The sequence below is a fragment of the Oncorhynchus mykiss genome, chromosome 28 (assembly GCF_057628025.1).
Source record: "Oncorhynchus mykiss isolate SJ-2025 chromosome 28, ASM5762802v1, whole genome shotgun sequence".
Lineage (NCBI taxonomy): Eukaryota > Metazoa > Chordata > Actinopteri > Salmoniformes > Salmonidae > Oncorhynchus > Oncorhynchus mykiss.
This window is the reverse complement of record NC_143049.1, coordinates 22,692,386-22,753,333: the sequence shown is the minus strand read 5'-3', so window position 1 is coordinate 22,753,333 and position 60,948 is coordinate 22,692,386. Positions and strand designations below refer to the sequence as shown.

General features: G+C 41.1%; 3 protein-coding genes across 3 annotated transcripts; all 3 read left to right on the top strand.

Moving 5' to 3' along the window:
- Positions 1–10,782: 10,782 nt before the first annotated feature.
- Positions 10,783–14,221, top strand: mrps14 (mitochondrial ribosomal protein S14). Its single transcript, XM_021589498.3, has 3 exons — positions 10,783–10,878; positions 12,789–12,953; positions 13,716–14,221. Exons 1-3 carry the CDS (start codon positions 10,807–10,809, stop codon positions 13,896–13,898), a joined length of 420 nt encoding a protein of 139 aa, XP_021445173.1. The 5' UTR covers positions 10,783–10,806; the 3' UTR covers positions 13,899–14,221.
- Positions 14,222–20,250: 6,029 nt separating this feature from the next.
- cacybp (calcyclin binding protein) lies at positions 20,251–22,807 on the top strand. The gene is made up of 6 exons (XM_021589497.3): positions 20,251–20,549; positions 20,980–21,187; positions 21,309–21,405; positions 21,533–21,632; positions 21,733–21,827; positions 22,002–22,807. Exons 1-6 carry the CDS (start codon positions 20,532–20,534, stop codon positions 22,180–22,182), a joined length of 699 nt encoding a protein of 232 aa, XP_021445172.3. The 5' UTR covers positions 20,251–20,531; the 3' UTR covers positions 22,183–22,807.
- A 2,160-nt stretch (positions 22,808–24,967) lies between these two features.
- On the top strand, positions 24,968–34,507 carry plk3 (polo-like kinase 3 (Drosophila)). Its single transcript, XM_021589495.3, has 15 exons — positions 24,968–25,324; positions 26,080–26,187; positions 26,299–26,415; positions 26,517–26,646; positions 26,859–26,946; positions 27,051–27,146; positions 29,090–29,288; positions 29,629–29,755; positions 29,858–29,967; positions 30,414–30,537; positions 30,770–30,853; positions 30,976–31,138; positions 31,290–31,419; positions 32,881–32,991; positions 33,091–34,507. The coding sequence occupies exons 1-15, from the start codon at positions 25,115–25,117 to the stop codon at positions 33,283–33,285; spliced, it is 1,992 nt and encodes a 663-aa protein (XP_021445170.1). The 5' UTR covers positions 24,968–25,114; the 3' UTR covers positions 33,286–34,507.
- Positions 34,508–60,948: the final 26,441 nt, after the last annotated feature.

Genomic DNA, 60,948 nt, shown 5'->3' with positions numbered 1-60,948 from the left:
ATTCAACATTATCAAACAAATTGAAAATGTGTCAATTTAACAATGAAAGCATATAACCTAGGCTCCTACACAAAGCATGACTATAATGTAACCCCTCTTAGAAATTCAGATTAATCTGAACAGAACTACACCCTTTTACTTCGCCCAACAAAAGTTCCAGATCACATGATGTCTCCTCTCGATCATAGTTGACAACAACTGCACTACATTATGTTTGATCGGATAGTTATCTATAAGAGATATAGCACATGGTCCATAATGACTATTAAGTTGAGGAAATGGAGAGGGCGAGAGACTCCTCTTTGGAACCCCTGAGTAATGACAGAGGGAGGTCTCAGGACTGCTGATTGACACAGCCTCTCCAGGGCAATGCTGCACATTCCAAAGGTTCTGAAGTCAACTGCCCCCAAGGCAGACAGTGCATAACCTTAGGAAAAATGCACATGCGGTATAAATGGCTATTGAACACCCTCATTTGAAACACCTACATTGGCTCTGCCATTAAATGGTTGGTTTGAATTTATGTCATGTTGGTCTGTCCGTGGATGTTAAAGTAGGTGGACACGTTGTTAGATTACTTTCACAGTTTATGTATGATTGCTTTGTCAATGATTGATTCAAACCTAAAAATAGGCCTGCACTGTTCCTTTCATTTGGCAGTCTTTCAGGGACATTTGGATGTAAATAATGGGCCTCTTGAATTTGTAAAGTACAGTAGCCAGGTCTGAAGTCTGCCTCCATCCCTGGTACAACCTTGACGACATCCTGCAGAATCTGAGGGTAATTTGTTTAACTGTGGGGTAGAAATAAAGATATGTGTCATTGCTACATTCTTTCATGTTCAGGTACGCCTGTTACAGACTCTCTGCAATGGTGATAATTATGGGATTATAACAAGCCATATGAATGAGCTGATTATAATACACTCCAGCTAAATGAATTATTACCACCAATATGGGCACAGTATGCAGGCATTAGGCATTATTAGACTATTCAGTTGTTTTCCATTTAACGAAATGCTTATGCTTACGAAAGCGTATTTTAATTAGTACTACAGGATGGAATAGTATGCCCTTATTGTTTGGTTAGCCCAAACTGACATCCCCATCACACTGTAGATAATGCAACATTATGTATAGTGTTCAGTTTCTAGTACTCCATACACTTTTCTGTGGGGGGGAAATATGCCTAAGGAACTGCTTATCACACAGCTGCATTTTGCTCAGTGATGTCACTGCATAGCAGCACCAAAGAGGGTACAGTTCCAAACTGTGTGCTAGCAACATTCTACCTGCAGGGTGACTCTGTGTGGTCTGTCCTCTGCAGCCGAATACACTTTATGTGTTGACTCAAATCTTACAACGCCCACCCAGGTAGATGGACATTTCATTGTTTGTCCTAATGATACATTTTCAATCACAGGATGATAGGTCCTATTTGATTACTGGTTTGATAGACGACTTTAATATATTCTATATTCTACTGAATCCTTATTAATGCAAAGGTGTGTAGGCTTCTGACTTCCCCACCAGCTGTTACACTGCCCTATTGTCAGGAGGACATAGAAACCTAAACAGTGTGGTTTAAACACCACGTTTTACCCTTCGATCCTGAAAGTTTGCATTTTGTTTACACCTAAATTAGTCTGCTTTGTTCGATATCAGTGGAAAGAATGTCTAAACTCTTCTTGAGGAAGGTATTTGTGTTGAACTAGAGAGCTGGCTCGGACACTGATTAAGTCAATGTGGAGTGACGTAGTAGATGGGAGTGAATTGTGCTGCATTTTACATCAGGTCTTTTAAAAATACTACAACCATCTGAAACAAGGGAAACACATATAGTCTGAAAGTGTGTGGGTGAGGCAGGGAACTTTTAGGGGGCCTAAGTGAAAAAAAATTGGGGGACGCCCATCCCACCTTGCAGGTAAAACTTTTTATTGCCCTCCCATTTGATGGCCGAGGGGACAAAATACATTTTAGAGTTTGTTTCCTGCAATTCTACACATTTTGCCATGGGGCGGAGAAAATATCTCAGTTTTACAGCTAAATTCCTGCTATTCTACACATTTTGCCATGGCTTATTGTTACGCCCTGACCTTAGAGAGCCTTTTTATTTCTCTATTTGGTTAGGTCAGGGTGTGATTTGGGTGGGCATTCTAGTTTTCTATTTCTATGTTGGCCGGGTAATGTTCCCAATCAGAGGCAGCTGTCTATCGTTTTCTCTGATTGGGAATCATACTTAGGCAGCCTGTTTTCCACCCTAGTTTGTGGGATCTTGTTTTTGCATAGTTGCTGTGGAGCCTGCAGAACTTTACGTTTGTTTGTATTTTGTTGTTTTTTGGTGTCTCCGGTGCGCCTTCACAGCCCAGTGCGTCCTGTGCCAGCGCCCCGCACTTGCCGGGCTAAAGTGAGCATCCAGCCAGGACGGGTTGTGCCAGCTCTGCGCTCCAGACCTCCGGTGCGTCTCCATTGCCCAGTATATCCTGTGCCCGGCTCCACGCACCAGGCCTCCAGTGCGTCTCTCCAGCCCAGTGCGTCCTGTGCCAGCTCTACGAAGCCCTGCAGTGATGATCCATGGCATGAAGCCTGCAGTGATGATCCATGGCACGAAGCCTCCAGTGATGATCCATGGCCCGAAGCCTCCGTGATGATCCATGGCACAAAGCCTGCAGTGACGATCCCTGGTCCGGACCCTCAGGCGACGGTCGGAAGTCCGGAGCCTCAGGCGCCGGTCGGCAGTCCAGAGCCTCCGGCGACGATCCACGGTCCGGAGCCTCCTGCGACGATCCACGGTCCGGAGCCGCCGGCGACGATCCACGGTCCGGAGCCGCCGGCGACGATCCACGGTCCGGAGTCCCCGGCGACGATCTACAGTCTGGTTCCTTCGGCGACGATCTACGGTCCGGTTCCTCTGGCAATGAACTACAGTCCAGAGCCCCCGGCGACGATCCACCGTCCGGTTCCACTTATGCCATGTTAATATGATACCTTAGTGAGAGTGCCAAAGAAATTAAATGGGGGTCTGTCATGTCAAATTGTGTCCCCCTGCCAAAAAGTGTCCAGTCACTATGGGATTCGAGAAGCTATTATCGCACTTCGCTATATCAATGGTGTGATGAGCTAATGCGTTGAGATCATTACAGCCAAAATGACAATATTGTCAGCCCAGCTATGTAAACAAAGCTAATTTCTGCGACAATTTTGCTGGTTAAGATGAAAACATTGCTTTGAATTACTTTTGGGTACCTAAATATTTAAACAACATTAAAAACTGTACTTAGTTTTCAAATTAGCAAAGACAACTGTGCATTAACTTACCTTGCAGATCACAAAGTGAGCTCCCATTAACACTTAATTCATGTGCAAATCAGTTCAATTCATACACTGGCTTCTCTGGCTGGCATATTTTGAGCTTCCCTTCCCTTGTCTTGTCTTGCTATTAGTCCTTTTATGATTATGTTTCCCAGACTCCACCACATGACATAGGCATAGCTCAGTAATACAGCAGTACACTTGTAGTTGAATATAATGCAGGACACAACAGACAGTTGAATAATGTCAAACTCACGAATACCAACAGGGATTTACAACAATTCATTAAATGAACAACCTGTGTAAAAAAACAACCTGGCAATGTTTTGTGGAAGAGGTGTGTCATGAACTTGTTGATTTTATTGTATATACCCGCATGGCAGTTACAGACTGAAATACATGAGTATAGGCAAACATCAACACAAACAATAAAATACAATTTAGTTGAGAAAACAGGAGTATGAATGACAAGTAAAGTACATAATATGAGATGGGGACAGTCTTGGGAGAAGTAGGGTCTGATATTTTAAAATCTCAGTTCTGGCGTGTGGGATAGAGAAAAGAGGTGGGTGCTACAAGTGGTTCTGACAGTCACTTTCACTCGACGGGCAGCCAGTCTCAGAGGGTGGACTTGAAGAGGGAGACTGTAAAGTCCAGGCACAGCTGTTTGCAGTGCTAGCGTATGTAGTGCATCAGTGTATCTCACTGTGCCCAGGATGATATGTCAAAGTCATGTCCATAGCAGATTAGATCAAACCACATGTAATGAAAAGTGGAATCTTGGAGGGTGGTTGATCATGGAGGACATCAAGTAGATCCAGTTCCGGGATGCGGTAGGCTTCTCAGAGCATGACAGAACCCCTAGAGGACATCAGGTAGATCCAGGTCTGGGGAAGGAATACAGTAGGTGTCTCAGAGCATGACAGAACCCCTAGAGGACTTCAGGTAGATCCAGGTCTGGGGAAGGAATACAGTAGGTGTCTCAGAGCATGACAGAACCCCTAGAGGACATCAGGTAGATCCAGGTCTGGGGAAGGAATACAGTAGGTGTCTCAGAGCATGACAGAACCCCTAGAGGACATCAGGTAGATCCAGGTCTGGGGAAGGAATACTGTAGGTGTCTCAGAGCATGACAGAACCCCTAGAGGACATCAGGTAGATCCAGGTCTGGGGAAGGAATACAGTAGGTGTCTCAGAGCATGACAGAACCCCTAGAGGACATCAGGTAGATCCAGGTCTGGGATGCAGTAGGATTCTCAGAGCATGACAGAACCCCTAGAGGACATCAGGTAGATCCAGGTCTGGGGAAGGGATACAGTAGGTGTCTCAGAGCATGACAGAACCCCTAGAGGACATCAGGTAGATCCAGGTCTGCGGAAGGTGTCTCAGAGCATGACAGAACCCCTAGAGGACATCAGGTAGATCCAGGTCTGGGGAAGGGATACAGTAGGTGTCTCAGAGCATGAGAGAACCCCTAGAGGACATCAGGTAGATCCAGGTCTGGGGAAGGGATACAGTAGGTGTCTCAGAGCACGACAGAACCCCTAGAGGAAATCAGGTAGATCCAGGTCTGGGGAAGGGATACAGTAGGTGTCTCAGAGCATGACAGAGCCCCTAGAGGAAATCAGGTGGGTCCAGGCCTGGGGAAGGAATACGGTAGGATTCTCAGAGCATGACAGAACCCCTAGAGGACATCAGGTGGGTCCAGGTCTGGGGAAGGGATACAGTAGGTGTGTCAGAGCATGACAGAACCCCTAGAGGACATCAGGTGGGTCCAGGTCTGGGGAAGGGATACAGTAGGTGTCTCAGAGCATGACAGAACCCCTAGAGGATATCAGGTGGGTCCAGGTCTGGGGAAGGGATACAGTAGGTGTCTCAGAGCATGGCAGAACCCCTAGAGGACATCAGGTGGGTCCAGGTCTGGGGAGGGGATACAGTAGGTGTCTCAGAACATGGCAGAACCCCTAGATCCTGAAGAACAGGAGCAAACCATCCGTGCGACTTATTTACCGACCTGTGTCTGTGCCGGTTTTGCTATATTTTTACCATGTCGGAGGGTATATCCGTGGTCAGTGGATGGTTCTGAAAAGATATGCGTTGTTTGCATCACCAAGCAGTGTCCAGGAAATAATGAAATAAAACTGTTAGATGCTACCACCCCTCACATGCGCCATTCTGCTTCCTGTCTGCGGCAACAAGATTTGGCAACATGTAACTAACTCACATGACGGGTTAGTGTTATACTGCTAGATCGAAATACAAAATCTCGGGTCTTGAAGGCGGGCTAAGTTCAAGATATAGCACAAATTAATTGTATGTTTAGTTAACAACTGAATCTGATTTGTTCAGTGCTGTTCCGACACAGTTTACAGATAGAAAAGAAAGAAATTATACCTGTTTGAGAAGTGTTTGTTTCTTGAGGAGGGGTACGACTGGCAGTCGAAGTTGGAGAGAAAGCAGCCAGTGGTCAGACCTAGGAGGGAGGAGGGGTTGGGGTCGGGTCGAGTGCGCAGGTTGGTGGGCAATCGGACATCACTAGACACAGGATTTCATCTGAAGGAAGAGGAGAGAACCACTAACAGGATGAGGACAGGAAGAGGCAGAATCAGGAGACAGGTGGGAGAATTATTCAAACTGAAGGGAGAGATGATAGGTTTTACATCGTCCAGATATTTTTCATTAGTGCAGATGTAGAAAACACAGGGAGAGAAAGACATTTGGACAATTGAGATGTTACCCTTGTTGGTTTGTCACTCGTCATTTACTGATAGATAAATCTTGAGGGACAATCACGGAGGAACAACATGGTTGTGGACGGAATTGCAGAATCTCCACATGAGACCTGGATGGAGTCTGAGGACAAAGTGAGAGAAATGATCTCCGAAAGATTGAAGATGGGCCACAGGAAGATATAGGTGGAGCGCGCCCACAGGACTGGAAAACCCACCACCGGCCCAGCTGTTCTGGAAAGAGCCAAGAACTTGAGAGGAACATGTATCTTCCTCTACAAGGACTATCCTGAAGCTGTGCACCAGAAGGGGAAAGAACTGATCCCAGCCATGAAAGCTGACAGAACGCATGGGGACATTGCTTACATCAGCTATGACAGGCTCATTGTCCACCCTGCCTCCCAGAAGCCTGGAGGGGATGAGAGACCCAAGCCTATGGGTTCGTAGCTTCAACCCCGCAGCACACACACACACCAGTTGATTAATGGACTGCTGAATGTATATATTTTTTCTCTTGCTTTGTTTGCTCTTTTCAGTATTATGTGTATTTCTGATAAACTACCCAGGAAAGGCCTGAAAATAGTCCATTAATATTTGTAGCCTTAGAAATAAGGTTCATGAAATCAGTAACTTGCTAACACCAGATAATATTCATATATTAGCCATTTCTGAGACTCACATAGATAATTAATTTGATGATACAACAGTAGCAGTACAAGGATATAACATCTATAGAAGAGACAGAAATGCTCATGGGGGAAGTTTGTCTGTATATTTTCAGAGCCATATCCCTGTAATGCTTAGAGAAAATCTTATGTCAAGTGTTATTGAAGTGTCGTGGTTGCAGGTTCACTTGGCACTTCTAAAGACTTTTCTTTTGGGGTGTTGATATTGGCCACCAAGTGCTAACAGTCAGTATCTAAATAATAAGTATGAAATGCTTGATAGTGTATGTGATGTAAACAGATAGGCCTACTTTCTTAGGGACCTGAATATTGACTGGTTTCATCAATCTGTCCACTCAAGAGGAAGTTTCTTACTGTAACCAGTGCCTGTAATCTGGTTCAAGTTATTAATCAACCTACCAGGGTGTTTACAAACACTACAGGAACAAGATCATCCACATGTATCGATCACATTTTTACTATAACTTTTTTCTAAAGCTGTATCCATTGGATGCAGTGATCACAATATAGTGGGTATATCCAGGAAAGCCAAAGTTCCAAAAGCTGGGCCTAAAATAGTGTATTTGTTGGTCTGATGTGATTAATGAGGAGCATCCAGACGCTGCACTTGATGAATTTATGAAGTTGCTTCTTCCAATTATTGATAAACATGCACCTGAAACTGACTGTTAGAACTGTTAAGGCTCCATTGATTGATGAGCAATTGAAAAATGGTACGGTTGAAAGAAACGGGAAAAAAGGAGTGGCTAATTAGTCTGGATGCACATCTGACTGGCTTACTTACTGCAAATTGAGAAATGATGTGACTAAACTCAACGAAAAGAAGAAGACACTTTATTATGAAGCCAAGATCAATGATATAGAAAAAACTTTGGAGTACTTTAAATGTAATTATGGGCAGAAAGACAAATTCAACAAATTATTTCATCGAATCAGATGGCTTATTCATCACAAAACCATTTGATGTTGCCAATTATTTTAATTATTATTTCATTGGCAAAGTGGGCAAACTTTGGAAGAAAATGCCAACAACGAACAGTGAGCAATTGTATTCATGCATAAAAAAAACAAATAATGAAAGAAAAGCATTGTATGTTTGAATATTGTAAAGTTAGTGTGGGAGAGGTGGAAAAATAGTTATCGATCAATAATGACAAACCTCCTGGCATTGACAACTTAGATGGAAAGCTACTGAGGATGGTAGCTGACTCTATAGCCACTCCTATGTGTCATATTTTTAATTTGAGCCTAGAGGAAAGTCTTTGTCCTCAGGCATGGAGGGGAGCCAAAGTAATTCCGCTAACCAAGAGTGGTAAAGCAACCTTTACTGGTTCTAACAGCAGCCCTATAAGCTTGCTGCCAGCTCTCAGCAAACTGTTGGAAAATATTGTGTTTGACCAAATACAATGCTATTTCTCTGTAAACAAATTAACAACAGAGTAGGTGTGTCCAAACGTTTGACTGGTACTGTATATATATATATATATATATATATATATATATATATATATATATATATATATATATATATATATATATATATATATATATATATATATATATATATATATATATACAGTGCCTTGCGAAAGTATTCGGCCCCCTTGAACTTTGCGACCTTTTGCCACATTTCAGGCTTCAAACATAAAGATATAAAACTGTATTTTTTTGTGAAGAATCAACAACAAGTGGGACACAATCATGAAGTGGAACGACATTTATTGGATATTTCAAACTTTTTTAACAAATCAAAAACTGAAAAATTGGGCGTGCAAAATTATTCAGCCCCTTTAATTTCAGGGCAGCAAACTCTCTCCAGAAGTTCAGTGAGGATCTCTGAATGATCCAATGTTGACCTAAATGACTAATGATGATAAATACAATCCACCTGTGTGTAATCAAGTCTCCGTATCAATGCACCTGCACTGTGATAGTCTCAGAGGTCCGTTAAAAGTGCAGAGAGCATCATGAAGAACAAGGAACACACCAGGCAGGTCCGAGATACTGTTGTGAAGAAGTTTAAAGCCGGATTTGGATACAAAAATATTTCCCAAGCTTTAAACATCCCAAGGAGCACTGTGCAAGCGATAATATTGAAATGGAAGGAGTATCAGACCACTGCAAATCTACCAAGACCTGGCCGTCCCTCTAAACTTTCAGCTCATACAAGGAGAAGACTGATCAGAGATGCAGCCAAGAGGCCCATGATCACTCTGGATGAACTACAGAGATCTACAGCTGAGGTGGGAGACTCTGTCCATAGGACAACAATCAGTCGTATATTGCACAAATCTGGCCTTTATGGAAGAGTGGCAAGAAGAAAGCCATTTCTTAAAGATATCCATAAAAAGTGTCGTTTAAAGTTTGCCACAAGCCACCTGGGAGACACACCAAACATGTGGAAGAAGGTGCTCTGGTCAGATGAAACCAAAATTGAACTTTTTGGCAACAATGCAAAACGTTATGTTTGGCGTAAAAGCAACACAGCTCATCACACTGAACACACCATCCCCACTGTCAAACATGGTGGTGGCAGCATCATGGTTTGGGCCTGCTTTTCTTCAGCAGGGACAGGGAAGATGGTTAAAATTGATGGGAAGATGGATGGAGCCAAATACAGCACCATTCTGGAAGAAAACCTGATGGAGTCTGCAAAAGACCTGAGACTGGGATGGAGATTTGTCCTCCAACAAGACAATGATCCAAAACATAAAGCAAAATCTACAATGGAATGGTTCAAAAATAAACATATCCAGGTGTTAGAATGGCCAAGTCAAAGTCCAGACCTGAATCCAATCGAGAATCTGTGGAAAGAACTGAAAACTGCTGTTCACAAATGCTCTCCATCCAACCTCACTGAGCTCGAGCTGTTTTGCAAGGAGGAATGGGAAAAAATGTCAGTCTCTCGATGTGCAAAACTGATAGAGACATACCCCAAGCGACTTACAGCTGTAATCGCAGCAAAAGGTGGCGCTACAAAGTATTAACTTATGGGGGCTGAATAATTTTGCACGCCCAATTTTTCTGTTTTTGATTTGTTAAAAAAGTTTGAAATATCCAATAAATGTCGTTCCACTTCATGATTGTGTCCCACTTGTTGTTGATTCTTCACAAAAAAATACAGTTTTATATCTTTATGTTTGAAGCCTGAAATGTGGCAAAAGGTTGCAAAGTTCAAGGGGGGCGAATACTTTCGCAAGGCACTGTATATCAATCATTTTCATGTTTTTGTTGTTGTGGGTCCCCTATCGGCATGGGGTCCTAAGCGACCTCTTATGTCACTTATGCCTAGAGCCGGCCGAGGGAGGGTATCTCACATTATAACATATTATATAATGTGAATTTGATGAGTTGAACTGTATTCAAAATTCCAACTTAGCTCCATATTGTGTATCTTTATTGTGAACACATTAGCAGTTAGTATTTATCCAGGAACACATCTTCAAGCAGCTACATACGATGATGGTCTGGTGGGAAATTGTGAAAGAATTCACTTGTATTGTTTTATAAATTATTAAGGACTGCCCTCAACCAATTTGATGTGAAACTGATTAAATCCAAACATTATTCAGACTCAGATATCAAATCACTTCATCACTGAACAAATACTGCCATCCTTAGGTGAAAATGGGGTTCTGCAGGGAATCTCTCTCTTTTTCCTATCTCGATCGAGTCATTAAAGCATAATTTAATTGTATTTATTATTGTTATTCAAGATATTTTGTGTTTATTGCATTTGCATTGCACCTGACCTGAATGAGTTCACACAGTGTAAAAGGTCGTCACTAGTTACAATATCATTATGGCTAAACTCTGCCTATTTCTACAATTTCTCTCAAAACCTGATTTTAAATCTAACAATAACCTTAACCCTTACGTAACCACACTGCTAACCTGATGCCTTAAATTCAGGCAAAAAAAATGTGTTTTCATAAATTGTTGCGATATAGACAATTTTACTTTGTGGCTGTAATGGTGACAACCCAGTAAAAATGACATGCAGGCCAACTCCCGCCTTGTCGCAAGGTGGTAGTATTCTGCACATCAACATTTTGAACAGAAGAAGACGCAATTGTCAAGATGGCGGCGGCCTGTAGGACTGCACTTGCGGGGTTAAATGTTTTTCACTCCTCCTTTTGTACACCTAAACAGGTATGACGTCGTTTGAATAATTGTTAAGGATTTCATCAAGGGTACATTTCAGTTGTGGACTTTATAGCCTGAAAGAGGAGGAGAAGACGGGATTGCTAGCTAGTATGCTAACGAAAGCCTAGCTCTGGTCCATCGCGCTACAACAACAAATTATTTGAATCTTCTTATGATGGGATCAAGGTCAGGGAGTTGGTCAACCATAGTATGCCAGTGCTGTGATACGATCATGTAAAAATAATGATTTTATCTGCACTAGGCAAGACAGTTTGAGGAGTGATTCCATACATTTAGCCAGTATTACATTCAGACCATGCAGTCAATCTATAGCCATACACTGGCTGAAGTCAGTTGATGATAGGACTTAGACAATTTGATACAGGAACTGATATTGTATCATATCAGTACTCACAGCTTTCAAAAAAAAAAAATGTGTGACATTCATGGTCTGTTTACATATGAGGCTATTTATACAGAAAATGTGTATAAAACCTCTATAAACTATTGATCATTTTTTGACAATGTTTTAGATTGACTAATTCTATTACACGATTTCTAATATCACATTTTATTTTCCTGCACAAGTAAAATCAGGGTCATGCCTCTACTGCCATTAATTCCAATTAGACTGGTTTAGATTTCTCCCTGACCAATATGGCTGCCATATTCACCCCATTTTGGAACTTTGAGGGTTTATGACATTGCCACTCTAGTAATTTAACAGGATCACCATGGCCTCTATGCTCTGATGCTTTCCATTTATCCTTTCATAGAAAATGTTTGTTTCCCCAACTTTGTTAAGTGACTACTGGCTTCAATCTATTTTTGTAACTCACCAAAGTAAAGATGTTGCTAGAGTGCTGGATAGCTTTTCTCTGCAAGCATGGCCATTCTTCTGTAGCCCAAAGGCCGGCAGATGGCGATATTGAGTCATTTCAGCTTACCGTCCAAAGAGACTGCATGCAGCCGGTTATACACTCGTATCCACTGTGGACCGGTTCGTACATTCTCTATTCAGGCTGCAAAAGTGTTTCCTTTGTATGTTAATTATTAAATGACTATCGCCATCTGCCAGCTTTTGGGCTAAGTCTTCTAACTTCGAAGGAAAACGTTTGAGCAGCACTTTGTGTTTAAAAAAATAAATATATATATTTCACTTTTATTTAACCAGGTAGGCTAGTGGAGAACAAGTTCTCATATGCAACTGCGACCTGGCCAAGATAAAGCATAGCAATTCGACACATACAACAACACAAAGTTACACATGGAATAAACAAAACATATTCAATAATACAGTAGAACAAAAGAAAACAAAAAGTCTATATACAGTGAGTGCAAATGAGATAAGATAAGGGAGTTAAGGCAATAAATAGGCCATGGTGGCGAAGTAATTACAATATAGCAATTAAACACTGGAATGATAGATGTGCAGAAGATGAATGTGCAAGTAGAGATACTGGGGTGCAAAGGAGCAAGATAAATAAATAAATACAGTATGAGGATGAGGTAGGTAGATAGATGGGCCGTTTACAGATGGGTTATGCACTGCACCTGGCGCTTAAAGCTAGTGAGGGAGATATGAGTCTCCAGCTTCAGAGATTTTTGCAGTTCGTTCCAGTCATGGGCAGCAGAGAACTGTAAGGAAAGACAACCAAAGGAAGAATTGGCTTTGGGGGTGACAAGTGAGATATAGCTGCAGGAGCGCGTGCTACAAGTGGGTGCTGCTATGGTGACCAGTGAGCTGAGATAAGGCGGGGTGTGCCACCAGACTGGCTCTGCTTCTGATGCACACGCATGCGTTGGATCAACACTACTAGCTGTATGCGCATCCTACGCATGAACGTGGACCAGAGGTAGATCTCCTGTATGCTATCATCTGTGTATGGTTTCTCAACTTCATGTCTGTGTTCCAGACTCTGAGAAGCTGCTGGAGTGTGGTGGAGCAAGTCAGAGGGTACTATGTTGACTGGAGAATGCTACGCGACGTGAAGAGAAGGCAGATGGCCTTTGACTATGCAGATGAAAGACTACGGATCAATGCACTAAGGAAGAACACTGTTCTCCCCAAGGAGCTTCAGGTAGCCCACAATTATGCATATTGTGCTTCAACTATCTTTTCTGTGGTTGTAATGTTCAGTATTTTGTGTTTTGTTAAATAGTTTGTTGGGATGTTCTTGCCCCAGTATCTGTGCTTTAGAGATGCCGACGATGAGTATGACGTGGCTTCTCTAACGCCTAGGAAGTTTTGATTCAAACTCCCATTAGACAGCAACAAAAATTATATTTTCTAATTACAAGCAACTGAAAAAAATCCTATTTGGCACCTCCAATCACTCATTACTGCCATGCACAGGTCGTAAGTCTACAACAGCTGGAGGTGCCAACATTGGAGGTGCCAAAGTGGCATTTTTTTTTTAGTTGCTTGTAAATTTTTGGACGTACATACTGGCCATAAAGGGAGTAAATGAAGATCATTGCCCAGTAATACTCCATATTCGGTGAGTAAAGAATGTATTTTGACATTAACGCTAGCAGAGCTGTCGTTAATGAGAAAAGACACGTCATACTCATCGTCAACATCTCGAAAGCACAGATCATGTTCTTATTCCTCCCCCCCTTATGTTGCTTTTAGTGCCACACTGATATTGATTACTGCGTTGTGGGGTTTAGAGCTTGCAAGAAAGGCATTTCACTGTACTTGTGAGCGTGACATTGAAACTTGAAACTACTGGGGCGGGATGTCCTATGATAACATCAATTATAATTTCATTAATGGTAACTACAACTTGTTTGAGTAGCTTATATTTGATGAATATTAAGCCAAATAACTATCCTTGCAGGATGTTGCCGATAAAGAAATCGCCGCGCTACCACGTGACAGCTGCCCAGTACGAATCCGGAATAGATGTGTGATGACCTCACGGCCGCGGGGCGTCAAGCGCAGGTGGCGTCTCAGTCGCATAGTCTTCCGTCACCTGGCGGACCACAACCAGATGTCTGGAATACAGCGGGCCATGTGGTGATTTTATTTATCTCAATGATGTAGTGGTAAAAAATAATGATAATAGGTGGTCATCGTTTGCAGTGAGTAAAGTAATGGTCCCTAAACCTGCAGAAGACGGGTAAACACTCGTGCAAAATATAAAAGCATTTACGTGCATTTATCCTCTACTACACTACTGGTGATTAGGGTTAGTCATTGTCGGGCGACCGGACCAACACAGTACACTATGCTGTGAACTCTGTTTTTCTTTTCCACACCACTTTGAATTGTTAATTGAAGGTTGCAACTGACAGCTTAAAGGTGTCAACTGTATTAAAACAAATAAAAGGATGTATGTTTGAATCCCCTGATTGCCTTTTAATGAGAATCGGTGCTTTGCTGTTGGCGTTGTAAAAAGCCTTATGTCAAGGATGCTCCTGAGATAACTTATCATTTTCTATGTTCAATTAACCATTTGGTATGTCTGAGAGGTCACAGTGCTCAAATGAGGTTGTCCATTCACTTGTTATCATTCTGACAAAGTGCTTCCACTAGCAAAGTGTCTTTTCCATTATTGAATGTAAATATTCAATGGGAGCCCAATTCGTTAAACATTTTTTTCACTAACTGGTCTTTTGAACAATGACATCAGGTCTTTTCACAGATCTTTTTCACAGCCAGATCTTTTTCACAACCAGTGTGGCTCACATTTATCCCTGAGACATTAACTACGTTTACATGCACACAAGTGTCCCGTTATTATTCGGGATACTCAAGTATTCTGTTTTTGAGTTGACAAATATAAACATCATCCCGTTTACAATAACCTGAAAAGGCTTGTATCCCAGTTATGAGAAACCTGGATAAGATGCCTGGGATATGCTGATCTAAAACGGGATACTGTGGCATGTAAACATCTCATCCTGTTTACTGATGTTTTTGCGGTCTGCACAGGCTCAGTTGCACATATCATGGGTGTTGTGATGTTTTCATCTGACTGTCAAACATATCACTTCAAAAAGTAGGCTACCTGAGCAGTTTGATCCACCATAATTTAGCCTACAATAAATAATTGACTACTGACTACTTTCACCCCTAATTTAGACATGTTTCTACTTATAATTTCTGACATTTGGTAGGCCATTTGTTTGTCAGCTATAGTTTGAACATGCAGCTTCTCTTCTGTTATAAGTTGTTGCCCCAGAAGACTAAAAGTAGTGCTCACTAGAATTACTTCCATCAACAGAATGAATGCATTAGTAATCTATTTAACACCGGTAAAGTAGTCGGTTTCATTTAAGGACCGGGGAGAAAACACAATAAGTCCAAAACAGTGGAAAGATTGGATCTGTGCAAAAAGCCAAATGTCATCAGTTTGACCGGTTTTAAAGAAATGAAAAGCTGAGAACTTCAAAACATGTTTCTGAAAAGACTTCAGTTGGTCTTGGGTGCATATGTTATGTGGTTGGAATGCTGACTGCTTGCATAACAGTGTCAAGATAACATACAGTGCCTTGCGAAAGTATTCGGCCCCCTTGAACTTTGCGACCTTTTGCCACATTTCAGGCTTCAAACATAAAGATATAAAACTGTATTTTTTTGTGAAGAATCAACAACAAGTGGGACACAATCATGAAGTGGAACGACATTTATTGGATATTTCAAACTTTTTTAACAAATCAAAAACGGAAAAATTGGGCGTGCAAAATTATTCAGCCCCTTTACTTTCAGTGCAGCAAACTCTCTCCAGAAGTTCAGTGAGGATCTCTGAATGATCCAATGTTGACCTAAATGACTAATGATGATAAATACAATCCACCTGTGTGTAATCAAGTCTCCGTATAAATGCACCTGCACTGTGATAGTCTCAGAGGTCCGTTAAAAGCGCAGAGAGCATCATGAAGAACAAGGAACACACCAGGCAGGTCCGAGATACTGTTGTGAAGAAGTTTAAAGCCGGATTTGGATACAAAAATATTTCCCAAGCTTTAAACATCCCAAGGAGCACTGTGCAAACGATAATATTGAAATGGAAGGAGTATCAGACCACTGCAAATCTACCAAGACCTGGCCGTCCCTCTAAACTTTCAGCTCATACAAGGAGAAGACTGATCAGAGATGCAGCCAAGAGGCCCATGATCACTCTGGATGAACTGCAGAGATCTACAACTGAGGTGGGAGACTCTGTCCATAGGACAACAATCAGTCGTATATTGCACAAATCTGGCCTTTATGGAAGAGTGGCAAGAAGAAAGCCATTTCTTAAAGATATCCATAAAAAGTGTCGTTTAAAGTTTGCCACAAGCCACCTGGGAGACACACCAAACATCTGGAAGAAGGTGCTCTGGTCAGATGAAACCAAAATTGAACTTTTTGGCAACAATGCAAAACGTTATGTTGGCGTAAAAGCAACACCTTGAACACACCATCCCCACTGTCAAACATGGTGGTGGCAGCATCATGGTTTGGGCCTGCTTTTCTTCAGCAGGGACAGGGAAGATGGTTAAAATTGATGGGAAGATGGATGGAGCCAAATACAGGACCATTCTGGAAGAAATCCTGATGGAGTCTGCAAAAGACCTGAGACTGGGACGGAGATTTGTCTTCCAACAAGACAATGATCCAAAACATAAAGCAAAATCTACAATGGAATGGTTCAAAAATAAACATTTCCAGGTGTTAGAATGGCCAAGTCAAAGTCCAGACCTGAATCCAATCGAGAATCTGTGGAAAGAACTGAAAACTGCTGTTCACAAATACTTTCCATCCAACCTCACTGAGCTCGAGCTGTTTTGCAAGGAGGAATGGGAAAAAATGTAGGTCTCTCGATGTGCAAAACTGATAGAGACATACCCCAAGCGACTTACAGCTGTAATCGCAGCAAAAGGTGGCGCTACAAAGTATTAACTTAAGGGGGCTGAATAATTTTGCACACCCAATTTTTCAGTTTTTGATTTGTTAAAGTTTGAAATATCCAATAAATGTCGTTCCACTTCATGATTGTGTCCCACTTGTTGTTGATTCTTCACAAAAAAATACAGTTTTATATCTTTATGTTTGAAGCCTGAAATGTGGCAAAAGGTCGCAAAGTTCAAGGGGGCCGAATACTTTCGCAAGGCACTGTATTACACACATTTGCATTATCTCAAGAGATGCTGAAATAAATATTTCTCCACTCCTGTTCCCGAGACAAAATTAACATTTGTTGAATATTTTCACTGCAAGAAATGCATAATTCTGCAAAGTTAATATAATTATGATTATATTATGCTACATGTGAGAGTTTATAGGCCTACAGTCAGTGTTCAGATTTTAGTTACTATTCCATTTAACCCATATACTTAAATTATGAATATTCTGTTTATTTATGGGTACAGGGATACTCATGAGCGGAATATCAAAGGTGTGTGTAAACAGCTTATCCCGAATAAGACCTTAAGCGGGATTGAGCTACTATCCAGAATACTGTGTGCATGTAAACATGGTCATTGCTGTAGACTCCTATTTGCTAAATCCTTGCAGAACTCCCAGTTTTCAGACTGGCTCACCCCAACTAGATGGCAAATTACTGGACGGGCAAACATCCACAAACTGAACACTCCCATGACACGCACAGGCCATTATCAGAACTCTCCCATTCACTAAACAGACCAATGCACACACCAAATAGCCCAGGGCCTTAAAAATGCCTGCCTAAGAACTCTAAAGATGTATTTTCTAAAGCTGCCACCCCTAACCTTGTTGTCATAGTATTGTTGTTTTGTATACACAGTGTACAAAACATTAGGAACATCTGCTCTTTCCATGACAAACTGACCAGGTAAAGCTATGATCCCTTATTGATGTCACATTTTAAATCCACTTCAATCGGTTTTGATAAAGAGAAGGAGAGACAGGTTGAATAAGGATTTTCAAGCCTTGAGACATGGCTTATGTATGTATGCCGTTCTGAGGGTGAATGGGCAAGACAAAATATTTAAGTGCCTTTGAACAGGCTATGGTAGTAGGTGCCAGGCGCACTGATTTAAGTGTCTCGAGAACTGCAACGCTGCTGGGTTTTTCCACACTTAACCGTTTCCCTTGTGTATCAAGAATGGTCCACCACCCAACATCCAGCCAACTTGACACAACTGTGGAGTCAACATGGGCCAGCATCCCTGTGGAATGCTTTCGACACTTTGTAGTCCATGCCCCGACGATTTGAGGCTGTCCTGAGGGCAAAAGGGGATGCAACTCAGTATTAGGAAGGCATATTTTAAAAATGTATTATATTAAAACTGCAATATGTAACGTTTTGGGCGACCTGACCAAATTCACATAGAAATGTGAGCTATAGATCTGTCATTCTCATTGAAAGAAAGTACTGAACAAAAATATCAACGCAACATGTCAAGTTGGCATGGGTCCCCAGATCCTCAAAAAGTTATACAGCTGCACCATCGATAGCATCCTGACCGGTTGCATCACCGCCTGGTATGGCAACTGCTCGGCATCTGACTGTAAGGCGCTACAGAGGGTAGTGCGTACGGCCCAGTACATCACTGGGGCCAAGCTTCCTGACATCCAGGACCTATATACTAGACGGTGTCAGAGGAAGGCACAAAAAAATTGTCAAAGACTCCAGTCCCCCAAGTCATAGACTTTTCTCTCTGCTACCGCACTGCAAGCGGACCAAAAGGCTCCTAAACAGCTTCTACCCCCAAGCCATAAGACTTCTGAACAATGAATCAAATGGCCACCTGGACTATTTACATTGACCACCCCTTTGTTTTTACACTGCTGCTACTCGCTGTTTATTATCGATGCATAGTCACTTTACAAATTACCTCAACTAACCTGTACCCCTGCACATTGACTCGGTACCCGTACCCCGTCATTATTGTTATGTAATTTTCTTGTGTTACTTTTTGATTTTGAGATTTTTTTTCTTCACTTTAGTTTATTTTGTTAATATTTTCTTTACTCTATTTCTTGAACTGCAATGTTGGTTAAGGGCTTGTAAGCGCATGTGCATGTGACAAATACAATTTGATTTGATTTGTGTTGGTCCCATGTTTTCATGAGCTGAAATAAAATATATTGTGTATGTATATTACTGTAAATGTTGATCACATTCACATTCCTTGTGAATGATCATATATTTTGACACATTGAATGTTAATATTGTGAACCTACATGACAGGTGTGGCATATCAAGATGCTGATTAAACAGTATGATCATTACACAGGTGTACCTTGTGCTGGGGACAATAAAAGGCCACTCTAAAATGTGCAGTTTTGTCACACAACACATTGTCACAGATTTTGAGGGAGTGTGCAATTGGCATGCTGACTGCAGGAATGTCCACCAGAGCTGTTGCCAGATAATTTAATGTTAATTTCTCTACTGTAATATTTGTGTTGTGGAGAAATGACCAGGCAGGAGACGGGAGTACAGTTAGTTTTCGTTTAGTCAAAACCCCTCGTCCTCTACAGTTCCCGGCACCCCAGTGCGCATGTGCATTTCCTATTAGGTGTAGTAACGTAACACTGCCGTAATGCATTACTGCTTAGTAACAGCACAGTAACTAATATAAACAGATGTAGATCCCAGATACTGCATCTACCATAAGCCACCCCAACGTCGTTTTAGAGAACTTGGTATTAAGTCCAACTGGCCTCACAACCGCAGACCACGTGTAACCACACCAGCCCAGGACCACTTTAATAAAGCCCCTTTGTGGGGAAAAACTCATTCTGATTGGCTGGGCTCCTCAGTGGCCTGTGGGTAGGCCTGGCTGCCAAGTGGGTGGGTCTATGCCCTCCCAGGCCCACCCATGGCTGCACCCCTGCCCAGTCATGTGAGATCCATAGATTAGGGCCTGATTAATTTATTTTATTTGACTGATTTCCTTATATAAACTATAACTCATTAAAATCATTGAAATTGTTGCCTTTATATTCTTTGTCAGTATATAAGAAGCGGTAGATCAGTTCTATGTGCACTATTTGTATACTTTCCGTTCTTATGTTTAGTTTTTGTGTCTTTACTTTCAGTTTTGTACACCAGCTTCAACCAGCTGAAAATACAATGTTTTTGGTTATTGACATTATATTGTACAGCGGGTTAGATGGTACGTTGATTCTCAACACTAATGAATTGCTTGTTTTGTCACAAACTGAAATTAGGCTAACTATTAGAATTTTAGCAACCAGGAAATTGCAGAGCGATTTCGGCATATTGCACAAGTGATTTGCTAGTTTAGGATTGTACTATTCGATAATTATATATGATTGATGTTATGATTGTAAATGTGTACAATTCAGTGTGACTGCGAGAAACCAATAAAACGTACTACTACTGCGTCTCAGAGCAAATATAGTGATTTCATCTAAATACACTGTCGATTTTTATTCTGAGCCAAATAGTAGTTGTACTTGTTTCCTTCAACTCGAGTAATGTGAAAGAAAAGTGGAAAAAAATGATTAGTAGGCAAATTGATTTTCAGGTATCATTGGACATTGTACAGTGCACATTTTGACCGATAGCGAAAGGTGAAAATATTGGCGGAACTCAAGTGAAACACCAATCGCTCTAGACGGAGCATTTTCATTGTTACAAAGGAGCATTGGAAACTTCGCTGTTAATCTATCCAAAACACACCCATATAAACCTTACAGAATAAACGACGAAATGGACCTCAGCGAACAGGTAATTAGCCATCATGTTATGGGACTGCTGAGGATTGCATGAAAATAGCCCGGTGAAAGTCTTCTCAGCCTGGTTACTTGCCAGTTAGCTACCAATGCTTATATGGGATGTTATCGTTAGCAAGCTAGCTGATGTTGCGCCATATAATTAGGAATGAGCTAGAATACTTAATTCTAGTCATTTTAATATTATCTAAATTGTACTCAGTAACGTTAACTAAATATGAAGTCAACCGTGGCATGTCAAGTAGCTAGTTCACTTTAGTTAGCGATGTGTGCTAGCTTAGTGTTGGCGTCTTGGTGTGACGGCTAACTTACTTGTTAGCTAGCTAACGAGTTGCTTACTAGCTAGCTGTTGCAAATCAATGTTTGCTAGCTAACGTTAGCTTTATTCTCGATGTAGAGGCATAAATGTTTTTTTATATACTTAGATCAACCAGTTGGAGACAGACCTACTGGAGATCGCCAGTCTTCTGGAGAAGTCTGAGAGAACACGTGTTCAGGATGTCCTCAAACTGGAACAGAAGAAGATTGAGAAGGAGATATCAGTGAAGCGACATCAGAAAGAGCAGCTGGCAAAAAGGGAGGCAGATCCAACCTCTGCCTCAAAAGCATACACAGTCAAAATAAACAACTATGGTACTACTTTTGTAATATCTAAGAGTATGAATTGCTTTCCTAGCAGCTCGGCTAGCAAACACTAATGTAAAAAATGTAGGCAACTGCTGCTTTTACAATGAATGCATGTTCTTTGACGCAGGGTGGGACCAATCAGAAAATTTTGTCAAAATCTACATCACCCTCAATGGCGTACACAAGATTGCACCAGAAAATGTGAAGGTCACTTTCACAGAGAGGTAGGCTATGTTTTAGTCATGTCACATTGATAAATGCTTCAATCCCTTTTGCTCTCTCTTAGTCAACACCTTTGCCTGTTTTTTTTTATTTTTTTATTTAAACTGATCTATTGTTTCCTGCATACAGGTCTTTCGTTCTACTTGTGAACGATTTGGATGGGAAGAACCATCAAATGACAATCAACAATCTTCTTAATCCTGTTAATGTTCAGGACAGCTCTAAAAAGGTGTTTGATTCTTTTAGATTTACATCAACATTGTAAACTGCAATACTTTATCTGGGCAAAGTGTAAATGACATCCCTTGTCATATCCTTATTTTTTATAGATTAAAACAGATATGGTCCTGGTAATGTGTAAGAAGAAGACTACCAAGAAGTGGGAATGCTTAACACAGGTGCAGAAACAGATCAAAGAAAAAGAGTAAGTCAAACACAATTTAGTGTGCTAAACCAAATAATTGAATGGTTGAAGATTAAATCACTCTTAATTGATTAGACTTGTAATGGATATTGAGCTGTAACTTTGACACTGTTCAAGATGTTTACTGCCAAACCTTTTTAGAGAAATACAAATAACATTGTCGTTTTTGCACAGTAAGCCCAGTGTAAACCCAGAAGAGAATGCTGATCCTAGCGATGGACTAATGAGCATGCTGAAAAAGATGTACTCTGATGGGGACGATGAGATGAAGCGCACCATCAACAAGGCCTGGTCTGAGTCCCAGGACAAGAAAGCCAAAGGAGATGGAGACATTAACAACATGGGCATGTTTTGAACCTGATCCACCCACCCCCTCTAAATCACGTGTCAAACTCATTGCACCTAGAGCCGAGTGTCTGCATGTTTTCGCTCCTCGTACTTAATTCATGAATTAAGATCACTAATTAGTAAAGAGCTCCCCTCACCTGGTTGTCTAGGTCTTAATTGTAAGCAAAAACCTGCAGACACTAGGCCAGCGTTTCCCAAACTCTGTCCTGAGCTCATTCAAATTATCTAAACTTGGTGATTATTTGAATCAGCTCTGTAGTGCTAGGGCAAAAACCCAAACGTGTCCTCCTTGGGATCCCAGGGACTGAGTTTGGAAAACCCTGCACTAGGCCCTTCATGGAATGAGTTTGACACCCCTGCTCTAAATCTACCAACCTTCCAGTCCTTCATTCATTTTTTTTTTTTTTGTACATTCATTTTGCATTCCAATGCCTTCTTAAGTCCTTAAGACTGGTTGAAAATGAAAGTTTGCAGTACTGTTCATCCTCAAATCACTCAAAAGGTGATAACTGTGTTAAAATACCACTTTATTAGGCAGATCACAAAGTATATTTGTGGTAAGGTAAAATTGCATTCATGTATGTATTCATTCATGCATTTCAGAATAAAATGTAAAAGTTATTCACTCTAAATGTTTCTTGTTGCCTTCCATGGTTTGGTTCTGAAATGCAAGTGAAGTGATCAAGATGCAGACCCCAGAGACATTTACATAAAAAGGAATTTGCCATTGTTTGAATTACGGGGGGGCAATTATTAGCAGGAACCTTTATTAAAAAGAAACATTCTTTATTTGTAATATGTATTTTATGCCTAAAACCAAGGAAGCAGCTTTCCGATTGCTGAAAATGTACCATTTTGAACACAGCGTCTCAACATGTAAAGCTTAGAAAGGGTTGACCTACTGTATGTCCAGATCCTGAATTAACCAAGCCACTGATTATTTGCCATTATAAACCAGGTGATTTGAGCCCTGATTACCTGAAATCTGTGATCTACTGCAGGTGTGACATAAAAATAATTTTACTATGTTAACAAGTTTATAATATAAATAAGGCACCTTAAGGGGTTGTGGTATATGACCAATATACCACTGCTAAAAGCTGTATCCAGACACTTTGCGTTGCTGTCCCCCCTTTCAGCATCAGGGAACACCGCTGTGCACCCCTAGACTATTTCTATGGTCACAAGCCCTGTTCATGACACAAGCTGTTCACACCCCTCTTATTGGTGTAGAGAATTTTGCATGTTTAAAGCTATTTTCCTTTCAATTCTATACATTTTGCCATGTCTAATGTGTATTCATGTGATATTTGAGTGACAAAAAAATCACAGCAATATTTATAGGCTAAAAAAACTAAATAAAACACGTTCGCTGACATGGGCTAGTTGATCTGGACATTTCTGACAAGTTATAAATAGCTCGCTAAGGTATGCAATGACTAACATGACAAGAGGAAACGATGATGCACTACCCAAGTTCGAAATTGCACTTTGTGCATTCTACTATTACAACTTTCATGCGTACATTTAAAGCCGGACCCCCGTACCCCCACTGCCGAATGTGGTATAGTTCATGCTGAAATCATTCAATGTTTACTCCACTAGGTGGCATCTGGAATCACTTTCCATTCACTGTCAGAAGTGAAATGAGTAGACAGCCTCAATATGTTCAGCCAAGGGATAAGGTCAATGTGATATTACTGCCTCTTTTCTGAAGGACTCACTTCGTTTGTAAATTATGTCTGAGTGTTGGAGTGTGCAACTGGCTAGTTGTAAATGAAAAAAACTAGAAAATGTGGCCGTCTGCTTTGCTTAGTATTAGGAATTTAAAACGATATATACCTGTAAAACGTTTTGTACCTGTACTTTTACTTTTGATACTTAAGTATATTTTAGCAATTACATTTACTTTGATACTTAAGTGTATTTAAAACCAAATAATTTTAGACTTTCACTCAAGTAGTATTTTACTGGGTGACTTTTACTTTTACTTGAGTCATTTCCTATTAACGTATCTTTCTTTACCTTTACTCCAGTATGACAACTGGGTACATTTCCCACCACTGCTATTCTATCAGAGCACGTCACACGTATTATTCTATATCAACATGACATGGATATTCACGATTAAATATATATTTGCTCACGTACCTTGTTAGTATGATTTTGTCTTAAAAATTACAATGTAACCAGTATTTTAGGAATTAAATTACATGTAATAAAATAAAAACAGCAATCAACGAACAGCACTTTATCACAAGGATGACCAGGGATGTTCTCTTGATAAGTATGTGAATTGAACAATTTTTCTCTCCTGCTAAGCATTCAAAATGTGACGAGTACCTCTGGCTGTCAGGAAAAATGTATGGAGTAAAACGTACATCATTTTCTTTAGGAATGCAGTGAAGTAAAAGTTGTCAAAAATATAAATAGTAAAATAATGTACAGATACCCCAAAAAACGACTTAAGTAGTACTTTAAACTATTTTTACCTAAGTACTTTACACCGCTGTATGATAGTGTTGTTGCTCTGATAATGTGAAAAAAAATGTATTGTCTATTTTATATGACAGGTTTAAACCGTCTGTCTCTCAAAAAAAAATCATATCATTCAACAGCAGTATAATCAATACAGTCACGTGACTGGATACATTGTTCATGAGGACGTTCAGTATTTCACACACACATAAAAATCACATTTATTGTTTCAATCATTTTTGATTGAGAAGTATTTCGAGCAAATATGGTTGGTTCATTTTAGGAATGAGCCACCTATTCACCCGCCCACTTCTGTGACGTCAGGGACAGTTTATATAGCTGCGGAATTTTCAGCCCGGGCATGTCAGATGTATACGAGTTGGAGTTCAGGATACAACACCGCTAAAAGGATAAATTGTTAAATCTGAGGATTGTTGTAGAATATCTATTTTTTTGGATGAATGAATACTGCGTGTTTTACCACCTCTCAGCGTACTTCATGTCTCACGATGAATCCGGATCTATTCAAACCTTGTCCAGAACATGGCCAAGTTATTCTTCCTACTAAACCGAACAAGACAAAATCGGAACAAATCAAACCAGATCTCGCCCAGGTGGTGACTGATTCCAAGACAGGAAAATCTTACAGCAAAGGAAAGCTTCTGGGAAAGGTATATTATTATATCAATTTGATCTATGTGCTGCTATGTATCGCACACAAATCAATTATTTAGACACCGTTCTGTTGACAATGTGTCTTGATGGTAGTATGAAGAGATTGGCTATTGCTGCGTCAGTGTTACAACGTGGCAACTTTCATTCATTGGCATGATTTATTCCCGGTTGGTTCGCATGTTCTGTAAGACAGGGCTGGCTACACGTTAACCTCAAATGTGATTGTTTCAATGCGGAATGATGACCACGTGCTGGGTATGACAAACTCTCTTCCAGCTTCATTAATTCTCTAGCTGGGTTAGTAGCGAGGTATAATCTAGGCTATCGAGATTCTCTTCTGACTTTATTTTGAGGTCATTGGTAGGCTATCTCCCAGCCGCCTTAATTATTTTTTTTTTTTAAATAAGCCGTCCATGAGGATAGTTCAGGTTCTTTTGCCAGTTGTAATGATGCGATGTAACGCCGGACTTGTCACTGATAATTAATTAGTTGATAAAATGTACATATTCTAAATGCATCTTGTATCATGATACAATGTATCAACACAGCGCGGTGTCAAAAATCTTCGCCTGTCTGCTGCCGCATGAGGAGGAACATTTTTTTGTTAAAATGCTGCAGTCGCATTATCCTAATTCGAATTGCATTTCATTATAAACAAATGAAATGCATGGAAAGACATGTCGCTGTAAACAGCTATTTTTATGGTTCAGATTATGGCCGATACTGATTTGTAGTGTGTTTTACTTCAAAGGGTGGCTTTGCACGATGCTATGAAATGACAGACCTTTCCAGCAACAAAATGTATGCTGTGAAGGTGATACCACAGAGCAGGGTGTCAAAACCTCATCAGAGGGATAAGGTAAGGACACATTTCATTGTCAATCATCTGCAGACTTAACTCCTTTCCAAAAATGCTTAGTCTTTATTCCTACTGATATTTTGGGTGGCTGTTTTATTACTCTTCTGACAGATAACAAATGAAATCGAACTTCACAAAACCCTACATCACAAACATGTGGTGAAGTTCTCCCATCACTTCGAAGACCAAGACAACATCTATATTTTCCTTGAGCTCTGCAGTAGAAAGGTGAGCTGTGCGCTTGCTTTGGTCTGTGGTGGTACAGCTTGTGCAGACATTCTGAAGGGTGTTCACTGGGTACTGACAGCACTCTGACCTTGTCTTTGTAGTCCCTGGCACACATTTGGAAAGCAAGACACACACTGACAGACCCAGAAGTGCGCTACTACCTCCGGCAGATCATATCTGGGCTGAAGTACCTTCACAACAGAGGCATCCTTCACAGGGATCTCAAATTAGGTGTGTAAGGGTGATTTGTGGAATAGGATGTATCGTTGGATTATTTTACCACAATGGTGGTGCTCTCTGAACTCTCATTCAGTTCAGTTTGAAAATCTCAATGGCATGTTTTGAATTTGTCATTATTTGGTTGTACTTTTATATCAAAGCACTTCAAACTATTCCTCGTGTGAGGCCTGGGAAAACTGACTTGACAAATGTTGCCCTTGCAGGCAATTTCTTTGTGAATGAGAACATGGAGTTGCGTTTGGGAGACTTTGGGCTTGCTGCGAAGTTAGAAACAGTCGAGCAGAGGAAGAAGTAAGTCATCTGGTGGAATGTGTCCCATTCCTTTGAATATTCAGGTTTCCTTCAAAGCCAATCCGAGGTGAACAACGACTCTAATGCAAATGGTTTCTCCTCAGAACAATCTGTGGAACGCCAAACTACCTTGCTCCCGAGGTGTTGAACAGGCAGGGCCATGGAACCGAGTCTGACGTCTGGTCACTAGGTTGTGTAATGTAAGTATACTTGGAATGGTTGTCCTTTGGTGTCCATCGTATTTGACTAAGTGCGTACTTGTCACATTTCGCTCTATGGTGCTACAGCTCCTACTTAGGCCTTGAATGTAAATTATATACACAATTGAGTTTATTCAAATGGTTTAAGTTAGAGGTCGACCGAATAATTGGAATAGCCGATTTTAATTAGGGCCGATTTCAAGTTTTCAAAACGATAGGAAATCTGTATTTTTGGACACGGATTTGGCCTCCCCCTTAACACATTTATTTAATCTTTATTTAACTAGGCAAATCAGTTAAGAACACATTCTTATTGTCAATGATGGCCTAGGAGCGGTGGGTTAACTGCCTCGTTCAGGGGCAGAACGACAGATTTTCACCTTGTCAGCTTGGGATTCAATCTTGCAACCTTACAGTTAACTAGTCCAACGCTCTAACCACATGCCTCTCATTGCACTCCACGAGGAGCCTGCCTTTTACGCGAATGCAGTAAGCCAAGGTAAGTTGCTAGCTAGAATTAAACTTATCTTTTAAAAAACAATCAATCATAATCTCTAGTTAACTACACGTGGTTGTTATTACTAGTTTTTCTAGTGTGTCCTGCGTTGCATATAATTGATGCGGTGCGTATCGTTGCTCCAATGTGTACCTAATCATGAACACCAATGCCTTTCTTAAAATTAATACACAGAAGTATATATTTTTAAACCTGCATATTTAGCTAAAATAAATCCAGGTTAGCAGGCAACATTAACCAGGTGAAATTGTGTCACTTCTCTTGCATTCATTGCACGCAGTCAGTGTATATGCAACAGTTTGGGCCGCCTAATTTGCCAGAATTTTACGTAATTATGACAACATTGAAGCTTGTGCAGTGTAACAGGAATATTTAGACAAATGGATGCCACCCCTTAGATAAAATACGTAACGGTTCCGTATTTCACTGAAAGAATTAACGTCTTGTTTTCGAGAGTTTCCGGATTCGACCATATTAATGACCAAAAGGGCTCATATTTCTGTGTTCTAACAAATCATAGACTTAGTTATAGCAGTCTGAGCGATGGTAGGCAGCAGCAGGCTCGTAAGCATTCATTCAAACAGCACTTTCGTGCGGTTTGCCAACAGCTCTTCGTTTTGCGTCAAGCATTGCTCTGTTTATGACTTCAAGCCTATCAACTCCTGAGATTAGGCTGGTGTAACTGATGTGAAATGCCTAGCCAGTTAGCGGGGTGCGCGCTAATAGCGTTTCAAACGTCACTCTGAGACTTGGAGTAGTTGTTCCCTTTGCTCTGCATGGGTAACGCTGCTTCGAGGGTGGCTGTTGTCGTTGTGTTCCTGGTTTGAGCCCAGATAGGAGCGAGGAGAGGGACAGAAGCTATACTGTTACACTGGCAATACTATAGTGTCTATAAGAACATCCAATAGTCAAAGGTATATGAAATACAAATGGTATAGAGTCCTATAATAACTACAACCTAAAACTTCTTACTTGGGAGTATTGAAGACTCATGTTAAAAGGAACCACCAGCTTTCATATGTTCTCATGTTCTGAGCAAGAAACTTAAAAGTTAGCTTTCTTACATGGCACATATTGCACTTTCACTTCAACTTTGTTTCTGCGTTATTTAAACCAAATTGAACATGTTTCATTTATTTGAGGCTTAATTGATTTTATTAATAAGTTAAAATAAGTGTTCATTCAGTATTGTAATTGTCATTATTAAAAAATTGGCCGATGAATCATTATCGGCTTTTTTTGGTCTGCCAATAATCTGTATTCGCATTGAAAAATCTTAATCGGTCGACCTCTAGTTTAAGGGTGATGAGGTAGACCATGGGTAAGCGTGTTTAGGTTTTATAACATTCCTCAAATAGAGGAATGTGTCAACAGTTTAAATCAACTGGCTGTGCGGCGACTTAATATTTTGATTTGCTTCAACCAGGTACACACTGATGTGCGGGAACCCTCCCTTTGAAACCCTTGACCTGAAGGAGACATACAAGTGTATCAAGGAGGTGAAATACAACCTGCCCTCGACCCTGTCTCCTGCGGCTCAGAAGCTCATCTCTGGCATTTTGCAGAAGGACCCCAGTGACCGCCTTACACTAGACCAAATCCTGAACCACCAATTCTTCACCAAGGTATGTGGCCCATGCCCTGGAATTAGGCGTGACTTTACAGCACCAATTCCCAAAGCTTTCTACTTATTGGATTATATTTTTAGCCCCCTCCAATGCCTTGATTTGTACTTGTATTTTGAATGACATTCCAATTGCATTATGCTTCATCTTTAGATGCAATTTGTGTACAATTGGAGGGCTGAGCCTTGGATATGAAGTGTACTTTCTAGAGCCACACTAGGAATAACAGCACGTGCCCATTGACTAGAGTGACTTGAGAGAATGGCAGTATTAATTGCGCTAAGTGGTTGCTTGAATTGCTGACCTTGCAGTTTCCCCGATCTAAACTTTTTTTTTTCAGGCTTTCACCCCGGATAAACTGCCTCCCAGCAGCTGTGTGACAGTGCCAGAGCTCAACCCGCCCAGCCCTGCCAAGAGGTTTTTCACAAAGATGGCCAAGAGTCTCTTTGGCAAGAGAAAATCCAAAGGTAAGCTTTGTGGCAAGTCATGACTGACCTTCAAAAGGCTGCAGTTTAACCCAAGGATTAACTATTGAATCAGGGTATAATTTAACACGTTTGGTTTTATAGTGGAGAAGAACCATTGTGAAGAGCGAGAGAGCATCTCCAAGCTTGTGTCAGGCATCGTCAAATGCTCCATCAGTCGCCAGATGAGTTACAAAACAGTTTGCACCGATGAGGTATGTATTTTGAAGGATGGATTATTTTTAGCATAAGCTAAACTTTTCTATAGTGCAGGCTAGACTTAAGGTTAATTACTTTCAAACAATTCAGCAGTGTTGCTTGTTAGCTGAGATGAAGCAAGAGACCTAGACCATCAAGGGACTGTCAGAGGGCAGCCATAGTAGTGGATGTCTTAGAATAGTGTTGTACTGTACTTAGCAGAATCCCATTTCAGCCAGACAATCTATGGGGAGATTCTGGGTGATGGCTTGATCCATCTTTTAAAAGGTTTGTGAATCAGGCCTGTGGAACGAAATGCAATTGCATATGCACTCTGTAAATCATAGTTCTCCCAGCCTCCTGGCATCTGTAGCGGTCATTCAATACAACAAACTGCATTTGGCTCATGTGCCATTCTTTGTAAGGAAGGACAACTGCTCATGACCGCTGTTTCCTCTTTCAGGCTCCCCCTCCCACGGTAGGCCAGCAAGTCAGCTCTGGTCTGCTGGATACACCAGCTGAGGAGGAGTCCAGGAAGTCTGCAGCATCACGCTCCTTTAAAGGCACGGTGGCCAGCAGTACAGAACGTAAGTCACTACTCGGCTTCAGTTTGATGAACCTCAATTGCTGAACGTGATGCTTTAAATGTGGTGATGTGCCAATAATGGACCACTAACAGATCTCTTCCATATGTATAGCCGAGACAGCTTTTAATCTACATGGATTATATTTAAGTGGCATAAGTAGTTGAATCAGTTTGCCAGACTGTCACACTGTTGGTGGGGATTTCAACTAAACTTCACCCTCCCCTCTCTCAAGCGTGTGAAGATGGCCTTACCCCTGCGTCTATAGCGGAGTCGGCCATGAAGGTCCTCAACAGCTGTTTGTCTGCCATGCCTGCAGGTGAGCTTTAAGCCTCTCCACAAACTATTCTAGTACAATACTTCAAATGGCATTTAAACAAGTTGATTATACAGAAATATTCTATTACTGAGACATTTCTAAATGAGTGTCTTCCTCTCTAGCTACAAGAAACCCACCATGTCTTTCCAGGCCCAAATCCTTTATCTGGGTCACAAAGTGGGTTGATTATTCCAACAAATATGGCTTTGGCTACCAGCTCTCCAATCAAAACATTGGTGTGCTTTTCAATGAGGGGACACACTTGAGTCTGTGTGATCAACGCAAGTAAGTCCTTTTCAACTTGATAAATTATATTCAAGCAGTTATTAGCCTTAGTTTATTGATTTGCCAACCTGTATTCTGCTGGTTTATTGTAGCCTTTTCAATGTCTCAAACCCTCGTCTCGTTTAATGCATCGCCATTGTCTTCCCCACAGGACTGTGCACTACTGCCTGACCAACAACAAACACTTCACCTTCCAGGCCAGTGCTTTACCAGAGCAGCTCTGTAGTCAGAAGCAGATCGTGGAGCTGATGGCCAACTACATGGAACAGAACCTCATGGAGGTGAGGCATTGAAGGTTCTCTATTAACCACCTTATCAGGGCATGACTGATCAGGGTGTACAGTGCCTTGACAAAGTATTCACCCCCTCTGCTTTTCCTATTTTGTTGCATTACAACCACTCTATAAAATAGATTTTTATTTGGATTTCATTTAACGGACATATACAAAATAGTCCAAATCGGTCAAGTGAAATTAGAAAATGAACTTGTTTAAAATAAAAACAGAAGTGGTGTGCATATGTATTCACCCCCTAATAAGATCTGGTGCAAACAATTACCTTCAGAAATTGCATAATTAGTTTGCACACAGGTGGACTTGATTTAAGGGTCACATGCTCTGTCACATGATCTCAGTGTATATATACACCTGTTCTGAAAGGCCCCAGATTCTGCAAGGGGCACCACAAAGCAAGCGACACCATGAAGACCAAGGAGCTCTCAACAGGTCAGGGACAAAGTTGTGGACAAGTTCAGATAAGGGTTGGGTTATTTTTTTATAACCCAACTTTGAAAATACCACAGAGCACGACTAAATCAGTATAAAAAAAATTGAATGAATATGGCACCACAACAAACCTGCCAAGAGGACTGCCCACAAACTCATGGACCAGGCAAGGAGGGCATTAATCATGAGACCAAAGATAACCCCGAAGGAGCTGCAAAGCTCCACAGCAGAGATTGGAGTATCTGTCCATAGGACCACTGAGCCGTACACTCCACAGAGCTGGGCTTTACAGAAGAGTGCCTAGAAAAAAATGCATTGAAAGACAAAAGGAACACGTTTTGTTCGCCAAAAGGTATGTGGGACACTCCCCAAACATATGGAAGAAGGTACTCTTGTCAGACAAGACTAAAATGTAGCTTTTGGCATGTCTGGTGCAAACCCAACACCTCAAGAACACCATCACAACAGTGAAGAATGGTGGTGGCAGCATCATGCTGTGGGGACGTTTTTCATTGGCAGGGACTAGGAAACTGGTCATAATTGAAGGAATGATGGATGGCGCTAAATACAGGGAAATTCTTGAGGGATACCTGTTTCAGTCTTCCAGACATGTGAGACTGGGATGGAGGGTCACCTTCCATCAGGACAATGACCCTAAGCATACTGTTAAAGCAATAAGTTATTTAAGGGGAAATATGTCTTGGAATGGCCTTGTCAAAGTCCAAACCTCAATCCAATTGAGAATCTGTGGTATGACTTAAAGAGCTGTACACCAGCAGAACCCATCCAACTTGAAGGAGCTGGAGCAGTTTTTTCTTGAACAATGTAAATGTTTTGCACCTTCAAACTGGTAGGCATGTGTAAATCAAATGTTACAAACTCCCAAAAATCTACTTTAAATCCAGGTTGTAAAGCAGCAAAATAGGATGCATGCCATGGGGTGAGTTCTTTCCCAAGCCACTGTAGTTTTATGATCTAAATGGGGTTGTAATGTAACAAGTTTCTTGTCTCTTCCAGGGTGGCGACCTCCACTGTGAAGACCAGCCTCCCTCCCAGCCGCCACTCCTTCTACAGTGGGTGAAGACCGACCATGCTCTGGTGATGCTCTTCAACAACGGTACCCTGCAGGTAAGGCCTTACAGCCACACTGTCAGTTCCAAAACCCTCTTGTGGTAGCTTAGCACTGTAATTATGCCCCGTGACTTTATTTAACTTCCTCCTCCCCAGGTGAATTTCTACACCGACCACACCAAGATCATCCTGTGCAAGTCCTCCGACTCTTACCTACTGACCTACATCAGCCGCGAACGCGTCTCCTACACATACCTCCTGAGCATGCTGTCAGAAATGGGCTGTTCTGCTGAGCTGAGGCACCGCATGCGCTACGTGGTCCAGCTGCTCCAACATCACGGAGATTCATAATGGTTCCACAGCTCAAGGAAGGTGATGTTGCCCCGAGACGCCAAATTTTTCTCCCCACTAATGGTTAGGATTGGGGGAGGGGATGCTGATCATGGCTCTGTACCTAGGGAAAACTTCACCCCCCCAGGGCCATGACTCTGGGCGCCATCCAAGTCTCAACCAACCTGCTGCTTTCTGCTCCCACTGGGAGCAAATGACCAGGAGGCTCTGTTCATTCAGGGAATCCTCCCCAATCTTAGGCTAGTGTCTGGCCTCTTTGGACTATGGTGCCCTTGTTTGTTTTTGAATGAACCTATATTCTGACTACAGTATCACACTACTGGCTTGATTCACTTCATGTACACAAACCTGACCCTGTTCTCTCAGCTCATGCTCAGACCTGATTCTGAAATGGCAGTGGGATCACAAGCTGCCAAGTGACCCCCCCCCCATGTCAAAACTGTGAAGTTCGTCTTCGCTTTTTTTATGCTTTGACATTGCTTGCCTTTTTTATGATAATTACACTTCACTAATTGGTACACAACAGCATACGGAGGGCAATGGGTGTGACAACTTTCACTTTCTTTGGATTCGCAGTAATTTTACCACTAGTTTTTAGCTATAGATACCAGAAGGTTATTTTTTTTAACCATAACTGGGTAATATAGATTTTTAGTGTTCAGTTGAAAAAGGCTGCGCTACATTGCATTGTTTGGCGAAGGGGATAAAGTGCCTTTGAGGGATGTCTGCCTGTATTGTGCAATAACAGCCCTTTTTGAATGTGGATGTGGTGGCATGAGATGGTCTACGGAGGCAAGGACTTTTTACTTGGAATTGGTTAACTTCAAATGTCTGAATAGCACTAGTGTCACTACCTGGTATAAGCTTTTGATAAAATGGTATATAACCCTGTAATATCAGTATGTAAAAAAAAATATATATATAAGTATTGTGTTTATCATACTGTACCATCCTTTGGTTTACATTGCCGTCTCTACCCAGAGTTGGATCCTTAAACTGTGATTCATGAGTGCAAGTATTATACAACTTCCAGGTAATGTCTTGTCAAATCCAATGTTTTGAAAGCATCTGCTTCAGAATCTTTATTTTTGTGCACAATGTCCTGTATTTATTTAATTTAAACATTTATTTATTGTGTAATTGTATGGTCTTGACACATGGGAAATGTTCAATATGATCACTTTTGTGCTATATTGGCGTAAAATAAAGTTTATGGAAATCACATTGGCCTTTTTGAATTATTTGACAATTTGCTTGACTTTAATCTGGAACTACAACTGAATGGTTGCTTTTTTTCCCCATGAGCAAAATGTCTATTCAAGAGCTCAACATTTGACAATGGTGTTGGTGAAATGCAAATCGCAAAAACAAATTCATCCACAAACAAGTGTTGGCCAAACATTAGAATTGATTTTCTGGCCCTAGGAACTAGGAAATTACCAGCATTTTTCCAGGTGAACTAGAATGGTTGTCACTCAGTGCCTACTACTCACACAAGAAACCTATTGGACCAAGGAACAAATGAGGGTTTTTGGAACATGGCAACTGCAAAGTCATCAGGCTGCGAGTCCCACAGATGGCAACTGGCCACCCATGGGTCCGGTCTCCTGTTCTGCCCCACGACCTGATGCACCAGTCTTGCACGGTACATGCTATCGTTGACTTTTCACTGTCTGACAAGATGGCTGCCGGAGTCTGTCCAGTTAACTATCCAGCATGGCTTGCACAAGCTTCTGGACCTTACTGGCTTTAAAAAGATGGCCCTTCCCTGGTCTTCTAGGTGTTCTCTAGCTGGATCTCCTGGACAGGCTACCAAGAAGCTGGCCAGACTGCCCTGAAGCCAACCGCCAAAGTGTTTGTCAGGATGATCGAGTCCCTGCATGAAAGGGTAGTTGCGGTTGCTGGCTCCTGGATGAGGATTATTTTTTAATTTTTCACCTGGTAGGTCAGTTGAACAAGTTAATTTACAACTGCGACCTGGCCAAGATGACGCAAAGCAGTGTGACAGTTACACATGGAATAAACAAGCGTACAGTCAACAAAATGTATATACAGTGTGAGGGCAATAAATAGGCCATAGTAGCGACGTAATTAGTTGCGCAAATTAACATGAGCGATAGATGTGCAAGTAGGAACATTGGTGTGCAAAAGAGCATAAGTATAGGGGGACAGGCCCCGGGGAAGCCCCTCAGGAATAGAGCCGGGGGTGTTGTGGGTGGCGCTCCCGGACCCCCGTGGTTCTGTGGCTTGCTGGTTAAACTGGGCCGGGGGCTGCTGAGTTATATCAAGCCAGACCTGAAAGTCAAGGGAGCTGTACTGTACAAAGATGCTGGTGCATTCAATTCATCACTATTCTGTGCCAGAGGAATCAATCTGTCTTGAACTATTGATTTCACTTGTCTATGGTATTAAAGTCTCCCACGTGGAGCTTGAAAATGGTCTTTAGATAAAATGTAAATCGGACATAAACCTTGTCACGAGTTCTTTCTCAATTTCCATAATCCACACCAAAGTAGTTTGGATTACTTTAACTCTGCTAGTTTCATCCCATTGGCTAAAACCGCCATGAATTCCTATCAGCATGATGTGTAAAATGCCATCATTCAGTCCAATTTCTCCTATTCAACAGTAGCTTTAAATAGCCTCTTTAAAGCTACGTACAGTATGTAAGAACATGCATACAGTAGCAGGTGAGAATTCGCTTTTTAAACAAAACATGACAGGGAAATATGTTCACTTGGAAAAACAAGTTATGTTGCATGTGTGTCACTATATACAATCATTCTGTGCAGTAGCTACTACCCTCCACTTCTCTTCAAATGAGTCAACCATGTAGCTGGTGGCATATATACCACACCCACCCTAAAAACAACAAATGGACTTACTGTCACTAGCCCGCTACAACCAATAACGACAGTAATATTAATGTGACTTTACCTTTTAAATCCACCCGAGAGACTATGATAAACTCGTAAAAGCAACAAAACATTTCACCTTGTCATTGAATTTCGGTAGAAATCTGGTGAAAAAAATACGAAATCCCCTTACCTTGATGTCTTCTGCAAATCCAATCAGGTTTCCGCGTTGATTCAAAGTCATCACATAGATACATTGTTCACCCTGGTTGCTTAACCCATGACACGTAAGCAACTGGTTTTTGCCCAGTGGGTGACTTACTTCCACGTCCTCTGCTGCTGTCATGGCAAATCATTTTATTTAACCTAAAAGGAGTGACCCTCTGAATCAATGGTGTTGTCTGTGTTTGCTGTCTTTGGAATCATTCGATTAAGAATTACCTATACGAATGGATGAATATGACATTGTCAATAACTGGAATAGTGAACAGGATCCATCATGAGGGTATTTCATTGCTGAGTTTCTATAGCATTGGTGTTGGAGATATAGCATTACATTGGACTATTTAGTTTTGAGATTCATGCATGATTAACAGATGACCTTCCCTATCGTACGATGGCTTTGTATTTATAAAGCACAAAAATCTGGGTTCACACAGGCAGTCCAATTTGGATATTTTCCCACTAATTGGTCTTGACCAATCAGATCAGCTCTTTTGCCAAAAATCTGGCAAAAGATCAGGATTGGTCTGCAATGTGTAAACACAGCCGAAATGTGTCATGAGGTGAAAAATTGACAGGTTCTTTAGGATATGGGTTAAACAACCAGGGTGAAGTAGAGGCAGACAACAAAGGCATTTATCAAAGATTTAATAAACTAAAGAATGGTTTCGCAGGGTCACCTTTTCAGGGTGGCCTTTCACTCTGGCCTAGGAACACATTCACAAATCACATTCACATTCACAATTTAAAACATACCATTTTCTTTCCCACATCTTCACTCATAAGACTCCATTACCCCCATGCTCCCAGGAACCACTATACCTCTGAACTGCATCACCACCTCTGAATTTTTTAAATGTGAAATAAAGATCAGAATTGTGCTGCCTGTGTAAATGTAGCCTAAGATCATTTGGGTAGGCAAGAATGGCCAGGTTATACATCTGAGTAACAGGCTGCATTTACACTTTTTTTTCCACTAATTAGTATTTTGACCAATCAGATTAGCTCTGAAAAAGAACTGTTGTGAAAAGATCTGATGTGATTGGTCAAAAAACTAATTAGTGGGGGAAAAAAAATCTGAATTGGGATGCCTGTGTAAACGCAGCCACAGAAACCCATGGAAGAGAGTGTGTATGATGTGGACTGGGGATCTAGCTAACTCCAGAGTATCTCTCACTTGATTGCATTAAAAACAGAATGGCCAAACCCAGACGACGCTGGGCCAATTGTGCACCGTCCTATGGGACTCCCAATTACGCCGGATGGGATACACCCTGGAATCGAATCCAGGACTGTAGTGACACTTCTTGCACTGAGAGCCTTAGACCTCTGTGCCACTCGGCACACTCGCAACATCCAGCAGCGGAACTGGGGCACCAGCGGGTGGTCATCAAAAGGCATCTGCCACCCATTGGGAGAGAGAGTGGGTTTACGCCTGCCTTACTCAAGCTAAATGTGCTATTCCAAATGCTTAATTGCAATGTCACTTTTGCTTTTAATTTCAGGGCATTCAGAGTAATGCATTAGTACAAATGAGAATCCCTCTTAGTTTTTAAGGAGGGTATTGTTTTACTCTAACCAAAAATACCCCCAAAGCATCCATGAGAATAATTCTGACTGAATTCCGTCTGTTCAGTTTCTAGGCATTTAACATTGTGACATCAGAGGAAGAGAAGAAGGGCAGAAGCACTGATGAGCAGAGGACCATATAATTAACTTGGCTAATTAACAATGTTATCTCCTCACGGTCGCATGTACTGTACTGTACCAGGCATATAATGTACCTCCCTATTTTCAGGGCTGCAGAATAGTTCTGAGGGCTTCTGAAGGGATGACTCAGGGATTTCCAAGGTCTTGCAGTATCATCTTCAGATGGAAACGGAGGGTTTCTGCTCACTTTCATGTCTGTTCTGTTGAAGCTGATAGGGATCAATAACTTTGATGTTGAACAACAAAGAGGAGAGGAGAGAGGTTGATGACTTGACTTCTCCTTTGAATGGAAAATATGTTTATATACTATAGCTAAGGGAACTTTTCTGTCAGACTTTGAAGACCTTGCAAGGTCGGGTTTTATTTGCTTTTGTCTAGATTAAAAATATATATTTTTTATTTGATCTATGTGATGGGAGTGGGAGGGAAAATGTATTGACTCCAACCACTTCAGGAATGCCTTCTATTCATTTCTATCATTTCTATGGCCTATTGGCCAAAGGATGCTAAAACCTGACATGGCATAGAAATACCAGCCAGTCCACAGTTTTAGTAACAATAGGTGATCATTAGACCCTTGCGACTCTTCAGAACTGAGGTTGAAGAACAACTGTAATGTTGTCTATTTACTGTTTTTATCCATTATCAAACTCAAGGATTCTGTTGCCTTGAATTATTAATATTGAGTCAAGATGATGCATATTTCATCTAATTTAATCATGGCTTCTGTGTGACCTCTAAAGTATACAATAGGCACCATTAAAATGTGTTGACAACCCACAGTGATTGGATGTTTGCATCCTGTATTTTGTAACTGAAAAGACATACATCCCTTTATCCAATGCTCTCTGTGTTTAAAACATAATCACATCATGTTGGTGATTCATGCACAGTAAGCCATGGAGAGACAAAACAGAGAGCTAGGGGCACACTTTGTTATCAGTGATTGTAAATCCTTGTCTCGGTTTTGACCTTTCTGCAGTAAGCTGACGGATTTCTTTGGAGTGCCACTCAGTTTTGGCGGAGAGTCTCTTTCTGGTAAAAAAAATAAATAAATAAACACTCAAATATTTCCCTAAGGAGAACACAGCATCTTTTTCAAAGCTGTTTCAAAGCTTGATGTTCCAACTTCTCATCATTCCTTTCATACAGTACCAGTATGTGCCAATATGCTTTTGTATAATCATGGCATGCTACTTATTGCATGTTCAGGGAGGATCATTTGAATGCTAAATGCATTATTCTAAATGTGATTTCCATGGATGTATTTGCATGTGTCCCAAAATGTCTAACTTTGTAGAAGAGATGTAGTCAACTGACAACGACATAGTTCAGAACTGACCAACCTGGTCAGATAAAGGTTAAATAGAAGAACCGTTGGACTCTGAACGTTTATTAGAAACTATTCTCTCGTGGGAAGACTATGCAACCATAAATGGTATCAATCATCTGACCAAATTACATGAGATTTTAGTTCTGGGTTAAGCAACATTTTAAGAGACAGAAAGAGTAACTGAGAGTAACTGTACTGAACGACCAGTTCAAAAACGGTGTGATTATATTAGCCTAGAAGCTAGTTACCATATGGTGTCCTGCACGAGTTTTGCGATTTCAGATGGTCACACCCATATTGATCTAGCCACACCTACCAAACGGGAGCAAACATACCTCTGTTGAAGTACGGTGCAAATCGTTTAGGTACAAACCGCCACATAATGTAGCAAGCGTTGAAGCAAACTGAACACACCCAGTTGATTATTTAAAGGCCTAGTTTTCCTCATGTGCTACAAGTGAGACGCTCTCAAATACTGAACAGGGCAACTGAACTGGTAATATTAATCCTTATTTAATTTGTTATGATTTTTGCACATTTTTAGTGATTTCTAACTGGATTAAACATTTACTTTCATTGGAGGGAAAATACACTGTTTCCTTATTAAAACAGAGACTTGATTTAGCATTTTTATTTGTTTCAGAGACTGAGCCTATACATTTGATTTTGTTTAGGGAAATGTTGGTTGAAATTTTGGTCAGTATGCCAGCTGATTTATATGTGAAAACACATCATTTTTCACATGACATTTGTGCCCTCCCTTGTATTTATATCAGTGGTGTTTGATTTAGTGCTAATTTACCATTATAATGAAATGCTCTTGAGCAGGGATTAAATTGCTATTTTGTTGTTAATAGAACTGTTTTCACTTCACTTCACTGTCTCACATCCTAGTAATTTCCATGTTTCCCTTTATGTGAACCCTGCTCAGCTCAAGTGCCTGCAATCAATTTGTTCTAAATCGACCTGGGATTGACTGACTGATGTCATAGATGTACCATTAAGTTTAGAGGGACGGCCAGGTCTTGGTAGATTTGCAGTGGTCTGATACTCCTTCCATTTCAATATTATCGCTTGCACAGTGCTCCTTGGGATGTTTAAAGTTTGGGAAATCTTTTTGTATCCAAATCCGGCTTTAAACTTCTTCACAATAGTATCTCGGACCTGCCTGGTGTGTTCCTTGTTCTTCATGATCTCAGTGCAGGTACATTTATACGGAGACTTGATTACACACAGGTGGATTGTATTTATCATCATTAGTCATTTAGGTCAACATTGGATCATTCAGAGATCCTCACTGAACTTCTGGAGAGAGTTTGCTGCACTGAAAGTAAAGGGGCTGAATAATTTTGCACGCCCAATTTTTCAGTTTTTGATTTGTTAAAAAAGTTTGAAATATCCAATAAATGTCGTTCCACTTCATGATTGTGTCCCACTTGTTGTTGATTCTTCACAAAAAAATACAGTTTTATATCTTTATGTTTGAAGCCTGAAATGTGGCAAAAGGTCGCAAAGTTCAAGGGGGCCGAATACTTTCGCAAGGCACTGTATGTGAATGACTCAACATTATACACATCAGCTACTACAGCGAATGAAATGAGTGCAACACTCAACAAAGCGCTGCAGTTAGTTTTAGAGTGGGAGGCAAGGAGTCCTAAATATTTCTAAAACTAAAAGCATTGTATTTGGAACAAAACACTCACTAAACCCTAAACCTCAACTAAAAATTGTAATAAATAATGTGGAAATTGAGCAAGTTGAGATGACTAAACTGCTTGGAGTAATCCTAGATTGTATACTGTCATGGTCAAAACATATTAACGCAGTAGTAGCTTAGATGGGGAGAAGTCTGTCTATAATAAAGCGATGTTCTGCCTTCTTAACAACACTATCAACAAGGCAGGTCCTAGAGGCCCTAGTTTTGTCGCACCTTGACGACTGTTCAGTCGTGTGGTCAGGTGCCACGAAAATTGAATTGGCTCAAAACAGGGCAGCACGGCTGGTCCTTGGATGTACACAGAGAGCTAATGTTAATAATATGCATGTCAATCTCTCCTGGCTGAAAGTGGAGGAGCGATTGACTTCATCACTACTTTTATTTATGAGAGGTATTGACATGTTGAATGCACCGAGCTGTCTGTCTAAACTACTGGCACACAGCTCGGACACTCATGCATGCCCCACAAGACATGCCACAAGAGGTCTCTTCACAGTCCCCAAGTCCAGAACAGACTATGGGAGGCACACAGTACTTCTGTACATAGAGCCGGGACTACATGGAACTCTATTCCACATCAAGTAACTGACGCAAGCAGTAAAATTAGATTTAAAAAACAGATGAAAAAACACCTTATGGAACAGCGGGGACTGTGAAGCAACACACACACACACACACACACACACACACACACACACACACACACACACACACACACACGCACATAATACATACACATAATACATACACATGGATTTAGTACTTTAGATATGTGGTAGGGGTGGAGTAGGGGCCTGAGGGCACACAGTGTGTTGTGAATCTGTGAATGTATTGTAATGTTTTTAAAATTGTATTAACTGCCTTAATTTTGCTGGACCCCAGGAAGAGTAGCTGCTGCCTTGGCAGCAGCTAATGGGGATCCATAATAAATACAAATACAAATAATCCCTTGCTTTGACTGACTATCTGCATTATCCATTCTCGTCTTCATGGTGTGTAGAGCATTCAAGGCACGGTTTAAACTCTACCCCTCTATTTTTTGTCTGTGTATTTTGATGTGTCAGCAGCAGCATTTGCCAAAGACATTAGGGGATTAGATCAGTATGTCAGACAAGGTGTCTCCACATTATTCAAGGGTGTGGACACACTGTTTCAGAAAGTCTTATTGTCTCTCTCATCAGGGAGAAAATAATTCAAAGTGGTGTTCTCCCTGATAAACAAATATCCTCCTGGGCACAAACTGTTTGAATTAATGCTGTTTCAACGTATTTTTTTAACGTATTTTGTGATATGGAATCAACAAGGAAAATACATTGGATTTGAAAAAAGTCCTTTTGAGGGTGAAATTTCAACCCTAGAATTATGTCATCATGGTAATCAAATTTCAACATAGACAAACTTTGTATAAAATATGTTGAATTTGTACCTTTAAAACAACATCAGATCTTCAACATTATATCCACAACCAGAAAAAATATATAGGCTGGGCAGCACCTCCTACTGGAGAATTGATCTATCTACAGATAGAACAGCACACTCCGGTAAGACAAGGGGGGGTAACGAAATCTAAGGAAGTCTCTAGATTTTGCTCGCCTGAAGTGGAGTATATTGTGATAAATTGCAGGCCACACTACTTGCCTAGAGAGTTTTCAGCTATACTTTTCGTGGCTGTTTATTTACCACCACAGACAGATGCTGGCACTAAGACCGCACTCAGTCAGCTGTATAAGGAAATAAGCAAACAGGAAACCACTCACCCGGAGACGGCGCTCCTAGTGGCCGGAGACTTTAATGCAGGGAAACTTAAATCAGTTCTACCAAATTTCCATCAACATGTTAAATGTGCAACCAGAGGGAAAAAAATCTAGATCACCTGTACTCCACACACAGAGACGCGTACAAAGCTCTCCCTCGCCCTCCATTTGGTAAATCCGACCGCAACTCTATCCTCCTGATTCCTGCTTACAAGCAATAATTTAAGCAGGAAGCACCTGTGACTGTCTATAAAAAAGTGCTCTGGGCATGTGCTGACCAACTGGCAGGTGTCTTCACTGACATTTTCAACATGTCCCTGATTAAGTCTGTTTTCAAGCAGACCACCGTAGTCCCTGTGCCCAAGAACACAAAGGAAACCTGCCTAAATGACTACAGACCTGTAGCACTCACGTCCGTAGCCATGAAGTGCTTTAAAAGGTTGGTAATGGCTCACATCAACACCATTATCCCAGAAACCCTAGACCCACTCCAATTTGCATACCGCCCAAACAGATCCACAGATGACACAATCTCTATTGCACTCCACACTGCCCTTTCCCACCTGGACAAAAGGAATACTTATGTGAGAATGCTATCCATTGACCACAGCTCAGTGTCTTTTTACACCATAGTACCCTCAAAGCTCATCACTAAGCTAAGGATCCTGGGACTAAACACCTCCCTCTGCAACTGGATCCTGACAGGCTGCCACCAGGTGGTGAGGGTAGGTAGCAACACATCTGCCACACTGATCCTCAACACTGGAGATCCCCAGGGGTGCGTGCTCAGTCCCCTCCTGTACTCCCTGTTCACCCACGACTGCATGGCCAGGAACAACTCCAACACCATCATTAAGTTTGTAGATGACACAACAGTGGTAGGCCTCATCACCGACAACGAAGAGACAACCTATAGGGAGGAAGTCAGAGACCTGGACGGGTGGTGCCAGAATAACAACCTATCCCTCAACGTAACCAAGACTAAGGAGATGATTGTGGACTACAGGAAAAGGAGGACAGAGCACACCCCCATTCTCATCGAGGGGGCTGTATTGGAGCAGTTTGAGAGCTTCAAGTTCCTTGGTGTCCACATCAACAACAAACTAGAATGGTCCAAACACACCAAGACAGTAGTGAAGAGGGTACGACAAAGCCTATTCCCCCTCAGGAAACTAAAATGATTTGGCATGGGTCCTGAGACCCTCAAAAGGTTCTACAGCTGCAACATCGAGAGCACAAGACAAATAAACTTTGATTTGATTTGATTTGAGCTACCCTTTGGTCTCCCATTCAGGGTTTAAACCAATCCCTGCCTAGCTAAACACATTCACTGTTGGTTATCGAAGTAATTTCAAAGGGTAGGTTTAACAGATTAAATTAAATGTGACCATACTTTATCCCTCATATATCATCAATGATGCTATTTAGGCCTGCATAGCATTTGCAAAGTCATAAAAAGCCATTGTTTGAATTCAACCCAGAATTCAACTAAAAATAGAGATGCAATAGGTCTAGGGTTTCAAGCTCTGGTTGATTTAAAATGTAATGATATTTAGTGATGTTGAATTGTGTTTCTATCTTCTGCTTGGATAGTTTCATCTGTGCCACTGACTTAGTCTGCCTTTACTTCCAGTTGATCTACAAATTAATAATTGATATGTTCGATTCAAGCCTCCATCTCAACCAAAAATCAAAGTTAAAGAATATAAATATATCAAACTTTATTAAAAGGGCATTTTCAAGGCAAAGGGTGATTTATTCATATTCTTTAACTTATATTGTTGGTTGAGATGAAGAGGTGAATCCAACATATCAGTTATTAATTTGTAGACAAACTAAAATTAAAGCCAGACTAAGTCAGTGGCACAGAAGGAACTATTCAAGCAGAAGATACCATCTCCCTCAAATGTTGATATTTGGGTGTTGACAATCAAACACAATTCAATATCCCTTTTGAAATGCAATAAATAGCCTACTAACTTGTCGACAAGTTAACACATTAAAATGTTACATTCTTGTCTCCAACTCAACCTCAAATAAAAGTTCAAGAATAGGATTAAGCGAGTGGCTTAGATGGAACTATCCAAGCAGCAGATACTGTACATTCCCTTTAAATGTTGATATTTGGTTGCATTGTCAATCAAACACAATTCAATATGTCTTTTGTAATACAGTAAATAGCGGAAAGTTAAGGACATTTTACAAACTAATGTAGCATTCAACCTTAAAATGAGTAACACATCCATGGCCACATATTGAGGTTACTGTACTATACATTTCTTCTTATGTAATCATACAAAGCGTGCTTGTTCAAGACAGCATGCATAGGTTGTCGCAGGTCTGTGGAGATCTTCACTCTTGTTGTAATAATCTGCGCAGAATATCGAACTGCATCGATCACTTGCACCATGTACTTTGAATGTAATCTCAACTGCAATCCAGGTAATCTGGTTGTGCTATTAGATGAAGAACATTGATAACACATTGAACTGTTGTATAAATAAACAAAATATCAGACATTGTTTTTCCATTGGAAATTGGTTGTGCTTTTAGATGGTTGAAGGAAAGTGATAACACATTGGAAATTCAACTAACTTTTGGCTAATCTTTTTGAGTGGGTGAATATAGGTTGTAATCTCAATGATCAACATCCTAACCAAATATTACCTAATTATCCACGTTGAAATGAGATGATGTGCCCAGTGGGATAGGTCTAGACTCAGAGATATAGTGTATGCTGACAAAATGACATACTGTACAGTACACTTTCAAACAGAGTTAGAGGATGGCTGTAAGATCTGCCTGATGATCTGTCTTCATTTATGATCTGCCTGAAGATCTGTCTTCATTTATGATCTGTCTGAAGATCTGTCTTCATTTATGATCTGTCTTCATGTATGATCTATCTGATGATCTGTCTTCATGTATGATCTGCCTGAAGATCTGTCCTAATTTATGATCTGTGATGCTTGCTCATTTCCCAACCAAAGTAGGCTACAGTAAAACTATGCATCAGGTTGAAATGATATCAACACTAAAATGGCTTTCATCTGTATATGTATTTATGAGTGTCTACTGCATTCACCTTCAACTGCCAATAAAAGTGAGGTGTTGCAGAGCTGATGGAAAGCACTGCAACATATGATGGAAAGTACTGCACCAAATGCATCCCTCAGACTCTGTTGTTGTGTTGCTTTGTTTTACGTGGGTGCTGGTCATAAGCATGACTTCTGCTGTCAGTACAGTTGATAGTACAGTTGATAGTTCATTGATCTCCACAAGCAACTGCACACCCACAATATGTATTTTATATAATATCTTAAATATACAGTGCCAGTCAAAAGTTTGGACACACCTACTCATTGAAGGCTTTTTCTTTATTTTTTAAATATTTTCTACATTGTAGAATAATAGTGAAGACATCAAAACTATGAAATAAACCATTAAATATATTTTATAATTGTGATTCTTCAAAGTAGCCACCCTTTGCCTTGATGACAGCTTTGCCCACTCTCTCTCAACAGCTTCATGAAGGAATGCTTTTCCAACAGTCTTGAAGGAGTTCCCACATATGCTGAGCACTTGTTGGCTGCTTTTCCTTCAGTCTGCGCTCTGTATATATTTTATTGAATTATTGAATTGTTTCTTGCAGAAAGCCTGCATTATTAATTGCAATATTTACTTATCTCTGGCAGCTGCAGTCTTGTGAAATGTAGAAATGTGACTGACATTCACAATCAGATATTATGTCTCCAGAGGTCTGATTTGCATCTCAAATGGCACCCTATTCCCTATATAGTGCACTACTTTTGACCAGGGCCATAGGGCTCTGGTCAAAAGTAGTGCTTAGGATACCATTTGGGACACATTCCAGAACTGAGGATGCCATTTGAGATGCATTCGAGCACTATTTCAGGTGAAGCACTGTTGCTGCCTATGAAAGAGGCTGTTAAGTCTGTCTCATGTCTGAATGCTACCCATTGTTTATTGTTTGTATTGTGGATTTTATTGGAAATCCCTAAAGGCTGTAACGTTTATTAGGCTCTAATTCAATTCTGCCTAAGGACATTACAGCTGAAAAGCAGTCTCAAACCAAAATATTGTAGGTTCTACATCAAAATGGGCTAATTTTGGTGTAATGTGGAATAATGTCATGATGCTAAATATGAAAGTAGGTGTGTTTCTTTCCCGAATGTATTTTTAGAATGACTGTATTTATCTGTTTTTCTTTCTCTGAAACTCAAACAGTCATGTGCTGTGTGCCAGAGAAAGATTCTAGACACTAGATAAGGGGGAATTCCGACCCTTGCTGCACTGTTGATCATTCTGACAGAGTCTCTCCTCCCTCACTTCTTCCTAGCTGAACAAAGTTCAGCCCAGATCAGAACAGTTCACGTTACAACTATGTGTTTAGCCCTATTTTGGGCTTGGGAGAAACAGGCAGATTTATTTGTCTCTAACCTTTATATTTTGGGAAGCTACAAAGGGAATGTCATTTGATTTACAGTACAGCCGGGGAAGTTCCTGCCGTGCATTTCCCCTATACCTAAACCGTACATCAGGATTTATAGAAAGACAAAATGTCTTGTGAATCTTGTGAGTCTTGGGATTTTTTTCCTTTTTGGTCTAGAGGAAGTTTCCAGAAAGAATTAAGATAAAGGACTGATGTCTGATGGATAGACTAAACACAAATAAAGCTTGAGTTAGAGTGTGTTATTGCATGACATGCCAGTAAGAATACAGGTCCAGACTAAGAAGATGAAGAAGAGGTCACCATATGGATGCTGTTATAATGCAGAGCGCCGAGTGAGAGCTTTAATTGATAGGAATAAATCACTTATACTAGGCCTATTAATCAATGACAGAGTACGATAAGGGGCATCAAATCATCTCCAATACTGATCTTATCAACAAGATTATTGATCATATGTTGTATGTAGAGCAGGCATATAATTATTGTTCCATATTTCAAGATGTGTGTGCACATGCCAACAGTACGATGCAGACTTGTTTCAAGCCTGTGTGCCAACTAATCTAGCAATATAGGTAACCGTATTGCACTGATCTACTTGAAGACCCACAGGCATTGAGCAGGGTACAACAACTAACTGTAAAACACATGGTAGATAACCAAGGAACAGTCTGACACCGTAGCTGGGGATGACATAGAACATTCACTACAGGAGCGGGTTTCGGTCTAGTGACGGGGCATGTTTTTAGTCACTGAATGAATTAGGGAAATTTGAGAAGGAACATGACATATAACCTAGATATAACAAACACAGCATACACATAAGAGAGAAGGAGAACTTGTGGGAGGTTGGGGACAACAAGGTATAATTGACGCAGCAGAAAACCCACATAGTTGCTCATCCTGTGGCTCTCCCCACAATGTCCTCCTCCTCATATGTTCCTACTGGGCCTCTGTAGTCTCTCTAGTGATGAGATAGACAGGGGTGTCAGTCCACCTACTTACCTGGGGCTGTCCCAGGTGGACCTCCCCTCCACGAGCCAGAACTCCCCACCACTTTTTCTTGGTAGATCAGACATACTGTGGGTTTATGCAGTTACTGTAATATGTTGGGGGTAAAATGACTGTCTTCCCTGGAATCACAAGGCAATGGGCCATAAGAGAGACCTAATCGTCACCGTAATATAGAAAGCACACTTTCTGAGGGCAATTAGAAACCTCATAACTTTGTCGGTTAAACAACTACTGTACTAACATAAAACACCTGTTGAGAACGATTTATGAGCGTGGAGATAAGTTTGGTATTTACTGTCTAATTTTATGGAAACTTTGGACCTTTAATTGCACCTCTGGCTTGTGTACTGTATGCTAGTGTGTCTCCATGTTGATATATATTTTATACAAGCTGATAGTGTGAAGAAAGACTTGATGTGGCTATTTTTAAAATAGCTGTGACATTTAACACCTCTATTAGTAAGATTGCTGTTCATTTGCTTATTTCTTTCTGCTATTTATCTTGGTTTGATTGGATGGTATATTTAGAAGGCAGCAGAGCGTCAAGCCCACTCTATGTGTGTATACATTGCATTCGGAAAGTATACAGTCCTATTGACTTTTTCCACATTTTGTCACATTACAACCATATTCTAAAATTGATTAAAATGTTTATTCCCCTCATCAATCTATACACAATACCCCATAATGACAAAGTAAAAACAGGTTTTTAGAAATGTTTGCGCATTTATTAAAAATTAAAAACTTAAATAACACATTTACATAAGTATTCAGACCCTTTACTCAGTACTTTGTTGAAGAACCTTTGGCAGCGATTACAGCCTTGAGTCTTCATGGGTATGACACTACAAGCTTGACACACCTGTATTTGGGAAGTTTCTCCTACTGTTCTCTGCAGATCCTCTCAAGTTCTCTGAGGTTGGACGGGGAGCATCGCTGCAATTTACATGTCTTTCCAGAGATGTTTGATTGGTTTTAAGTCCGGGCTCTGGTGGGCCACTCAAAGACATTCAGAGACTTGTCCCGAAGCCACTCCCGCATTGTCTTGGCTGTGTGCTTAGGGTCAATGTCCTGTTGGAAGGTGAACCTTCGCCCCAATCTGAGGATCTGAGCGCTCTGGAGCAGGTTTTCATCAAGGATCTCTCTGTACTTCAAATCAAATCAAATTTTATTGGTCACATACACATGGTTAGCAGGTGTTAATGTGAGTGTAGCGAAATGCTTGTAACAAAATACTGCATAGTTTCCTAAGAACGCGAACAGCTTGGAAAATTCCAGAAAATTATGTCATGGCTTTAGAAGCTTCTGACAGGCTAATTGACATCATTTGAGTCAATTGGAGGAGTAATTGTGGATGTATTTCAAGGCCTACCTTCAAACTCAGTGCCTCTTTGCTTGACATCATGGGAAAATCAAAAGAAATCAGTGAAGACCCACCCCCCCAAAAATTTGTAGACCTCCACAAGTCTGGTTCATCCTTATGAGCAATTTCCAAACGCCTGAAGGTACCACGTTCGTCTGTACAAACAATAGTATTTAAGTATAAACACAATGGGACCCGTATCCGTCATACCACTCAGGAAGGAGACGTCTCCTAGAGATTAGCGTAATTTGGTGCGAAAAGCGCAAATCAATCCCAGAACAACAGCAAAGGACCTTGTGAAGATGCCGGAGGAAAAAAGGTACAAAATAATCTATATCCACAGTAAAAATGAGTCCTATATCGACATAACCTGAAAGGCCACCCATGTTGTGGGGGGGCTTTGCTGCAGGAGGAACTTGTGCACTTCACAAAATAGATGACATCATGAGGATGGAAAATTATGTGGATATGTTGAAGCAATATCTCAAGACATCAGTCAGGAAGTTAAAGCTTGGTCGCAAATGGGTCTTCCAAATGGACAATGACCCCAAGCATACTTCCAAAGTTGTGGCAAAATGGCTTAAGGACAACAAAGTCAAAGTATTGGAGTGGCCATCATAAAGCCCTGACTTCAAACCTCTTGAAAATGTGTGGGCAGAACTGAAAAAGCGTGTGCGAGCAAGGAGGCCTACAAAACTGACTCAGTTACACCAGCTTTGTCAGGAGGAATGGGCCAAAATTCACCCAACTTATCGTGGGAAGCTTGTGGAAGGCTACCTGAAACATTTTACCTAAGTTAAACAATGTGTGTCCTGTGTGTCCCTTGGCGCTCTCATTTGTTGACTTCTTTAACCATAAAAGCCTTGGTTTTTATCTTTATTTAACTAGGCAAGTCAGTTAAGAACATATTCTTATTTTCAATAACGGCCTAGGAACAGTGGGTTAACCGCCTTGTTCAGGGGCAGAACGACAGATTATTATTATTTTTTTTTTTTTCCCTTGTCAGCTCTGGGATTTGATCTTACAACCTTTCAGTTACAAGTCCAACGCACTAACCACTAGGCTACCTGCCGCATGTTAACATCAGAATCCTCCTCCCTAAGTTTGTTTTAATCACTGCTTTAGCACACTCCACCAACCCTGATGTCCTAATTGAGTGTATGTAAATACTAATTGAGTGTAGGCTAATTGAGTGTATGCAAATAAAAAGTGAGTGTATGTACATTTTTGACCCACTGGGAATGTGATGAAAGAAATAAAAACTGAAATAAATCATTCTCTCTACTATTATTCCGACATTTCACATTCTCAAAATAAAGTGGTAATCCTAACTGACATCAGACAGGGAATTTTTACAAGGATTAAATGTCAGGAATTGTGAAAAACTGAGTTTACATGTATTTGGCTAAGGTGTATGTAAACTTCTGACTTCAACTGTACACTACCGTTCAAAAGTTTGGGGTCAATTAGAAATGTCCTTGTTTTTGAAAGAAAAGCAATTTTTTTGTCCATTAAAATAACATAAAATTGATCAGATATACGGTGTAGACATTGTTCATGTTGTAAAATAATATTGTAGCTGGAAATGGCAGATTTGTTATGGAATATCTGCATAGGCGTACAGAGGCCCATTATCAGCAACCATTACTCCTGTGTTCCAATGACACGTTGCGTCAGCTAATCCAAGTTTATCATTTTAAAAGGCTAATTGATCATTAGAAAACCCTTTTGCAATTATGTTAGCACAGCTGAAAACTGTTGTTCTGATTAAAGAGGCAATAAAACTGGCCTTTAAACTAGTTGAGTATCTGCAGCATCAGCATTTGTGGGTCCGATGACCGGCTCAAAATGGCCAGAAACAAATAACTTTCTTCTGAAACTCATCAGTCTATTCTTGTTCTGAGAAATGAAGGCTATTCCATGCGAGAAATTGCCAAGAAACTGAAGATCTCATACAACGCTGTGTATTACTCCCTTCACAGAACAGCGCAAACTGGCCCTAATCAAAATAGAAAGAGGAGTGGGAGGCCCCGGTGCACAACTGAGCAAGAGGACAAGTACATTAGAGTGTCTAGTTTGAGAAACAGACGCCTCAGAAGTCCTCAACTGGCAGCTTCATTAAATAGTAACCCCAAAACACCAGTCTCAACGTCAACAGTGAAGAGGCAACTCTGGGATGCTGGCCAATATATGTTCTATACTGTAGATTTCTCACTCATGGTTGCTACAAACTGGGATATGAGAGAGGGGAATGGAGAAGTATATTTTTAACATTTTATTTAACCTTTATTTAACTAGGCAAGTCAGTTAAGAACAAAGTCTTATTTTTCAATGACGGCCTACCCCGGCCAAACACTCCCCTAACCTGGAATACACTGGGCCAATTGTGCGCCGCCCTATGGGACTACCAATCACGGCCGGTTGTGATACAGCCCGGGATCAAACCAGGGTCTGTAGTGATGCCTCTAGCACTGAGATGCAGTGCCTTAGACCGCTGCGTCACTCTATACAGTGTGCAGTACAGTGTATAGTGTTCTACAGTATACTACAGTTTACTATAAAACACAATATAATTATTTACTAAGTATTATAGTCTATAGTAAACTGTATAATTGTTTTATCTGCCTCCCTAAGTTTGTTTTACTCACTGCTTTAGCACACTCCACCAACCGTGATGTCCTTGCCGTGTCTGAATCCTGGCTTAGGAAGGCCACCAAAAATTGGGAGATTTCCATCCCCAACTACAACATTTTCCATCAAGATAGAACTGCCAAAGGGGGAGGAGTTGCAATTTACTGCAGAGAGAACCTGCAAAGTTCTGTCATACTTTCCAGGTCTATGCCCAAACCGTTCGAGCTTCTAATTTTAAAAATGAATCTCTCCAGAAATAAGTCTCTCACTGTTGCCGCCTGTTATAGACCCCCCTCAGCTCCCAGCTGTGCCCTGGACACCATGTGTGAATTGATTGCCCCCCATCTATTTTCAGAGTTCGTTCTGTTAGGTGACCTAAACTGGGATATGCTTAACACTCCGGCAGTCCTACAATCTAAGCTAGATGCCCTCAATCTCACACAAATTATCAAGGAACCCACCAGGTACAACCCTAAATCCATAAACATGGGCACCCTCATAGATATTATCCTGACCAACTTGCCCTCCAATACACCTCTGCTGTTTTCAATCAGGATCTCAGCAATCATTGCATCATTGCCTGCATCTGCAATGGGTACGCGGTCAAACGACCACCCCTCATCACTGTCAAACGCTCCCTAAAACACTTCTGCGAGCAGTCCTTTCTAATCGACCTGGCCTGGGTATCCTGGAAGGATATTGACCTCATCCCATCAGTAGAGGATGCCTGGTCATTCTTTAAAAGTAATTTCCTCACCATCTTAAATAAGCATGCCCCTTTCAACAAATGTAGAACTAAGAACAAATGTAGAACTTCTGTTATAATCTCCACCCGGCACAGCCAGAAGAGGAATGGCCACCCCTCATAGCCTGGTTCCTCTCTAGGTTTCTTTCTAGGTTTTGGCCTTTCTAGGGAGTTTTTCCTAGCCAACGTGCTTCAACACCTGCATTTCTTGCTGTTTGGGGTTTTAGGCTGAGTTTCTGTACAGCACTTTGAGATATCAGCTGATGTACAAAGGGCTATATAAATACATTTGATTTGATTTGATGTGTAATCCTGCAATATGATTCTGGCCTGCGATGGCAAAAATATATGCTAATGTGGCCCTCCATGGAAAATAATTACACAGGCCTCCCATAGACGCTCTGTCCATATTACCCCCTTAATAGGTTAGGCCGGCCAAGTGGTAATGGCTGGAGCTGAATGAGTGGAATGGTATTAAATACATCAAACACATGGTTTTCATGTGATTGACAGCTTATATTGGGGCTATATGAAATGAAGCTACTTTTGAAGCAAATCTTGTGTTCTAGAAACGAATATGTAACACTTTAAAGACATTTGTTTATTATAAAAGCTAAAATGTTGATACAAATACCTGTCCTTTAAATTACAGTAATTTGTTGAATATTAGGTTTCTACATTGTGTAAAAGCACTATTTTCCTATTGAGATGCATTACATTGAAAATTGTACACTGTCTCAAGATATGTACGAGATATGTCACTCATTCATTGCTTTGATCATTGATCTCCTGAAGAAGCTATCACAGAGTTTCTAAACCCAGAGGTGCAACATCGCGAGACTTCCGGGAACGCTTGTGAAACAGACCAAGCAGACCAGGCCAGGGTTTGAGATTTGAGAATTCAATGAGAGAAGTAAAGCATTCTTCCTTAGTTGTTCATTTTCTTGAACTCTAAAGGCACAACCTAGATTTGAGCCAATGTCTTAAGTAGTTGAACATGTTATTACTCCAACCTTGTGAAAGTGACGGCGTGAGACATGTTTCTGAGGATGAGCTTTGCAAGCCAATGTCACCATGACAGAGCCTACAAGCGAGATCTGGGATTTCTATTGGAGAAGCAGTTTCTGCCTATCTTCATACAGTAGTACTGTCTTTGAAGTTTTCCCTTTTCCTTTCTTTTTCTGCCCCAAAATGTTTGGAAATACTGGTAAAGTTACCAGACTGCAAGCTGTTTTTGCTGTAGTAACGGTGCCATTACGCTATCAACTCTGCACTCACTTTTTTCTAGAGCACTGGGAAACAACATTACAGCAAAGCCGTAACATTACAACAATTACTAGATGGGAGATTCTTTCCCTAGTCGCACAGTGCTCCCAAATAAAGCTAAATATTTCGTAGCATATGCGACCAAATCGGTCACGCTTTAGAGCCCTGATTCCACCACATGTTCAATCACTTGGGCTTCAGGCTGAGAAATCGAGTGGGAATGTGTTGGTCATAGGCGAATTACAAGGAAAGACTGTATGTACTGTGGTATTCTGTGATGCAGAGAAGCTGTCATGTGTTATTTTTGTTACGGAGTATATCCTAATAAAATATTAAAATACTAAGAGGAATACATAGAAAAGCACTCTGTACTAAAAATTATATGTATAAAGAATGGGGGAAACTCATGGCATATAGCATCAAATTAATGTGTTGACATGTACTACAAGTACCAAGTAAATGTATTTTGAATTAGGTCTGAATATATATTTCTATTTTTTATTTTATTTCACCTTTATTTAACCAGGTAGGCCAGTTGAGAACAAGTTCTCATTTACAACTGTGACCTGGCCAAGATAAAGCAAAGCAGTGTGACAAAAAACAACACAGAGTTACAAGTGGGATAAACAAAAGTACAGTCAATAACACAATAGAAAAATATATTTACAGGGTGTGCAAATGGCATAAGGAGGTAAGGCAATAAATAGGCCATAGTAGTTAAGCAATTACAATTTAGCAAATTAACACTGGAGTGATAGATGTGCAAGTAGAAATACTGTTGTGCAAAAGAGCAAAAAAAGTAAATAAAAACAATATGGGGATGAGGTAGGTAGTTGGATGAGTTATTTACAGATGGGCTGTGTACAGCTGCAGCGATAGGTAAGCTGCTCAGATAGCTGATGCTTAAAGTTAATGAGGGAGATATAAGTCTCCAACTTCAGCGATTTTTGCAATTCGTTACAGTCATTGGCAGCAGAGAACTGGAAGGAAAGGATACCAAAGAAGGTGTTGGCTTTGGGGATGACCAGTGAAATATTCCCACTGGAGTGCGTGCTACGGGTGGGTGTGGTTATGGTGACCAGTGAGCTGAAATAAGGCGGAGCTTTACCTAGCAAAGACTTATAGATGACCTGGATCCAGTGGGTCTAGCGACAAATATGTAGCGAGGGCCAGCCGACGAGAGCATACAGGTCGCAGTGGTAGGTGGTATATGGGGCTTTGGTGACAAAACGGATGGCATTGTGATAGACTGCATTCAGTTTGCTGAGTAGCGTGTTGGAGGCTATTTTGTAAATGACATCGCCGAAGTCGAGGATCGGTAGGATGGTCAGTTTAACGAGGGAATGTTTGGCAGTGTGAGTGAACGAGGCTTTGTTGCGAAATAGGAAGCCGATTCTAGATTTATTTTTGGATTGGAGATGCTTAACATGAGTCTGGACGGAGAGTTTACAGTCTAGACAGACACCTAGGTATTTCTAGATGTCCACATATTCTAAGTCAGAACCATCCAGAGGAGTGATGCTAGTTGGGCGGGCGGGTGAGGGCAGCGATCGGTTGAAATGCATGCATTTAGTTTTGCTAGCGTTTAAGAGCAGTTGGACGCCACGGAAGGAGTGTTGTATGGCATTGAAGCTTCTTTGGAGGTTTGTTAACACAGTGTCCAAAGAAGGGCCAGATGTATACAGAATGGTGTTGTCTGCATAGAGGTGGATCAAGGAATCACCCGCAGCAAGAGCGACATCATTGATAAATACAGAGAAAAGAGTCAGCCCGAGAATTGAACCCTGTGGTACCCCGATAGAGACTGCCAGAGGTCCGGACAATAGGCCCTCCGATTTGACACACTGAACTCTATCTGAGAAGTAGTTGGTGAACCAGGTGAGGCAGTCATTTGAGAAACCAAGGCTGTTGAGTCTGCCGATAAGAATACGATGATTGACAGTGACGAAAGCCTTGGCCAGGTCGATGACGACAGCTGCACAGTACTGTCTTTTATCGATGGTGGTTATGAAATTGTTTAGTACCTTGAGCGTGGCTGAGGTGCACCCGTGACCAGCTCGGAAACCGGATTGCACAGCAGAGAAGGTACGGTGGATTCAAAATGGTCAGTGATCTGTTTGTTAACTTGACTTTCGAAGACTTTAGAAAGGCAGGGCAGGATGGATATAGGTCTGTAACAGTTTGGGTCTAGAGTGTCACCCCCTGTGAAGAGGGGGATGACTGCGGCAGCTTTCCAATCTTTAGGAATCTCGGACGATACAAAAGAGAGGTTGAACAGACTGCTAATAGGGGTTGCAACAATGGCGGTGGATCATTTTAGAAAGAGAAGGTCCAGATTGTCTATCCCAGCTGATTTGTATGGAGTCAGGTTTTGCAGCTCTTTCAGAACATCTGCCATCTGGATTTAGGTGAAGGAGAAGCTAGGGAGGATTGGGAAGTAGCTGCAGGGGGTGTGGAGCTGTTGGCCGAGGTTGGGTTAGCCAGGAGGAAAGCATGGCCAGCCATAGAGAAATGCTTCTTGAAATTCTCGATTATCGTGGATTTATCAGTGGTGACAGTGTTTCCTAGCCTCAGTGCAGTGGCCAGCTGGGAGAAGGTGCTCTTATTCTCCATGGACTTCACAGTGTCCCAAAACCTTTTGGAGTTAGAGCTACAGGATGCAAATCTCTGTTTGAAAAAGCTAGCCTTTGCTTTCCTAACTGACTGCGTGTATTGGTTCCTGAATTCCCAGAAAAGTTGCATATCGCGGGGACTATTCGATGCCAGTGCAGTCCTCCACAGGATGTTTTTGTGCTGGTTGAGGGCAATAAGGTCTCGAGTGAACCAAGGGCTATATCTGTTCTTGTATTATACATCATGTATAATCCTCAAAATGATGAGAAAACTCACTGTTCAAAGCACGCAGCAGCGATGTATACTTCTCCCGCTGGTCATCTGATAGGGAACAGACTAGTAGTGTTCAGAAGATGGGTGAGATTGTTGGCTTATACTTGGCTGGTCAGGAGGAGTAATTTTCCCTTGAAGGCTTTGACAAAGCTGTATATCTGATGTGCAAAAAGGCCCTTTCCTTGTAGTTTGGAATTCAGTTCATTCATGACGGCCCTGATGTCCACGGTGAAGGACAAATCAGCCAACCATTCCTTATCTTGCAGTTCAGGGGAATCCACATATTGTCCTTTAACTGCATGAGATCTGCATGACCCGACTCTGTCTCTTCCAATAGTGAGACAAACTGCCTGTGGTATAAAGATTTTGCTCTTATGAAGTTTACCACTTTTAGTGTATCCACAACATGGCTCATTTTCAGAACACATTTACAGAGCACCTCCTGATGAATAATGCAATGCAGGAAAATAATTTTCTGATCTGGGTTCAGCTCAGCAACTTGATCTTGTATCCTTTTCAAAAGGCCAATGTTTTTTCCTGTCAAGTTTGGGCACCCATCAGTGGTCACACTGGCTAACTTTTCAAAACTCAGTCCCAGCTTTGCCACACACTTATTAACCTCCTCCAATAAATATTTCCCTGTGGTTGTGCTCTTCATTTACTGCACTGAAGCAAGCTCCTCTGTAATTTAAAAGTCTGCGGTTATGCCTCATAAGAATATCAACAACTGTGCCGTGTCACATGCATCACTGCTCTCATCCAGGGCCAAGGAGAAATAGGTGCAATCCTTTACCTTGTCTTTCAACTGTTGTTCCATATTCTCTGCGATGTCCTCAACACACCGGGTCAATGTTCGTCTTGACAGGGAAACTTTTTCAAACAGCTCTTTCTTGTCGGGGCAAAGTATTGCTGCAGAGTCAATTAAACATTATTGAATGAATTTGCCTTCAGCGAATGGCTTGCTACATTTAGTAATTTTGTGGGACAATGCAAAGCTAGCTCTCGCAATTCCTGAATGCAAATTTGTGAAAAGTCCTTGCTGCTTTTGCAACTGGGAAAGCAACTCTTTCGATGCACTTGGCTTCTGCTCAGAAGACATATTCCTATATTTCTCTGCATGCTTCGTCTGGAAGTGCCAGGACAATTTGTAGTCTTTGAAGACAGCGATGCTCTCTTTGCACACTAAGCACACAGCTTTCCCTGATACCTCAATAAATAACTATTTTGATGTCCACTCTTGCTGGAACACCCGACATTCATTGTCTACTTTCCTTTTCTTTGAAATCTTTGAAAAACTCATTTTTGCGCAATTTCTAGCTAGCTACTATTTGTAACTGTGACGTGTGTCAGCCTGTCAGTCACTGTCTGTCCTCGTGCAGTTGTTATTTATACGTGCCTTCAAAATAAATGTCCCACAAGCGGTGGGAGTAAAATCATTACACAAAGGCGAGTATTCATTGGGCTTTTAATTTGAATAGCAAATATGTTTTTCAAAACTTTACTATCGCAAATTCCTTATGAGATCTGAGCATGATTCCGCGGGCCGTATTGAATCAGGTCGCGGGCTGCATACGGCACCCGGTCCGGCCTTTTCTCAGACCTGGTCTATAGCATATGTTTCACACTCATTGCACGGAGGGCCGAGTGTCTGCGGGTATTCGCTCCACGCTTGTACTTGATTGATGAATTAATGTCACTAATTATTAAGGAACTCCCCACAACTGGTTGTCTAGGGATTAATTACAAATCCTGCAGACACTATAGGCCCTCCATGGAATGAGTTTGACACCCCTGGTCTATAGGCTGCGTCCTAGTACTGCACAGTGCCAGCACAAGCTAGTGATTAGTCAGAGAGCTCCCTCCCACCCAAGGTTGTTGGAAGTCATTCCTGTGGAGGGAAATCCTCATTAAGTTTCCAGTCACACACAAAGACTGTGTCCCAAATAGCACCCTATTTCCTGTGTAGTACACTACTTACGGAATAGGGTGCGATTTCGGACGCAAACTATAGACCAGGGCTCTCCAACCCTGTTCCTGGAGCGGTACCCTCCTGTAGGTTTTAGCTCCAACCCCAGTTGTAACTAACATGAGTCAGCTTATCAACCAGCTAATTATTAAAATCAGGTGCGCTTGATTAGGGTTGGGGCAAAAACAGGATTGGAGACCCCTGCTATAGACATGCTCACCACATTATCCTCCTACAAAGCTGTACAACTGACATCTCAGCCCTGAGCGACCCACACTCCTCAGGCAGCTCTACTCAGCCCAAGCTGTTGAACATGAACCTGTGTGCTAGAATCATTCCACAACACATTCAATCACTTGGGCTTCGGGCTGAGATGTCGAGTGGGAATGCGTTGGTCATAGGTGAATTATATGGAAAGACTATGTAGAGAGCCTGTCACATGTTGGTTTTGTTAGAGGGGGATGGTAGGCCTGCAGCTAAACCTTTAGCCATGGCATTAGATCAATAGATTTGGCAGGTGAAATGCTTGCTGGCCTAAACTGTAAATTAGAGGATGCTACAGGTATCTTGAATGTCATTCGGAGAGATATTCATGTGAGTAAGTGAATCATATGAGAAATCTTTGAACATTCACCAGATATTTACTTTACAAACTTTACCCTAATTGAAGATAGAACCATTCCTGAATAAAGCACAATAAACTACAACCTACTCACATGCGTAGTTGGGCTGGCTGCACACATTGTGTAATTAGGAACAAGTGTCACAATCTATTCCGTCTCCCACACACATTGGTAAAGCCTCTGCATTGAACAGGATGTGTTGCTATTGGAAACATTCAGGCCCTATAATCAGGTCCGGGACCATGTGAGTCAACGTCACTGAGCATCAGTAAATCCATTTATATCCGTAGAGTCATTTTTGTTGGGGGGTTTACAGGTACAATATCAATTTAAATTGATATATTCAGTTGATATAACATGTACTATTGGGCTGCCACTCAAAATAAAAACTAAAGTAAGAAATACATACAGAGAAATTATCCTATTGATCATTTACATTTGTACATTTGAGTAAATTAGCAAACGCTCTTATCCAGAGCAACTTACAGTAGGGAGTGCATACATTTTTTTCTCCAAACATTTTTCATACATATGATCAAAAGGATTTTGTAATAGTAAAATTAGTATTTAAAGTAAAATAAACAAAAAGAGGTGGGCCTACACCCCTAACTCCTCCTCCCATTCCCCCTAGCCCAACATTCCAACTCCCTGCATCCTTCCACCCGGAAACCATGTTTTCCACCCATTCCCACCCTGCCTAGCAACACAGGTTGGTTCTCAGTCCCCACCCCCCATATTTCCATCTGCACACCCCTCCCCACCACTTATCACCTAAGCACAGAATGCTGTGTTAGCCATGCTGATGAAGTGTGCCTTGAAGCTGGTTGAGAGAATGCCAAGAGTGTGCAAAGCTGTCATCAAGGCAAAGGGTGGCTACTTTAAGGAATCTCAAATATAAAATATATTTTGATTTGTAACACTTTTTAGTTACTACATAATTCCATGTGTTCCATGTGTTATTTCATAGTTTTGATGTCTTCACTATTATTATACAATGTAGAAAATAATAAAAAATAAAGAAAAACCCTTGAATGAGTAGGTCAAAATCAAATCAAATGTATTTATATAGCCCTTCGTACATCAGCTGATATCTCAAAGTGCTGTACA

Excerpts from the sequence above, each read along its gene's own strand:
- mrps14 (XM_021589498.3), top strand. The coding sequence starts at position 10,807 with ATGGCGGCGGCCTGTAGGACTGCACTTGCGGGGTTAAATGTTTTTCAC. Across the intron at positions 10,879-12,788 it reads CCTTTTGTACACCTAAACAG|ACTCTGAGAAGCTGCTGGAG; the intron begins GTATGACGTCGT and ends TCTGTGTTCCAG. Across the intron at positions 12,954-13,715 it reads TTCTCCCCAAGGAGCTTCAG|GATGTTGCCGATAAAGAAAT; the intron begins GTAGCCCACAAT and ends CTATCCTTGCAG.
- cacybp (XM_021589497.3), top strand. Across the intron at positions 21,633-21,732 it reads TTCAGGACAGCTCTAAAAAG|ATTAAAACAGATATGGTCCT; the intron begins GTGTTTGATTCT and ends TATTTTTTATAG. Across the intron at positions 21,828-22,001 it reads AAACAGATCAAAGAAAAAGA|TAAGCCCAGTGTAAACCCAG; the intron begins GTAAGTCAAACA and ends GTTTTTGCACAG.
- plk3 (XM_021589495.3), top strand. The coding sequence starts at position 25,115 with ATGAATACTGCGTGTTTTACCACCTCTCAGCGTACTTCATGTCTCACG. Across the intron at positions 26,947-27,050 it reads ACAGTCGAGCAGAGGAAGAA|AACAATCTGTGGAACGCCAA; the intron begins GTAAGTCATCTG and ends GTTTCTCCTCAG. Across the intron at positions 32,992-33,090 it reads TCAACAACGGTACCCTGCAG|GTGAATTTCTACACCGACCA; the intron begins GTAAGGCCTTAC and ends CCTCCTCCCCAG.